This window comes from Amblyomma americanum, chromosome 9, assembly GCF_052857255.1.
Source record: "Amblyomma americanum isolate KBUSLIRL-KWMA chromosome 9, ASM5285725v1, whole genome shotgun sequence".
Taxonomy (NCBI): domain Eukaryota; kingdom Metazoa; phylum Arthropoda; class Arachnida; order Ixodida; family Ixodidae; genus Amblyomma; species Amblyomma americanum.
In genome coordinates this window covers 109191498-109263586 of record NC_135505.1, presented here as the reverse complement: position 1 = coordinate 109263586, position 72089 = coordinate 109191498, and the positions used below count along the sequence as shown (strand labels likewise).

General features: G+C 46.8%; 1 protein-coding gene and 1 pseudogene across 1 annotated transcript; one reads left to right on the top strand and one right to left on the bottom strand.

Moving 5' to 3' along the window:
- Window positions 1–20503: 20503 nt before the first annotated feature.
- Window positions 20504–26625, bottom strand: LOC144105327 (uncharacterized). Its single transcript, XM_077638463.1, has 3 exons — window positions 26257–26625; window positions 22150–23438; window positions 20504–20913 (listed from the first exon to the last, which is right to left on the bottom strand). The coding sequence occupies exons 1-3, from the start codon at window positions 26617–26619 to the stop codon at window positions 20535–20537; spliced, it is 2031 nt and encodes a 676-aa protein (XP_077494589.1). The 5' UTR covers window positions 26620–26625; the 3' UTR covers window positions 20504–20534.
- A 12405-nt stretch (window positions 26626–39030) lies between these two features.
- On the top strand, window positions 39031–52366 carry LOC144103582 (uncharacterized; annotated as a pseudogene).
- The last annotated feature ends 19723 nt before the right edge of the window (window positions 52367–72089 follow it).

Here is a 72089-nt window from a genome sequence, read left to right as displayed (position 1 = left end):
CGAGGGCGTGCTTGCAGATGTACGCGAAGAAATCTCTACAGGGTCCCTCTTGGGTGTCGATGACGGCGAACAGCTTGGCCGCTTCGCTGGAGCAGCAAAACGGCTTCTCGGTACCACTTGTGTCGTGCTGCTGTTCGGCTGTCCAGTGGACCGCGAACCACACCAGCGCGCCAATAGCTGTGGCCACGAAGACGCCACAGGCGCAGCCAGGGCAGATGCCGGACGACCACAGCCCTTTGCTGTGCAAGACGGAAGTCCGAGTCGCCGGGCGACCGCTGCTGAGGGGCGACAGTAGGTCTTCTCCCGTCGGTTGACGTTGCATCGCGTCTGCCTTTTCCTTCTTCGAGACACAGGCTTCCAGGAGCTCGTGCTCTTTTGCTCGAGATGCCGGCTGAATGGCTCGTGCTCTCAATGGGCACAGCTGCACACAGAGAAAATGCGGAACAAAAAAAAAATAGCGTGCGCTAGGGCTCAAACTATTTCATGGACCCCACTTTTGTTTTCGCTAAAGAACAACAGCGCATTAAGTTCCATTCTACTATTGGTTTTAACAGGTTTCCGGCCCTGGCAGGAGGCGTTTCCAGGCTGCGTCCGCCCCCTGAAAGCACAGATTTCCACCCGAGCTGGCCTGCCATGGTTTGTATCGAGGGGCTAATAGATGGCGACCACAAGCGAGTATATTGTTACGGAGGTAACAATATGTCTCATAAACAGGACAAGAATTATGAGCATGAAAAGCCTACCAATGTTCATTGTTGGACAAAGGCCTCTGTTATATTTCTCCAATTCATTCTCACTTGTGCCAGCTGTGGCCATATCGCAACAACTTCCTTATATCATCCGCCCTCCTGGGCTTCAGCCGTCCCTTGCTCCGCTTCTCTTCTTTTTGAATCTTTTCCATTATCCGAAGGGCTCATCGGTTATCTTGACTTCGCATTGCATTCCCCGCATTTCCATGTTCATTTATTCTGTTTGTTTGGTACGAGAAAGTCATTGCCTAATATATATTAGGTGTCCTTTGGACGTAACATCCGACATCTAACCGTCTGTTAATTTTATCCTGCCAGTGGTCCCAATGGACGCCAGGGGACGACAACGAAGTGTGCCCGTGCGGGAATGCTTTGGTGCGCTTGCTCGTCTGAGTTTAATAAAATCAGTGGCGAATTGTGTCCTCTATCTGGAAGCTCGCATACGGGACTGGAACTCTCGCTTCCAGCTTCTCACAGTGCGCACCTTCTTACGGGGACTTAAGCCAATGCCTGGAGTGGCTCCCCCAATTTTTTTACTAAGCCTGCTTAGTTTCTAGATGAACATTGGCCGCTTTACAAACTGCCTCAATTTGTGTTTACTCAGCACCTTTGGCATAGAATTGCAATCTCACTTAGTCTTTGCAATGAGTCAGCAGTTTGCAGGCATCATCCGCAGTTTGCTTCGGCCATACGTTTCCCCTATATGCAAAGTACTTATCTGCCAATGTGCTAACCGTAATCCCTTTCTGGTTAACATCCTTGTCTTTCCCTCCTCCTCTTTATCTATCTATCTGTGCTAAACGGTCTCCTGGAGGAGTATCTGTTTCAGTATTCGAGCCGTGCTGCAATTTTCACAGGTGCCTCTCAACAAGGTGAAAAGGCAGCAGTAGGTGTTTATTCCTACACACTAGATTGGAGTTACTCGGTACGTGTCCCTGATTATACAGCAGTTTTCGCTGCTGAATTTCTCGCTATTTGTTTGGCCCTTCAAACAGTTCCCAGCAATATTTCTAATGTTATCATTCTCTCGGACTGCCTCTTAGTCTTGGCTGCACTAGAAAGTTCGGCAACTAGTCTCCTGTACCGATCCCTAATGAGCTTTGTGCCACGTCATGTAATAGAGGTGTGCTTTCAGTGGATCCCAGGGCACTGTGGCATTACTCCAAATTCGATAGCCGATTTCTTAGCGAAATCAAGAAGTCAGCCATCAAGGGGCCTGTTGGTCATGTCGTTCCGAACCTCACCCTTCTGACCACGCCCCGTTATGAACGTTATTAAATACACCATTACCTGAGCGATGAGCCCAGCCTTGGTACAGCGGATTTCGAACATTTGAAATTCCCATGGAACATACATTACTGCGCATCAAGACAATGTGAGGTTTCCATGGCGCTGTAGCGCTGTAGGATTCCACACCTTAATCTATATATATTTATACCGTTCTGGGTTCACGCCGTCGAATCTATGTCCGTCATGCGGGGACGTTGAAACGATAGATCATTTCATCCTCTACTGGCGGCGGTTTGCACGCCAGAGAATTCAGTTGTTGCAAATCCTCTCGCTAAATTAGGGCTGCCGTTTACTCTTCCCGTCCTCCTCTCCTTCGGTGCAACCATCAAAGGGCATGCCATTAAGCAGGTGTGTGAGCTTTTTCACAAGTATATCGTTGAAACAGGGATATTTTTGTGTTAACTTCACGATGCTTTTACTTTGCTCTCAAAATTATTTTCTTTCTGATTAATTCTTAAAATTTATTTATTCTACTCACCCCGCTTTGTTTCCGTGATTTTAATTACGATTTATTTCAAAACAGCGAAAAAATGAAGAGAACAAAATTGCTGTCGTTAACACCAAGGCGCCGTGGTGAACTGCAGGAGTAATGGCTCCCAGCGTTGACTATGGGGGGAGATAATAATAATAATAATAACAATAATGATAATAATAATGATAATAGTAATAATTGTTTTATTGGGAAAGGAAATGGCGCAGTATCTGTCTCATATATCGGCGGACACCTGATCCGCGCCTTAAGGGAAGAGATAAAGGAAGGAGCGAAAGAAGAAAGGAAGAAAGAGGTGCCTTATAGTGTAAGGCTCCTAAATAATTTCCACCTCCTGAAGATCTTTAACGTACACTGACATCGCACAGCACACGGACGCTTTGGCGTTTTGCCTCCATAAAAACACAAGGGGAGGACAAAAAACAAAGTTGAGTGAAAGTGCATGTGTTGCCACACATCACTACAGCATTCGTGTCTACGTAGGACTCGCATCATAACGGCGGCAATTATTGCTCTGCCCCTTTATTGGCTGTTTTTGACATTTCGCTTAACGACTATAATTCAGCGACCCTCTAACAACTCAGCGGGGGAAATAATTAGTTTATAAACTCCAGCAAGTTCTAGTGTTCCGAACCGCAGCCGTGTTCTAGTCGTTGAGCATCCGCCTCGCATCCGCCTCGCATGCGGGAATTTCGGGGTTCAATTCCCAGTGCCGCCGGGTGCCCAGTGGAGATACAATGGGTGGATTTCACCTGCCTGGTGCTCGGCCTCTTTAGTGTCAAATGCTTAGGAAATGGGCCTTTCACCGCATCGTGAGTAGAAGAAAACAAATCCATGTGCAATGGCTCTCTGCTGCCTCGAATGCCCTTGCAGCCTCAAAAATCATCATAATAAGAGTGTCAGTATTGTTCAAGATTCTCAATGATTATGAGCAGGGTTGCTGCAATTCCTAAAATAAGATAAATTGAAAGTGACATTTTGGTATCTCTTGCAGATAAATTGGTCAGAGAGAATGTATTTGAATTTCTTAAGATGTTGTTGGCCCTTGAGGAGAAAATGAATGTTTAATAGATGCGTAAACTGCCATCACCTCGACAGCTGCCGGCGCGACAAGAGGGTACTAAGTGCACTCAATACAGCTCCACAAAACCAGAGGATATATTAAATATTTCCCTCAATATAACACCGCACAGCCTCCGACTTTTCGTGTAAACGCCTCTGCACACGCCCGCCTGCTAAAGAAATAACCGTTTACAACCCGTTCATAGGGCACCAAACGGAGTGGAAAAGATATTTAAAAAGGAATCAAAACCGAGGTAAGCGCGCTCCCTTCGGAGCGGCGTCGTGTCATTACTGGATCCCGACACTCGAGCACCGCTGTGGCTGCCTCCCGCGCCGCGTAGCGAGCAATTAACGGTGAGTACCGCTCCACCTGCACGAGCAAACAAAAACGCGCGCGAGCCGGAGAGAAAGCGCGAAGAGGTTGCGTTATATATATAACCAACTCCGCAGTTAACAGACTCGCTGCTGCCTTATCGCGAGAGCTGCTTTATCTGTTGAGTTGTGTGCATTACCGGTCAGGCGCCGGCCGAGAACAGCTGCGCGCGTTATGTCGCGGAGGCTTAAAACTCAGTCTGATTAAAAGCAAGTAGTTCCGTGCAATACGCCGAATATGATCGAGGTAACTTTCTTTTTCTGCCCGGCTGCCTAACCACCTGTGCTCTTGTCTTTTTGTCCGTGCGTCGGTTTGAATGTCCATACGTCTATCCAACCGTCTGTCCATCCGTCTATCCATCTGTTTATCCATCCTTCTATCCATACACCTATTCAAATTTTCATCTTATTATAACGCGGTAGCGTCAAGGGGCCCCCAAAACACCTGAGGTCGGCGTTGTCGGCTAGCGCTATGAGCGGAAATTCGTGAGCACAAATCTGGCAGGTGCCGCCCAGAGAGCAACCTGACAGTCAGGTGGACCGCTTAGGTCACGCAACCTTGCAGCGTCATCACAACCTGCCCACCAGCTGGCCAGCATACTGCCCACCATGGCAGGTGGTAGTTAAATTAAACATTCGTCTCTCGGGAAGAGCAACCTCGGTCGCACAAGGCCCACCATTGGGAGGACCTCCCATCGCTGGGCAGTGGCGCATAGCTTAACCGCGCCAGAATACATGCCCTTTCGAGAAGCTTGCAGACAAAGCAACCTCTGCAGTGGACGTAACTCCTCGAAATACCCAAGATCTGTTGGCTACAGCACCGATAATAACCGCTTTCTAAATGTTCTGAGAAGTGAACTGGATATTACATACCTACGGTGGGCGACCCACCTCTCAATAATTGATTGGTCTAACATTAATAGCTAGAAAGTTAACTATTCATTATTAGTTAACCAGCCTGGTGCATAGCATTCCATAGCTGTATCCTGATTTACTACACGGGTCAAAGTTGGACTTATTTTTGGAAATGTGGCGGAGAGTTTGAAGGATGCTTCATTCCCGCCACCGGTTGGCCCGGTATTGCACTACCTCCGTGATCGGCCTTGTCTTTAGCGCGTCTTTACTATCCTGTCTTTCTATCCCATCTTTCAACTCTCCTACTATCTGCACGTAGTAGCGATTGTAACCCGGCTTGAGCCAGTGAGCAGGCCTGTGCACATTCCTTTCTTTCTTCCTGGCAGCAACAGACAAACACACAGACGCTGATAATGCTATGCCAAAAGAAGCGCTCTTGTTACTCAAGAAGGTTATTTTTTAATTTTTTCTAGTTTTAGGTAAAACACGCTGTATACTTCGGCTTTATGTCGCTCCTACAATGAGTGGGCCCTAAGGCTGTCGAAAGTAGGACTACTTCACAGCATCGGTGAGCCCGCTCACGAGCTCAGCTTTAGCAGCGGTGCCTGTAATTAAGGGATTGGCTTCTTGCGCAAGTTCGCTCGAGTGGCGCTTCCCTGCGGGACAAGCTGTTTATGAATTTTGCAAGAAAGCAGGGAAGGAAGGTTGACTGCTTTTAGCCAGCCGGTTATGTGAAGCCCTTGATTCGCGTGGCTGAGTGTCACCGCCGCATCAGCTTCGGCGAACCCCGCGACAGGAGACGGGTGCAGTTGTTTCCGCGTTTTTATGCTTTCGTACACCAATGTTTTACTCGTCAATCGCTTCCGTCAGTTTGTTAGGTGTGAACTCACAGCGCTGTCTTGCAGCTTTGGGAGTATTGGAGCGGGATCATTTAGGCGTCAAAAGGAATAAAATTGCTTATTTGTCAGCATAATCTGTATCTCAGCTGGCTGCTGCATAGCCAATAGAGAGGGAAAGCTAAGAAGCAAACGACATGAAACAGCAAAACGTGACACGACAGGGCACTAGCCACCGTACAAGCCTCGTGTCGTGTTGCCTTTGGTGTCTTCGCTATGTTGCATTTTAAACCTCCTTTTTTAAGTTCACAATATGTATACTGCATAAACAGCCAATTAATGAAAGGGTTTGATTATGTTCAGAAATGAGATACAAAAAAAAAACAATTTTAATGGTGGTTACACAACTACTAACAGGAAAATTCAGTGCTAGGTGCCAAGATGAAGCCTGTGAACGCCCACTGGGGATCTAATCGTGAAGTGAGTGATGTGGCGCGGGCACTGAAATGCAGGAGTGGTTGCTTCCATCGTCGATCTTTTACTTTCTTGCCAAAACTCAGCTCCTTCTATCCCGAATCTCTTACTTTATTCCCAAAACTCACTTCCATCCTCGATCTCTTACTTTCTTGCCAAAACTCAGTTCTTTGACACAAAAATACCAAAAGACCCGCGAATAAATATGAATGGCATAATGAACATAAAGAGCTCTATTCTGGTTGGACTAGGTGACGGAACACATCTGCCAAAAGAGAGCCTTCGGAAAACTGTTGTTCGATTCGTTACTTCCAGTGACCGCTGCGGTTTTTTTTTTCCTTTTTGAAACAAACTCCCTCAAACCCCTCAACAAACATGTTCTACTCGTATCGCCTTGTTGTACTAATTGACCACATTTCATGAGCAGACACATTTTGTCCTCGCATCGAAGATGAAACATCCACGCAAAGTGGCTCCGCCTACGGCCGTGCTTTATACGAGCCGTTGAGAAAGGTAAAAAATAAAACACCAAAAAGGCCGAGATTCCGACAGTATTCGGAAAACAGCGCGCTTACTTTGAACACTGCGTTGTTAATCTTTGCTCATTTGGGACTTCTATTTTTTTCCTGAATCTTTGCAAGCAGGTTCTCAGTCGTTTGTGCTAATATTACGCGACAGCGTATACAGCTTGTTCGGTCAAAAAGCCGTCGGCGTATAGTAGTCGGCACCGCGTGTCGGAAATTATCGGGGGCGGCGTATAAAAAACTGTATCATGGTAATTGCAGTCCTGGTGATTGATGATTGATTTGGATATGATAGGCGATGCCAAGTTATATAAATCGTAGTAATTATTGAATTAAATAAAGATAATAAACAATCGGAAAAAGGAATTCAAAGGTGTCAAAACCTCCATAATGAAAAGCTAATACTTATGACGATAATTCAGAAAACCAAGAGTGTGTAATTTATTGAATAATTGATTGAAGGAATTGAAAAAAAATGAAAAATATACTCAAAGGTGCCCAACTCCTCAGAATGAAAAGAGTAACCCACTACTATATCGCGTCATACCCTTTAGACGAAGCTTATAAGTGTCCCTTCCAGTTTCTTTTCTCCCTTCCTTTTAGTGCTGCTTGTTTTCTTCTTTCCCTTCCTTCTACCTTTGCTTTCTTTTTATTTTTTAATATTTCCTTCAATACTGCCTTGGCTACTTGATCTAAGGTTTCCATCTTGTTTTATTAAGTTCCTTCATTCTGCCTTCGGTCTTTGTTTCATTGGTGCTTTCTTGCTTTTTCTTTCCTGATTTCTTTAGTTTTTTTTTACCTTTCTCTTTCCATTTCTTTGTTCTTCATTCCTCATTGCCTCTTTTCTTTTCCTATTGCTTTCTTCCCTTCAAGCTTTTTCTACTTCCAGCCTCCTTCCTTTCTTACACTGACCACAAGAGGCGCCAGTGTCGTGGTTCCAGCCACTGCACGGTAATTAGTTTTCGTGCCAGCGCGCCTCCTCCGAGCCACTCGGCGGCCAGCCGGTAGTGCTTTGCTGAGCGCCGCGCGGGATCCGCAGTAATAACATGCGCGTGTCAAAGCAGGGCCTGGTTGTCCTCGCTGCGGTCTCCGCTCCGCCGAACGAAGAGCGTCGTTATCCCATTATCAGCACGCCCACAAAGTGTTGCTTTCTTTTTAAATCCAGCGAGTCGACTCGAGCATGGTCCTGGTAAACCGCTTAAATGGCAAGTGCCACGCTGCTGTCGCATCGACTTGGCACACCCTAGAACACGTTTGTCCTACGTTAGTCGATTTGTAATTAAAATATTAATAATAAACGTCATCATTTTCCACAGAACACATTTACAATTTTAAGACAGGTCTGCCCAAGCCATAAAGGCAAGTAAGGCAGTACCTGGCAGTCGGTGAATATACGAAGATATCGCAAACCGTCGTGACGACACAAGCAAACAACAATAACCTTAATACCAAAAGTTAACAAGAACAAAGAAACGTTTAGGTAACCGACTTAAGGGTTTTTAAGAAATGCTTTAATTGTGACAGAGTAGAAAGATTTTACTACACTCATAATGAGTGTAGCAGCAAGGTACCGTAAAACAAGGTTGATGTCAAAAAGAACTAACAGGAATGAAAGGAGCCAAAAATTCGCGGTCCTAAAAGTGAGCACGATTAAATCTAGAAACGGGGACATCAAAAAAGGGCTATTGTAAAATCAAAATAAATTGAAATCTTTATAAGAGATTACTAAAGAGTTTCTAGTAGGGGTGTTATATAATCTCAAAGGCGGGGAATTTCGAAGTATACAACGAAAAACAAAGCAGACATACCAAAAGGGTAATTTCAACACAGGAGCTTGAATATACTGCATAAAACATTTAGTGAAAGAACTGATTGAATTTAAATCTTTAAATGTCAATTCTAGGTAACGAAAAACGACAATCTTCTGGAATATGTACAGTAATGCGGTACGTTTCGATAGTATTGTTTACATGTTTATAATCGTGAAACACTTAGGCTTAGCAGACATCACTAACAAACGAATCTTTGAGCTTTGCTCAAGCATGAACTGTAAAACCCGCTTAGAAAGTCACGAATGCGTCCCAACTAGGTGAAGGATATAGGTAAAATGCGTTTCACGGAACCGCTCTGAGCGCAGTACATTCTAAATAATCTATAATTATCAATAAACATCCACTGCAGCGCATCCATGGAGTTTCAAATATTGTGCCTGGAAAAAAAGTAGGAGCATTTACTCTCGGTCAAAGGACGCACAGGGACTACCAAGGAGACAGCGAGAGAATAAACGTCTATTTTTTTTATTCCGGAGACCGGAGTGGATTGCGGGTGGGGTCCTCAGTCCAAGACCCCAGTGGCTTCCGCCGACGCTTTGGCAATGGCGACTAGCGCCTCCTTGTTTTCCGGAGTGCCGCTGGCCATCGTCAGCCTCCACTGCTCCAGAGCCGCGTTGTGCGGCTTTAAGTAGTTCGGTTTAACTCAGCATGTCCATGCAATGTGCGTGAATGTGTGAAGTTCGCCACACCAAGGACATGTATCTGCGTATAATGTTGGGTGAATGCGGTGTAGGTTGTGGAGATTGGGGAAGGTAAGTGTTTGGATACGTCTTAGGTGGTAGGAGTGCTCTGGGGAAAGTTCCTTCTGCGGCTGGGCGTACAGCCGCATATTTAAACGGAGAGTCTCTAGGAGGGGTTGAAAAATGGGTTGAGAGGGATGGGGTAGAGAGTAGAGTCAGTGTGCCCCACTCGGTTGGTGTAATCTCGAGCAAACGCTGCTGCCCTAATATTGCCATCGAGACCTGCACGTCCTGAGACCCACGTGATGACGTGATGAAACTGGAAATTGCCGCGCAGTACGCGGAGATCCGTGCGCGGGACACGTCCACTCGTATAGGCTCTACAGGTGCCTTGGGAGTCTAAATATGCGAGTTCCGTGGTGTTGCGTGTCAATCATTTTGATGGTGATGGCTATTGCAATGGCTTCTGCAGCCGCCGGATCCTGTTCTGTGAAGGACGCTCCAAGAAAATGGGTGTTGGCGCGAATGACAGCAGCGCAAGCATATCTGTCGGGCTTTGCATACAAAGCCACATCCACATACATAGCCGAGATGTCTTGGCCGTATTGCCTACGGAGGCTGCGAGGACGGGGCTGACGGCCCGGGGCCTGTGACTCCTGGTTCATATGGCAAGGGATAGGGTCCATGTAAAGGCGTTATAGGACAGCACTTCGAAGAACTCCGGCCAGGCCCATGGTTCTGGTATCTTTCGGGTCACCTACCCTCGAAAGGATGACCCTACCCGCCAAGGTGGTGAGGAGACGAGTCTGTTGGGAGTGCAGAACAGCCTCCTGAATTTCCGCAAATGTGTTGTGAATCCCAAGTGCAAGCAGTCTAGTGGTGCAAGAAATATCGGTCTAAACTTTGAGAACCTTGATAGTTTTATCGGCATCTTGCATGCCAGCATATGCCGATCAAAAGCCGACCCTGTGACCTGGAAATTTCTGACCGACCTTGTACCCCTCGAAAGAGCCAACTAAACGTCTTATATAATTTTTAACGGCCAGAACTACATACAAAACATGTCAGCGCACGTTGAGGTTCCCAGGAGCCTGAAATTATACCGGAACCCTCTACTACGGCAACTCTTTCTTCTTTCTCTCTTCTTTCACTCCCAGCTTCATCCCTTCTTTTATAAAAAGGAGGAAGTGTCCATCGAGATGTCCATCGGGTGTCCGTCGAGTTGTGAAATAATTAATGCGCAATTTTCTTTCCTCAAAAAAAGCAAATAATTAATCCGGCTAAACCTAAGTAGCCACAGCGACATCTTGACATTTAAGCCTGGCAAAGCTTGGCTAAACGTGGTTGCTGCTTGGTGCTAATGACTGACGGTTATCCAACATTTTCCATGATTAACTTTAAAGCTTTCGCTTTAGTTACTTATATTAAGCCGGGTTAAACTTTTGCCTAATTCTTAAATGGCGCTCAGCCTCTGGCGAGCTACGTCCAGTTGGTGATCGGATTCGGCCTGTCGTCTTCAGTGCTTCGCCTGTATCGCCCATAACTACTGTTACCGTGCAATTGTCGGGAGCTGTGGCAATCCGTTGGCATCGGCTGAGAGACAGCGCACAGCTCCAGCGTAGCTGCGGTTGAGTGACGTCATAGATATCAGGAGGTTTCACCTTATTTATATATTTACAGAATACTGCAGACCGAATCGGTCCAAGCAGGAGAGGGCACATACATTTGTTAGCAAGCAATATATGCTTTACGATCACAAAAAATGAAGAAGTTACAATTTACAACAAGAAGATATAGTAACAGAAATAAACAAGGCTACAAAGCAAACACACTTTTTGAGAGTACATGCCCCAAACACAGGCACATAGACAAAGAAGCCCACTATGCACTGTTAATAATAATAATCATTTCTAACCATAGTGTCAGATATATAGGCTCTCAAAATGTTGAAGAAAGGAGAAGTGACTCATGAGGCAGGGAATTCCTAAAGGATACTGTTTTCGAGATAAATGAATATTTTTAGAAATTCGTGCTGGCAAACAGCAGCTTGATGCAATGAATATGTTGATGTCGTGAAAGTCTGGTTGTGTCCCTTTCGAAGTAGTCCTGTGGCTGAATGCATAGTTTCTGAAAATAAAGAGAGGGAAAGAACGCAGCCGGGAAGATTTTTTTCCAGCCAATGGCTGCCTGGTGCAACATCCGGACGGAGAGTCCCTTCGCTTATACCGGTTATATATGAAGCTTACTTTTATTTTTCTATGTTGATTGTGGTGTGTGGGTCCCACACTCCTCGGTTCAACGTAGTTCTCGCACACACAGCGAAGACGCTAAGGAAAGTAGTAGAAATGCACTCGCATTAAAGATTTCTAAACATCCTGGACATATTCGACGGGGTAGCACTGTGTACGCTGCATCTACCTTAAACCATAGGAACTGATAATTCTTTCACCGATTGAATCTGTGCCACCCTCATCCCTAAAATTTTAAACGCCGCACTGTGAAGCAGTGGTACCGAATCTAAAATTGCTATTGACCAATTCACGTATGCTCTCTTAATTAAAAATTACGAAAAAGTTACCTTACTTAAATATATTAATCACGTCTTTTAAATTAGTTTTTGTTTTTCAAGACTGGAAACGGAATAATTTCAGTAATTGTCTCACATATCTCGACTAAGTTAAGTGAGGAAGGCGTGATTGTAAATAGAAAAATGGGCGAGGTGCCCAAGTGGATGTCTTCGGAATGATTTCGAGACCTCCGCTACTGCACCTCTTCCTCCTTTTCTTCTTTCACTCCATCCTCTCTCTCTTCCCTATGGGCGCGGTTCGGGTGTCCATCGAGGTAAGTGAGGAAGTTAATGCGTCAATTCTTTTCCTAAAAACCAGTTTTCATTTTCAACCTAGATACTTAAACATGCACTGACTTCGCACAGCACACGAACGCCTTATGCCTGTCGCCTCCATAGAAACTCTCCAGTCAGGGTTGGAATCGAACCAAGGTACTCCACCCGCCGCGGTGGCTCAGTGCTTAGGGCACTCGACTACTGATCCGGAGTTCCCTGGTTCGAACCCGACCGCGGCGGCGGCGTTTTTGTGGAGGAAAAACGCTAAGGCGTCCATGTGCTGTGCGATGTCACTGCACGTTAATGATCACCAGGTGGTCGAAATTATTCCGGAGCCCTCCGCTACGGGCACCTCTTTCTTTATTTCTTCTTTCACTCCATCCTTTATCCCTTCCCATACAGCGCGGTTCAGGTGTGTAACGATATATGAGACAGATACTGCGCCATTTCCTTCCCCAAAAAAACAATTATTATTATTATTAACCAGGGTACTCCGGCTCAGCAGCCTGGCGCCCCAGCAGTAAACCACGGCGGCTGGTCATGTCTCTTAAATTGGTTGTTAGGGAAAGGAAATGGCGCCGTATCTGTCCCCTTTCGGTGGACACCTGAAACGCCTTATGGGTAGGGATAACGGGAACTTGCGCTGAAGTTTGCGGAGCCGATTGCAGCGCATAACACTCTGCCTAGCGAGAAGAGAAAGCAGTTTTGGGTAGTACTCTTAGGACCCGCCGCGGTGGCTCAGTGGTTAGGGCGCTCGACTACTGATCCGGAGTTCCCGGGTTCGAACCCGACCGCGGCGGCGGCGTTTTTATGGAGGAAAAAAGCTAAGGCGCCCGTGTGCTGTGCGATGTCAGTGCACGTTAAAGATGCCCAGGTGGTCGAAATTATGACGGAGCCCTCCACTACGGCACCTAATTCTTCCTTTCTTCTTTCACTCTCTCTCTTATCCCTTCCCTTACGGCGCGGTTCAGGTGTCCAACGATATATGAGACAGATACTGCGCCATTTCCTTTCCCCCCCAAATAACCAATTAGTACTCAGTACTTTTCGATACCACCTTCAGGCGCTCATTGGCGTGAGCCTCCGCGCTCAGTCGAAGGTGCACGCGCTGTGTGTCACTTATCTGGGCTACGCCGAGAGAAGCAAAGCAATGAATGCTGTCAGCGAAACACGGGTATCTAATCGCGCAGAATGTGTTCTCGTGTTTCGAGTGGCCAAGCGGCTGACAAAAGCAGTTTTGAGTCACTGATTGTAACAATTGCAGTGTCACCTTGGCAGCGCAGGTTCCCGAAAGGAGGAAGGACAGAGAGAAGAGAGGAAAATAAGACGTACCGTATTGGAGGGCTCCGGAATAATTACGACCACCTAAGGATCTTTACCATGTACTGACAACGCACAGCACACCTTAACGTTTTGCCTCCATCGAAATGCGGCCGCAGCTGTCGGGTTCGAACCCGGAGACTCCGTATCAGTAGCCGGCGTACCGATCCGGGACACCAGGGTTCGAACCCGATCGCGGCTGCCGCATCCTTACACAACTTTTATGTACTGTACAGTGCCAATTTCTTGGTTTTACAATAACAATACGACCTTATTGTTACCTTGTTCTTTCAGTCGGAAGTCAATGTTATTGCTGCCTTGTTCTTACAATCTAAGGCAACCTTATTGCTGCCTGCAATGTGTTTGCAAAATCCGCCGCAGTGGCTCAGTGCTCGAGCTGTAGTACCCTGGTTTAAACATTATTTGTGGCGGCCACGTTTCGATGGAGTCGAAACGCACCAGGCGCCCGTGGGCTGTGTGGTATCAGTGCACGTTATAGATCCACGGATGGTGGAAATTATTCCGGAGACCTCCCCTTTGGCGTCCGTCATAGCCTGATCTGCTTTGGGACGTTAAGCTCACATAAACCAAGGCAAGCTTATCGTAGTTACGTTGGTCCCGCTGCGACCCACACGTAGCTCCGTCCACGATCGTGTTACCGATCACGTGACCACCGTAACTGGCGACGCTCTGTCGTCTTCACGCAACGTGTGGGCAAGAAGTGCGGGTTGCGGTAGGAATACGATAACTTTATTGAGCTCTAGTGCAAGTGCATTTATGCGGTACAGATGAGTGCATCTCCGCAACGGTCGGTTGCCCCTATTCCAGGACTCCGCTGAATGCTGCTGTCAGCTGAGCTCGCCGTATCAGACTGATGTGGTCATCGCGGCAGTCGCTTAAGAGCATACCCTCGCGTTGCTCTGCACTTGGATTAGGTATAATTGGAACCACGTCGACTTTTTGACATGCCCTTGTTATGTGATATAGTTCAGGTTTTTCATGGCACCAGGGACACTTATTTCTGTAAAGTGTGGGGTGGATTTCACTCACCTTGTCTAAGTTTCGATATCAACCCATTTGAAGTTGTCTCCATTTGACAGCCTCTTCTTTGTTAAAGGATTTATGTGGTGGTGGGTACCGTATCCTGCTGCCTTTGTAGTTTTTTTAGTATGGCCGAATATTCCTGAGGTACTGCCAGGGACTCCTCACACCTCAAGTTCGTTGATGTTGGATGCTGGGTAGATAGTATATCCTCGAGCTATCCTGTCCGCCTCTTGGTTTCCTGCCACTCCTATGTGCCCCGGTACCCAGATGATCTTATGTTTGATCGGTTCTGCATCTGTATGTTGTGTCTTGCAGTATACAGAGCGGAGTATGCGGAGCGCTCTGTGACCGACTGTGCAGGCTGTGACCGACTCGGCAGGCTGCTTGTGAGTCAGTAAGTAATGTCAGTGACCGCCCAATCCGATAACCCTCCGCTGCCTCTAGAGCGACGGCCGCCTCTTCAGCCTCGGCTATCGTGCAGCCTTGCAATGAGGCGCTGGTAATATCGTGTAATTCCGAGTTCACTACAGTTGCCACTGCGTTTGTTGTCTAGTTTACTTGTCACGGCGTATGTGGCAGCGTCCACCTACACTGTTGTATCCTGGGATGCGTGTGATTTCACCCCTCGCCTCTCTGCGGTCTTTGTGGAGGTTGGGGTCCATATTTCTTGGTATAGGTGCCACCCTGAGCGTGCTGCGGTGCTAATCGGGGATCGTTTCGGTTATCAATATTTCCCGAATTTGCGCGGTGTAGCCCAGTTTCTTTACGAGAACTCCGCCGGTAGGGATCTGCAGCAGTCTGCGCATTTGGGCGACGTGCTGCGCTTCCCGTAGTTCTTCGAACGTGTTATGGCGTCCCAAGGCTACGACCTTTTCCGTTGAGGTGTTATGGGGTAGCCGAAGCGCGATTTTATACGCTTTGCGTAAAATCGCATCCGCCTGTTGTATTTCATCACCCTTTATGGTTGTAGTATGGGAGACTGCACGTCACCCCGCTGACGATTAGGCTCCTGGCCAGATTGAGTATGTCTTTTTCTCGCATGCCATGACGTCTATGTGAGATGCGTGTAATCCTGCGGCACACTTAGTGTGTAGATCTCTTTAATAGCGCAAAGGTATGAGTACAGCGTTCATTTGACAATGCACATCCCAAGGACTCGTATGAATGTCTTCTGAGTGAGTTCTGTCGTATGAGTGAGGATTCGTGGCCGCATACTGCCTTCATCCCAACTCTCTCAGTGCAGTCTTTGCCGCCATCGAGTGGGAACCTTGGGCGTCCATCTCCCGAAACGCTACAAAACACATCTCAGAGGCTGTGCGTACTTGGGACATGAGAGCCCGAAGACATGCGGTGAGTCCAACATACCTAGCATGCGCATGGGAGTCTGCCCCCAAATTCTCTGCCCTAAAATCTCCGCAGATGTGGGCTTACATATTTGCTGGACAGAATGGGACAGCTTTCGCGTCACCCAGTGCGTTGAGGGAGACATGAAGATTGGAATAGCGCAAGACTGAATTCTATTGGCAAACAACCCTCCGCGGGGACTGACTGGTTAGGCCGCTCGGGTACTGAGCTAGAGTTTCCGGTTTTGAACCCGACCGCTGCAGCCGCGTTTCGATGGAGGCGAAACGCAAAAGGCGCCCGTGTGCTGTGTGATCCTAGTGCACGTTAAAGATTCCAGGCGGTCGAAAGTATTCAGGTGCCCTCCACTACGGCACCTCTTTCTTCCTTCTTTCTTTCACTCCCTCTCTTATCCCTTCCCTTACCGCGCGGTTCAGGTGTCCAACGATATATGAGATAGATACTGCGCCATTTCGTGTCCAGACAAACCTATTATTATTATTATTATTTTCATTTGCATAAACCTAACTGCTGCGGAGAGACACAGAGGCTTTCCTTTATTAAATCTAAAGCCTTACTGGCAGCGAATTTGCGATCTGCCCCTTGCGCTGGAGGACGTGCGTGCGGCCATTCACGACCATCTCCGAAAGCAGCACCCCGACCCACGCATCGCGGGAGGTGAGCGCATCGACAGTGTCACCGGCTGTCGCGCACTTACACGGTCGCAACGTGCAATGATCCTCAGCGCGCGCATTGGCTGCGTGTGGCCCAGGGAACGACGGGTGCGTCACGGAATCGCGACGTGTGATGTGTGTGACGGATGCGGCGCAGTGGAAACACTAGAACATCTGCTCCTTCGCTACTCCGCGTTCGCCGATGCTCGTCGCGATATGCTCGCGGCCTATAGGGCGCAGGGCATACTACCAGACTCCATCAAGGCGCTATTGTGGCCAAAGGGCAGTGCGCGCACTCGTGAGCGAACTTTGGTGAGCCTCTGCGCATTCCTCGAACACACGGGCTTGACGTCCCGTCTGTTCTCCGTCAGGTAGTTACACGCAGTGACCGAACGCTCCATGAGTTCTACCTTGAACGATTAATAACTGGACGCCCCACTCCAGTTGTAACCTACACAGTGCTGTCCGCGTGTGTGATTTAATTCCTCTTAAATGAACTAATCACGCGCACAACCTGGACACATTACTTATTGTGTAAATAGTTTGTACATATTACTTCTCCCCCTGTCCTCTATACCTTTCCCCTCACCTCTTTCATTTCATCTCTCCATTCTGCCTGCTGTCCTTTATTTCCGCTGCCCCAGTTCAGGTGCTTCAGTATCGATGGCAGATGCCGGGGCTAGCAAAAATCTTTTCCTTCCTTTTTACTATTATTTATAATAAAACCACTACCACCACCACCGTGGCGGTGCTCTGAGAAGGAAGATTACGTCACAACCCCCGCCTCACAGCGGATATTTCTCTCTCTCCGTAGTTACTACTGCGCATGCGCCACCAGTAGCACTGAGCCACAGGTGTTCCGACGCTGCGCAGCGCCGTGCCTTTCCTCAAAACGCAACTTTCAATTTCCAGTTTTCGCTTTCTTCTTTCTCTCCCTTCTTTATCCCTTCCTTTACGGCGCCGCTCGGGTGTCCACTGAGATATCTGAGACGGTTACTGTGCCATTTCCTTTCCTGAAAAAGCAATCAAAACAAGCGAGCCGACGGCGTTCATAGAGTTCAATGGAGTTGGCAACTTTGCAAAGGCCGTTGATTTTCACGAAAGGAAAGGCGCACAACCGGCTCCGTCCGTCAGTGGAGACTAATATTAAAAATAATTGGTTTTTCGGGAAAGGAAAATGGCGCAGTATCGGTCTCTTATATCGTTGTACACCTGAACAACGCTGTAAGGGCAAGGATAAAGGAGGGAGAGAAACATGAATGGGAAAAAGAGGTGCCGTAATGGTGGGCTCCGGAATAATTACCACATGGGGATCTTTAACGTGCACTGACATCGCACAGCACACGGGCGCCTTAGCGTTTTGCCTCCATAAAAACGCTGCCGCCGCGGTCGGGTTCGAACCCGGGACAGTGGAGACCTCAATATCGCTTTCATGTGCGTGACGTTGGTGTCCAACTGCAAAACCCTGCTTTGATTGAGTTCCACACACTGGATAGGCTGTGCGCCCTCCCTGCTATCCTGGGAGGTGGCATGCAGTCAATGGTTTATCACGAGAGATTGATCACCAAATAAACGCTGCTGCCTAGCTATTGCTGCAACGCCACATATCAGCCACATCGCTGTCAGCGCTAATGCATTCAGGCAATCTCTCTCTCTCACCACCGCCACATGTAGAAAAGCACGAATGAGGCGTCCGTATATCCAGGGAGCCAGTTATGCGCTCTTCTTTTCATAAAAGCCATCGCGGTCTAGATGGTTGTCAACGCAAAGGCCAATGAACACAGTGAGCGCCGACATCTTTCACTTTGTATATCCTGGATTAGTTGAGCTAATGCACATTAATTTTTATTCTATGTCACGAAACCACTAAATACTTGCGTAGATGTTTGCTTAATCATTTTCTAAATTTAACTGTTTTTTTTTGTAGCGAGAGCTACGTTGGACACCTGAACCGCACCGTAAGGGAAGGGATATAAAGGACAGAGTGAAAGAAGAAAGCAAGAAAAAGGAGCCGTAGTGGAGGGCTCCGGAATAATTTCGACCACCTGGGGATCTTTAACGTGCACTAACATCGCACAGCACACGGGCACCTTAGCGTTTTCCCCGAAGTAAATGGCGCGCCCTACGCCACTTCCCTGTGTGCGCCTCGGAACTACAAGTGATGTTGTCGAAGACACGAAGATCAGCCGCATGTAGATTTGTGTCAACGTATCGTTGATGCATAGTTCATTAGATGTTGCCTGGAATGAATACGTTCCTATGCACGACAATACCGCATAGTCATGCTTTGATGAAGCTGCTGTACGCGGTACGAGCACTTCCATAATGTTAGAAACCTCAGGACCTGATTAATGTGACAGGCTTGCCAGTACCTGCTCTGGACGCTTCGACCACGATTAGCATGGTTCCGTCCATAAAATAATTTTTTGAAATCAAGGAACCCAGAACGCGACCGCCCTAGAGAGCCTGAAGAGCGCCGTTGTAAGGCCTGCTTTCAAGAAATAGACGCGTATGATGCAGTTTCTAAGGACTGAGCGTCAATTTTCGCGGACTTAGTATTTTTGGCACTAATGCAAGTAGTCCATTTACTACGAACATCGGATACAACGAACGAAATCAGCGTGGCCATCAGGTTCGTTACAAATTGGCTCCACGTTATGCGCAAATCGCGGGACCATAACCGCATAGCGGATACATACTACAGCTTCAGTCTGTCCGAATATGCCTGATGATGTATCGAAAATATCAAAAAAATTGATGAAAAACACACAAATTTGAAATAGAAGCACTGAGAAAGGAGAAATATAACGCTAGCGCATCCCACTCTTATGGTAACTCCAGAATTACCATAGTTAAGCCGAAATATTATGCACTCCGAGGACATACCCAATAATTCTGGACAAAATTATTTTTGTACGGGAAAACTTTATGGTCGCAATTTTTTCACATATTGTAAAATTTACTATAAAACTCAATACATCCGCAGTATCTCAAATCCACAGGCTTGCATAGTTTTTCTATTAAAGATTTAAATATGTTCCAAAAGCGTTCCGTATTGGCTTTCTACGGCTGCAGTCTTAACTGCTCGATGCGAGTGATGGAAACACTGTAAAACAAAGATTTTGCTACATACCGAAAGACGAATCCTAACCTTCAATATTTCTTTTTCAGCACTTTGCAGGTTTCTAATATTCAAAAATTTTATTCAAGAATGTTGGACATGAAAATTGATGACCGCTTGATTAATGAATTATGTGAAAATCGAGACGATGCAGGCACGAAAAAAAGTGATTTTCAGCACGTGTTCCGGATAGGAAAAGAGTGGTGTAGCAAATTATACTCTTCAGTCTCATTCCACGTGGGATCTATGAACATGTGTTGCTATCATCATGACAATGCCTTTTCTTTCTGGTTTAGCAGTGCCTGCATAAGTGTTACATGCCCTCTTCAAGCCAGCGCCCATGGTTATACAGAACCTCCGACAATAGCCTATGCGAGTGAGCACGGGCACCCGAGTTTCACTTAATAGGGGCAAGTTTGCTAATATTCTTCCCAATTGCGAAGACCCTAGTACAGTCTAGAATGCTGAAAACGGTGACCATACGCGAATATTCTGGACACCAAAATTGTACTTTTCACTTAGGTGTAACTGAGAAAGAACTCAAAGCTAGAGCCCTTAGTCATGGAACGTTTATTGAGGAAAAGAGACAAATTTAGCGTTCGGTTCTACGTTGTCTTCATTTTCACTCACAAATCGCTGTCAATACTTTCGTGCTCTGTGCCCATTGGTTGAAGAGGGAACCAGGCCAGTTACATAAACAACCACGGGAGCTGAAAAACTCGTTGCGAGAGAAATATCAGAATCAGATATTCTACAGAACTTCCCATAACTTAGAAACTGGAAGTGAGTCTTAAAGGCAAAGATTTAAGCAAGCCTAAACAGGATGAATAAACTACTAAGAACAGCTAAGTAATCACCTGAACCCTGATGCCTATTGATCAATGATCGCATATCAACCGAGTCATCAACTGCAAGGGTCTCTCTGCACAAAACAAAGAACAAAGGACTTATCGAGCGGCCATAAAAAATAACTGAAAAGGTGAACATATGCCTTGTATCCCACAAGCGTCCCTTCACGCCACAGTGCATCAACTAGGTGACGCAGTAATGTTCATGCAGTCGCTGATTTTCGCCACATCATTGCTTTTCGGGCACTGGAATGCGGTCTCAAAGTCCGTGTTGCCTCTTATCAGCTCGGTAACCAACGGTTTTGCGAAGAATGCGCTGCTACAACGGTAGTATGCGAAGCGCGCGTAGAAGAACTGTGCTTCGGACATCTGGTAGAGGCTCCAGGCGTCTTGAACTTTGTACCAGCTGGCTCTTGCAGCCGCTGGCGTGGCGTCCTCTGTAGAGGCGGTGCCTGCGGCTCCGACAATGGCAGCAATTTGTAGGCCGTGCTTGTGCCCCACCAGTGAATGCATGCTGTCGAGGAATTTGAGATCGATTGTATCTCCGAGAAGGCAATCCCTGCATGAAAATTATTGACAGAACTTGTCAACAGAAGACAACGCACCAATTCTTAAGATTTTCGCATGTCGTTGTTACATAAAAATTCTATACCATTTCATCATCAGCCTCATTGCGCTCACTGCAATACAAAGTCTCTCCTATAACTGACCAATTAACCATGTTCTGGGCAAGCTGCGTCTTCCTGCATCCACGAACTTTCATCTGCCCACCGAACTTTCTGCAGCCCCTGCTACGCTTGCCTTCTATCGTAGTCCAGTTCATTACCATAGACGGCCCCGGTTACCTTCCCTTCATAATGCATGCCATGCCTTAGACGATATCTTATTGATTTGCTTTACGATGTCATTAACCCGCATTTCTTCTCTGTTCCAATCCGCCTTCTTCCTGTCTCTTATCCCTACACCGCCAATTGTTTTTCCATAGTTTCCTGCGTTGCCACAATTCAAGTTGAACCCTTTCGTTAGCTTCTACGCTTCTGGTCCCCAGCTAAGTGCTGTTGGGATTATGCTGCTGTATACTATTCTCTTACGGGATAATGGCAAACTGCCATTCATGACCATTATCACCACCAGCATGACAACACGCACTGCAGGGCGAAGGCTCCTCCTATGCCTCTCCAATGAACCCTGTCCTTTTCTAGCTGCGGCCCCCGTATCCCCGCATACCCCTTAATCTCATCCAACCACCTAGCTTTTTGCCGCCCCCATGTTACGCTTGCCTTCTCATGGAATGTACACACGCATGTAAACATGTATACATGAAGTATACATTCTCAATTCATTTATCCAATGCACGTCTAAGAAGAGGAAACAAATTCACTGTTAATTTGCATGAATACTGAATTTTAAGGATATTAGAACGCTGTACGCAGTATAAGGGATGAACATGCTATAAATTTTTATACTTTTATAATTAACTGTTTAGTATCCTCCTCTAGAAGGCCGTCTGCTTTACATGTATAAACAAGATAATTAAATATAAAGTAGTGTGCGAGTGACGTATTAACATATCTCGTCTGCAGAGGTAACTAAATATAATAATTCTCAAATAATATATTGCTATCATCAGTAATCTGTAATAATTTTCTCCTAACCACAGCGCGAACAGTTAAATAAATGTTATTTTGAGCGACGCCAAGATTGTAACCGAAAGTAACACATCGGGGTAAGACGCTTTTCAGCGGGGGCGTGGCTTTTTTTTCTAAATTAGCGCCAGAACTTCGACATATGTCACCTGTGAGACTCCAACGCTGCCTTCGTTTCTGGAGACCAGTCCTTCCATTCGGCCACTTTGGTCCACAGCAAGGCTGCCATCCGACTTGCAATCACAGCTGCGTCGGCGAGCAGCGGGTCGGTGGTGCCCGAACTCAGCCAACCGTAGCCCGGCGACGACACGTAGAGGGTGGTCTCGTTCACGAAGAACATGCGGTCCACAACTCTGTTCTCGCTGTCATCGTTAATCGAGGGAGCTCCTTGTCGTGCCTTCTCCTTTTTCGTGTCGAACTCAAACTTCAACGCAAGGAATAAATTCCGCACGAAGCCCTGCGTAGACATATTGGGAACAGCGGGATCCCGGAAGACGAGGTCGCCGGGTAGCATGAGAGACATGTTGCGGACCAAGTGCCGGAAGCGTTCCGTGTCTCTGCCGGCCGCGACTAGATGCAAGATTGGGCGGTGTTCCACGAACCTACGCCGTGTGGTCTCGAAGATGTTGTGCAGCTGGCGATCTTTGGCGGGTGTTGCAAGCGCCGCCACGTACGTGATGCGCCATAATTGGGTGCTTCGAAATGCATGTGTCAGGCAGATCTCCTCGCTAAGCATTGTTGGTGAATTTACCGTGTTGCCCATTTGTATATACCGCATGGCGTTCAAAGCGACGACAAGCAGCATGTAGCACAGGGACATAGGCTGGTTTCGTGGGTCGCTTAGGATCCTTATGTCTGCAAGTAGGTTGGTCTTGGAGCCCACGCGTAGTGTTTTCAGCTGGCCCGTGTCAATAAGGAACTCGAGCAGTATGCCCTTGAACGTCGGCACCTCCAGGTCAACGAAAGCTTCCGAAATCTCCTCCAAAGACGCCGACTCTGACATGGCCTTGGCACGTGGAAATTTCTCTTCCCACTTGTAAATCTCTTCGTCGGTGTAGTTCGTGCCAAAGTGGGCATTAAGGGCGGCGAGGGCGACGGCGCTGCACGCAGCGTCGCAGTAACTCCTGTAGTTGATTACCCGGAGTGTCGCCCTGTCAAATCTGATCCACCTTGCTAGGCTACCAGGGCCATGATGTATGGCGAAGAAGAACGAGAGATGGTACCGCTTATGAGCCGCCAGCGCAAAACGAAGTAGATCTGCGCCACTCATTCGCTTGGTGTAGTTGACAATTTCCAGTACGCCTGCCACAGCATCCCTGGCTCGCCTATCTTGCTGCCATATCTCCTGGATACACGATGCGAAGAGGGCGTGGAGTGCTGCCGCAGCCTGACTGCCGTAGTTCTGGGTGCCCTTGATGATGCTGGAGCGGACATCCGCCTGCAAACGCAAGTCCGCGAAGACTCAACAAAGTGTCTATTAAGCAACGTGATAGTCCGCTCCCAGATTGGTCGTGAGTGTAATTGCTCTCGCTTAGGAGCGCTACGGGACTCAATCACTATTGTTGATTCCTTCCATCTTGAATTTAAATCTTGTCCTGGGATCGAGTCATACCTGCAGTATGAGGTTCTTCTAATTTCCACTCATTTATCTTTCAGCGAAAAAACGATTAGATGATTGATTTCCAATTGATCAACACGAAAAGTAAAAAAGTAGCAATATTACCATACGCTTTCCTTGGTTTCGATGACTGTTGGCTTTCTTTATTTGTATGTCGTAACGAGCCCCTCCTTTTCTTATTGTCCTCTCCTCAATAGGTCCACGAGGTCCTCGGTTCCCTCGGTCTTGATGCCAAATGTAGCATCAGAGTGTTCTTGCACAGCTCCCATCCTCACCATTCGATCCCGTTCCACGTGACACTCGAAATAATACAGGACATACCTCGTTAGCTGCTATGGACGAGTGTGGTATGGTGAACAGTCTCAAGGTTAAGTCACACGTACCGTAAATGGTAACGAAACTTGAACATTGGACAGCCGTCGCCGTAGCTCAGTTAGTAGCTATAACACCGGATGCGAAATTCGGAGCTCATCGTGTCGGATGCCACCGACGTATGTGATTTTTTGTTCTCCTTCATAAACGATTAAATTTCAGCCCTAAAGTAATTTCACTAGTAATTTTTATATTGATCAAGCCGCACTTAAAAATAAATACAAACATTCCTCTATGCTTTGCTGTGTTTCAATGACTGCTGGCTTTCTTCTGTATTTCTTAACCAGTTCCTCATTTCCTTTCCTTGTCTGTGGAAATCGAGAGCGGTGAGACAAATGCCTCCTCTCTCACGCGCTTTGAGAAGGGCGGAGGGCTCCATTGATTAAGCGTTCATGCTATAATATTTTGGGCGGTAAAAGTTCTTTTAACGCGGGAGCGTTAAGGACCCTGTCAAGCAGAAAATTCGCCGTCTTCATCGGCCTCGCCACAGCCTAAGGCTGCCGCGGCTCCGTCGAGTCGTTAGAGGCTCAAAAACCCCAGAAGCACCATCGACGGGGACCTGGCGAAGCATGACAAAGCGGAAGTTTTCGACTTTTCGAAAAAGCCGCCAGGGGCGCTTTTAGTAAGTGCGACGTCATCGTTCGTCCTTGACAAAGTGGACTCGGAAGTTTCTATTGCGTAAGAGGCCTCTAGGAGCAGTGCGGGGGGTTGTCTTGATGTGGATGGTATATAAATCGGGCGTAATCACGTTTAACCCTCAAGGAGAGTCTTAAGCGCGTCACAACTTTTTATTCCTTCACGGCGCGTAGGTGCATACGGAATATCGTCAGCACGAACTGCTATGAATAGCATTTCGGTGCAGATGGGCCGTGGTGAGTACTATTAATAGATAAGGGACATAGCTGTCTGTGACAGTCATAATAGTAATCTCCCCCTTTGCATATCATCCACTTAGAATATTCTCAAATCGCAATGAGCAGTGAGCGCTCGTGACTATTGCTTCCTTGTCTTAACGTGACTAATGCGAACCTCCCCGTTAGAGCCTTGTATTGGAAGCGGAGAGGCGCACAGCTACAGAGCTCGGGCGCAAAGCACACCAGGAGTGCACCGGTGCTTAAAGGCTAACTCTAGCGCCCACCTAGCTTTTGCCAGGCAACTTCGGTTATAAATGCCACCTCACGCAGTGGCTTATACGGCCAAAAAACAAAAAAAAACGAAAATTCTGAACATGCTGAGAAAACGTCAAACCTGTCTCCGCTCATACGTGTTCATTCATAACCATCACGCGCATGTAAAACATTTTCAGTATTTTTTTTCTATAGTGAGCTTACTCTACCGAAAGCTGTTCCTCTTCAGTGCTTACAAGCCCTTCCAACTCAACTTAGCGTATTAAAATCCGCTAGTATGGTTTTTTTCTTAGATTCCATACTAACCGAAACAAAAAAAATTGTAGGTTACATGGCAACCGATGCCGAATAAGCATATTTACTTTTCAGCCTCCAGTTCGAAGCAGTGAGAAAATCAACTTTTGATAAGGGTGGTATCTTTTATTTGAGCCTAAATATCACCAGACGAAAGCAGTTTATGCTCCCTTCTGAGTTGTGTAGGCCTAGGCATAAGACTCTTCCCATTCGTTCCAAATTTGAGATAAAAATTATTCGTTTCTTAATTGCGTGATAGCAGCTCACTTTCATACCTCTCGTAGGCGGCTTACAAAAACGTGGTTCTGCGAGCACTCGAGTCATGGAAGATTTTGTCAGTCTGTATTGCTAAAGCCTTTTCAAAACACAGCAAGATCGTTAGCTGTGAGGGAATTCTGCCGAAGTATTGCTGGCTATTAATATCAAAAAAGTGACGATTTTACCCGTTTCTCTTGGTGTATTCGGAGCCATAGATCTATAACAGTTTCTGGCACCTGCCGTTTCAATAATTTTCACAAGGCGGGTCTCTGCACTGAATCTATCATAGCGTCAATTCGTAAGCTCGTGGAGAAGGACAGAAACATTATCGACACATCTGAAACACTGTTTACTTGTTTCGTAGTGTAATCAGTTTCAATGTCACGAGGTCGGTCGCGGGATGCATACGTCCAAGAATGCAAGCCAGCCAAAAACAAGAGAGCACAAAAAAAACTATGTTGTTAGTCCAGAATCCGTGCCAAATATTCCCACTCACGGGATCCTAATTTTCCCTGCTGCCTCGTTCGTAAGATCTATCACAGCTACTGCACCGCAATCCTCCCCCGCATATACCCGTACAAACTCACCAGCTTGTCGTTGGCCACGTCGTCCTGAACGAAGCCGTCCTCGAGGGCGTGCTTGCAGATGTACGCGAAGAAATCTCTGCAGGGTCCCTCTTGGGTGTCGATGACGGCGAACAGCTTGGCCGCTTCGCTGGGGCAGCAAAACGGCTTGTCGGTACCACTTGTGTCGTCGTGCTGTTCGGCTGTCCAGTGGACTGCGAACCACATCAGGGCGACAATAGCTGTGGCCACGAAGATTCCACCGGCACAGCCAAGGCAGATGCCGGACGACCACAACCCTTTGCTGTGCAAGACGGAAGTCCGAGTCACCGGGCGACCGCTGCCGAGCGGCGACAGTAGATCTTCTCCCGTCGGTTGACGTTGCATCGCGTCTGCCTTTTCCTTCGTCGGGACACAGGCTTCCAGGAGCTCGTGCTCTTTTGCTCGAGATGCCGGTTGAATGGCTCGTGCTCTCAATGGGCACAGCTGCACACAGAGAAAATGCGGAACAAAAAAAAAAGCGCGGGATAGGGCTGATATTTTTTCATGAGCCCAACTTTTTTTTTCGCCGACCGAAAGCATATTAGGTTCGGTTTTACTGTTGGTTTCAACATGCTTCCGGCCCTGCCAGGATGCATTTATAGAGTGTATTCGCCCCCTTAAAGCACAGATTTCCACCCGAGCTGGCCTGGCATGGGTTGCAGCGAGGGGCTTATTGACTACAAGTGATTATATTATTACTGCCTTAACAATATGTCTTGTAAACAGGACAAGAACTATCAGCATCAGAAGCCTCTGTCATATCTCTCCAATTAATTCTCTCTTGTGCCAGGTGCGGCCACATTGCTGCAATCTCACTTATATCATCCGTACTCCTTGGCTTTTGTCGTTTCTTCCTCTGCATCCCTTCTTATAGAATCTATTCCATTATCCGAAGGGCTCATCAGTTATCTTGGCTTCGCATTACATGCCCCACATTTCTTTGTTCACTTCTTCTGTTTGGTACTAGAAAGTCATTGCCTAACATATATTCGGTGTCCTCTTGAAGTAGCATGCCCCATCTCACCGTCTGTTTTATCCCGCCATGGGTCCCTGAGCGCCTGGGGGCAACAACGAAGCGTACGCGTGCGGGATCGTTTCGGTGCGCTCGCTCGCTTATAGGTCATGCTAGGGGTAGCAGCTCTGTGTTCCTAAAATAAATTCTGTAACGGCCCAACTCAGCAAATACAATACCGTCACACCTTCTGTTCTTTGGTGCTAGTTGTTTTTGTTTTAGAAAATTGTTCTGGAGCATTTTGTTCAGTGAGGCAGTTACGGTGCCCGCACCCACTTACCTCCGTTATATATATTGTAAAGCAACTACTACTAATGCTATTAGTACTACTACAACCACTGCCACCACAACTACCACTACTAACACCACAATTAACACAACTATAACTGTTGCTACTACTGTTACTCGCACTACTCTATAATTACTACTAGAACAACTACTTCGACAGTAAAATAATGACCATCATGGGAGGACAGGGCTGGTCAAATGCAATCAAGCTTCAGTTATAGTTCTGTAATTGGCACACCTACAGGTATGTGAAGGTGGAAGCTAGCCCAATAGAGAGGGAGCACAGCTTAGTATCACTAAAAAATAGCGAGTGGTTTTTGGTTGGTTGGGTTTGGGGGAACAAAAATGGCGCAGTATCTGTCTCACATATCGGCGGACACCTGAACCCCGCCGTAAGGGAAGGGATAAAGGAGATACGAAGAGAAGAAAAGAAGAAAGAGCTGCCGTAGTGGAATGCTCCGGAAAAATTTAGACCACGTGAGGATCTTTAATGTGCGCTGACATCGCACAGCACAAGAGCGCCCAGCGTTTCACTTACATCGAAACGCGGCCGCCGCGTTCGAGTTCGATCCTGGGTACTCCAGATCAGTACCCGAGCGCCCTAACCTCTGAGCCACTGCTACGGGTGGTTTGCAGCATGCTTCCTTCCGAGTCGAGCTTAACCTCAAGTATGATGAGGATGCAATTGCCAACATCACGAAGGCGGTGTTGGTGATAGTGTCGATGACGATGAATTGTGGCCGTCTCCTGCATAGAGCAACGAGAAAGACGCGTGTAAGGAGCAGAGAAAGAAATGAGGTCTCTGAGGCCATTCTGTGGCGCTTCTATATGCCCGCATATTGAATCCTTGCGCCATATAGACACCGCGCAACTTTCTCGCCCGTCGCCGAAGAGGCTGAGTGGTTATGGCGCTCGGCTGCTTACCCGATAGACTCCGGTTCGATCCCGGCCGCACGGTTGAATTTCCATGGAGGCGAAATTATAGAGGCCCATGTACTCTGCGAAGTCAGTGCAAATTAAACAGCATCAGGTGGTCGAAGTTTCCGGAGCACTTCACTACGGAGTCCCTCGTGGCCTGAGTCGCTTTGTGGCGTTAAGCACCCATAAACCATAAACTTTCTCAAGGTCCAGAAACGTCAAGTCTTCTTCCCATTATTACTGTTCGTGGTCCGGCGGAAGACCGACACTCCCCGGCCGCTTCACATAAGCAGTTATTCGACCACGTAAATGTTGGCCAATGATGGGATGCCGTACTCTAAGCGAGGTTCAGTTAGATCGGCTTCATCAGTGCCGATTGCAGCGCTACCTTTAATTCCGCTGCATGATTTTTATCAACGATCTATGGCTGAGTGTAATGAACACGTATATTCTTAAGCAGGAATAAGCTGCCATTACCATACTAAGAGGAAATAAATCTAAAAGAAACGCTGGAAGATATCAAGTAAAGAAAATAATGTACACATTACTGGCTAAAATAGTCCACACCACTTTGTTAAAACAACCGCAGCGGTGGCCTAGTGGCTGAGCATCCGCCTCGAATGTGCCAGGGGCGGGGTTTGATCCCCAGTGCCGCCGGGTACCCACCGCTGGTACAATAGGTACAAACTTCCCCTAGCCTGGTGCTCGGCTTATTCAGGGTGAAATGCTTGGGAATTGGGTCTTTGAACCCACCTTGAGCAAACGAAAATAACCTTGTGCCATGGCGCTCATTGGCAACAGTGTCCTTGCGCCATTAAAATCCACTATCATGGTCACTTAGTTAAAACAAATGATGTTTCTCTCTCTCACACACAGCGTGCCTACATTTTTTTTTCCCCAACTTCTTGTCTTCTCTCTCTCGTCTTCTTTCTTTTTGTCTCTGTTCTCATTTGTCTTTGTCCCCTCTCCCCTTCGCTCTGTCTCCGCCTGGCTTGGCACTTGGTTTGGCTTCCTTTGGCTTGGCGCCTAAGCGGTTCAGGGCGAAGCCATGCCAAGAATGGAGAATTACAGCTACTACAACTACAGCTGGCTCTAATTATACAATGGCGCGGCCCTCTCCGTAAAATGGCAAGCAGGCAGGAGGCAAAACGAAGCAGGATGGGGCAGGGAAGAGCAAGGCAACGCAGGCCAGGTAGCTTTAATGAAATATTTCACTTAATTCATCCAGGTTAACAAGACGGCTCCAGCTGATCCCATCTCCTAACAGATATTTATTTCAGAAAAGTGACCAAATGGAGAGAACAACATAGCCGTCCTTAACACCAAGGTGCCGCGGTGAACTGCAAGAGCAATGGCGCCCAGCATTTACTAAGGGCAGGACAAAAAAAAGTTCATTCGAAGCGCATGTGTTACCAATACGGCATTCGTGCCTACACAGGATTCGAATAATAACGGCGGCCATTATTGCGCTGTGCCTTTACAGATAATAATAATAATAATAATAATAATAATAATTGGTTTTGGGGAAAGGAAATGGCGCAGTATCTGTCTCGTATATCGTTGGAAACCTGAACCGCGCCGTAAGGGAAGGGATAAACGAGGGATTGAAAGAAGAAGGGAAGAAAGAGATGCCGTAGTGGAGGGCTCCTGAATAATTTCGACCACCTGGGGATCTTAAACGTGCACTCACATCGCACAGCACACGGACGCCTCAGCGCTGTTCCTCCATAAAAATGCAGATGCCGCGGTCGGGTTCGAACCCGGGAACTCCGGATCAGTAGCCGAGCGCCCTAACCACTGAGCCACCGCGGCGGATTGCCTTTACAGGCTGTTTTGACATTTCGCTGAAGGACTGGCACTCAGCGACTCTCTAAAAACTCAGCGGCTAAAAATTACCCAATAAACTGGAGCAAGTTCTAGTGTTCCGGACTGCAGCGGTGGCCTAGTGGTTTGACCATCCGCCTCGCATGCGGGAGGTGCGGGGTTCGATCCCCAGTGCCGCCATTAACCCAGTGGATATACAATTTGTAGAAGCTCTCCCCTGCCTGGTGATTGGTTTCTTTAGTAATAAATGCTTAGGAAATGGGTCCCTGACCCCAGCTCGAGTAGAATAAAAAAAAAACTTGTGCCATGGCTCTCGGTGGCCACAGACGCCCTTGCACCCTAAAAATTCATTATAATTAAATTTCCAGTATTACTCAAGATTCTCAATAATTAGGAATATTGTTGATACAATTCCTGAACGAAATTAAATGGAAATTGACATTTCGGTATCTTTTGTTAATAAATTGGTCACAATGATTGTATTTGCGTTTCTTAAGACATTATTGTCCCTTGAGGGGAAATGAATGGTTAAAAGATGCGTAAACTGCGATCTCCTCGCCAGCTGCCGGCGCGACAAGCGGCACCCAGTGCGCTCAATGCATCTCAAAACCAGAGGCAATATTAAATCTTTCCCCTCAATATAACATCGCGCAGCCTCCGACTTTTCGTGTAAACGTCTCTGCACACGGACGCCTGCTAATAAAATGATCATTTATAACCCGTTCACGGGGCATCAAACGCAGTAGAAAAATGACAAAAAAAATCAAAAAGGAATCAAAGAGGAGGTAAATCTGCTCCCTTCGGGACGGCGTCGTGTCATTACTGAATCCCGTCACTCGTGCTTCGCTCTGGCCGCGTTCCGTGGCCCGCAGCGACCAATTAACGCCTAGTGCCGCGCCGCGTGCACGAGCAAACAAAAACGCGTGCTAGCTCGAGAGAGGACGCAAGGTGGTGGTGGTGTAAACCTTATTACATACAGAGGAGTTTAGGACGCACAGGTCCTTGGGCCCCCGTACAGTCCCCACTGCACTCAAACGTTCATGTCCCGGAGGCTCATGACGCTGGCAGCCCGGCCTGTGGCGATGGCTTGCTTGGCCGGCTCCTCGGAGCGCAGTAGGGTCTCCCAAGACTCCCAAGTGGTAAGGTGCTCCAGTCCCCGCGGGGGAGGATCCGCCGGGCAGAGGAAAAGAATATGATCGAGAGTGACTTTGGGGTGGTGGCAGAGGGTACAGGAGGGGTTTGTGTGGACTTGGTGATAGCGCGAGCGTATATAAGACGTATATATAAGGCGTATATATATTGCACGCAGCAGCAGCGGTAGGCAGAGGCTGGTCGACGCACAGCTAACTTCTCATCCCCTGCTTTGCAGATCTGAATCTGATCAACAGCCTGAATCAAGCATCACGTGGAAGAACCCCCGCCGTGCCCAATAGCACATCAGTCTACCGGACAATCAGCGACTACGTCACCACACTGCCGCTATAAGAAGAGACACCCCGTCAAGCCTGGCATTATTGCACGCAGCAGCAGCGGTAGGCAGAGGCTGGTCGACGCACAGCTAACTTCTCATCCCCTGCTTTGCAGGTTAGTATAGAAAAATTTCTTTTTGTGTGCTTGAGATATTTCATACTGCTGCTCCCGCTGCTGCTGTTTGTGCTTTTGCCTTACTATTTAAATGGAGAAAGGTATTTGCTTAGCATGCCAAGAAGCAATCACGGATGACTCCCTTGTCCTGACTTGTTCGGAGTGTGGATTCTCCTATCATGCTGGAAATTGCTCGGGAGTGGGAGAGGCAGCGGTAAAATCCAAACCAGAGATTGACAAAACATGGCTGTGTCCTACTTGTAAAGCCTCTAAACTCCGGAGTCAGAGCTCCGGGAAAACGAAGCCTGAGCAAGGTGCTGATGTGGGAGCTAAGCTGACTATTATGAACAAACGGATTGCCTTGCTCCTACCACTTATTGACAAAATAGAGGACCTGTTGTCTGTGAAAGAAACTGTGAAAAACATTGAAAAAACAGTAGAGTTTTTGTCCTCTAAGTATGATACCCTACTTACACTGGTGACTACCCAGGGACAGGAAATCTCCAAGTTGAAAGAGAGAATGCAGAAAGTAGAAACGGAAACATCGATCGAAGAAGTTAAGAAACTGAGGAGGGAACTTAATGACCTTGACCAATACAGCCGCCGCCAAAACTTGGAGGTTCACGGTATTGAAAAAAGTGAGGGCGAAAACTTGCTCGTGAAACTAAATAACGTCGCACGCAAGCTCAACATCCCAGAGCTAACCGCGAAAGATGTAGAAGCAATACATAGGCTGCCTGCAAGGGAGGAAAACACTCCCGCAATCATGGTACGCTTTTCTTCGCGTACAACCAAGGAGCAGTGGACCGAGCAAAAGACACATCTGGTAACTAAGGTTCCCGGCGTTCGTTTCCTTGACAATCTAACTCCTCTGAACAAGAAATTGCTGTGGGTGACAAAATCGAAGGCACTCGAGCGTTCCTATAAGTTTGTCTGGCAAAAGAATGGCAGAATCCTTGTGCGCAAGAAAGAAGGCGACAGCGCTATCCAGATCAGAACTCAAGATGACCTGGCGAAAATGGTGTAGCAGAGCGCGTGCGCTCTGATTCTGTTTTTTCTTTTTCATGGCTGCTTACACCCCAAACTGCGGTTATCATAGCGCTATCACTTTTGCCAACATAGTCAAGGAAACACAAGCACTGAAAAAAACAGCATCGTTTTTTCACCTTAACGCGAGAAGCTTGCGAGACAAGTATCCTGACGTTTGTGCGTACCTGGCAACGTTAAATCATGAATTTACCGTACTTGCATTTTCGGAAACTTGGTTCAGTGATCAAAAGCATGCAGTGAAGCTTGATAACTATAATTATGAATCGCTTGGTCGATGTAACCGACGCGGTGGAGGCGTGGCGCTCTACATCAGTAAACGCCATATGTACAGTATCATCCAAGAGTACTCTGCTATTACGGACAACTATGAATCCCTTGCAGTCAAGTGTCAAGCGTTTGCTGTGACGGTTGTATACCGGCCACCTTCCGGATCCTTGGTTGCATTCTTAGATTTTTTCGAAGACCTTAGTGAGCATTTGTTATCCTTTAAGTGCCCAGTAGTCATTTTGGGAGATTTTAATATTAATTTGCTTTCCTCTGATTTGTGTTCCAGTAAGTTTCAGGATTTAATACACTCGACCGGTCTAATAAATGTTATTAGCATACCTACTCGTGTGACTGCAGATAGCCAGACATTAATTGATTTGTGTTTGACAAGTTGTCATGACAATGGTGTGCGCTCTGGAGTTCTGACAACAGGCATCAGTGACCACATGCCAATATTTTGCTTCCTGCCGGTAACATCACAACCTCAGTCACACCAAAAAGCTCCGCCTCGTAGACATGTCAGTACAGCTGGAATAACACGTTTTCGTGATCTTTTAAGCAGTTTAACTTGGGAAAATGTTTTAAATGTTGCACATCCTAATGATGCATACAACTGCTTTCTAACTGCGGTAACTCAACAATATTATGATGCTTTCCCTGCAAGAATTCTGAAAAAACCTAAGCGTGCAAGAAAGCCTTGGATCACAAACGATTTATTAAACAAGATAAATGCCCGAAATGACTTGTTCAACACGTTTATTAAGACTAAAGATATAAATAAACTGTCAGAATATAAAAAACTGCGAAATAAGTTAAGTGGTGAACTAAAGAAAGCTCGCACAGCGTATTACATGAACAAGTTTACGGCAGTGTACAACTGCCCTCAAAAGGCATGGACCTTGTTTAATTCAATTCTTTCGCAGAGAAGTGACACTATACCCCATGAGTTAGTCGTAGATGGCACAAGCCACGCCGGTGAGTCACTAGCAAACCTATTTAACAATCATTTTCTTACGGCTGGTGCATCTCGCAGCAGCTCGGTCAGTTCATACCTAAATCTAAGTAATACTGAAATAGATTCAATTTTTTTGACGCCAACCACACCAGATGAAATTGAAGGAGTGATAAAAAATATGAAAGATTCTTCTGCTTGTGGTTATGATGACATTGCTGTCCGACCAGTGAAAACGGTATCTGATATTCTTTGCGTCCCCCTCTCCCATATTTGCAACAACATAATGCGGCATGGTATATTCCCAGACAGTATGAAAATTGCCCGCGTCTGTGCAATACATAAGGGTGGACCTAAGGATGTTCTCGCGAACTACAGACCTATATCTGTATTACCTTTTTTTTCAAAGATACCTGAGTATGTTATAAATAATAGACTTTACAAATTCTTATCTAAGAAAGACATAATAGTAAAACAACAGTATGGTTTTCAGAAAGGAAAAACAGTTCAATCTGCCTTGCTGAACATCAAAGAAAAAATAATAACTAATATTGAGAATAAGATGTATACCGTAGGCATATTTTTAGATTTTAGGAAAGCTTTTGACTCGATTAAACATGATATATTATATAATAAACTTTGTAACTATGGCATTCGTGGAATCACGCTCGACTTAATTAAAAGTTACTTACATAACCGTTACCAGTTTGTAAAAATCAATAGCTTCACATCAACGTCTAAACTGATACAGTATGGTGTCCCGCAGGGATCTATCTTAGGCCCCCTTTTATTTCTTCTCTATATTAATGACATTGTATGTATTCCTCGAACTCCTGATATTATCTTATACGCTGATGACGCAAATATCTTTTTTCAAGGAACCGACTTAACCAGCATATTAACAGAAGCAAATGCATGGCTTGAACAATTGTCTATCTGGTTATATCATAATCAGCTAGTCCTGAACACAGAAAAAACAAACTACATGATATTTCGACCCAAAAATAAGGCAGCAGATTGTTATCTAAAGCTAGAATTTCAGAAAAAAGTGATAACGCAAGTAAGCAAACAGAAATTTTTAGGCGTGATCTTTCACGAAAACCTTAACTGGACACCACACATCGATAGCATCTGCACCAATATATCGAAAACCTTAGGTATCCTAAACAAATTCAGGTACATTTTACCCACGTGGTTCAAGCGACAGTTGTACTATGCAATGATCTACTCACGACTACACTGCTGCGTACTGGTATGGGGCACGACTTCAAAGGGCAATCTTGAACGGCTTCATATCATGCAGAAGAAAGCGATTCGATTTATTGAAAACTTATCAGCACGTGAACATACTCAAGGTTTTTTCTATGAAAACAAGATTCTTACATTTACTAACGTATTTCGCCAAGTACTAGCACTCAGAATATACAACGAAATTAAACGTGATCAACCAGGCTTTTTCGCAACATATGAACATATGAACAAATTCAGGTACATTTTACCCACGTGGTTCAAGCGACAGTTGTACTATGCAATGATCTACTCACGACTACACTGCTGCGTACTGGTATGGGGCACGACTTCAAAGGGCAATCTTGAACGGCTTCATATCATGCAGAAGAAAGCGATTCGATTTATTGAAAACTTATCAGCACGTGAACATACTCAAGGTTTTTTCTATGAAAACAAGATTCTTACATTTACTAACGTATTTCGCCAAGTACTAGCACTCAGAATATACAACGAAATTAAACGTGATCAACCAGGCTTTTTCGCAACATATGAACATATGAACAAATTCAGGTACATTTTACCCACGTGGTTCAAGCGACAGTTGTACTATGCAATGATCTACTCACGACTACACTGCTGCGTACTGGTATGGGGCACGACTTCAAAGGGCAATCTTGAACGGCTTCATATCATGCAGAAGAAAGCGATTCGATTTATTGAAAACTTATCAGCACGTGAACATACTCAAGGTTTTTTCTATGAAAACAAGATTCTTACATTTACTAACGTATTTCGCCAAGTACTAGCACTCAGAATATACAACGAAATTAAACGTGATCAACCAGGCTTTTTCGCAACATATGAACGTGCTCACTGTGGCTACGAGTTGAGAAATGTATTGTTTACTTCAAACCTGATCCGAACATCCTACGGGAAGCAGTCGGTTGACTTTCAAATCCCTGCACTTTTAAACATGTTTCAGGAAATTGTTCAAATAGTCTGTAACTCCAACTCAGTAAATAGTTTTAAGAGACAAGTTAAAACTTTTTTACTAGATAAAGCACAACTGCGCTGTTTTGATGTATGCTGTTTTAATTTGTTTGATATTTTCTTAAGTGTTTTTTTTTATGTACGGTATTCCATTGTATCTTGAGTACTGCCTTTGCATTGTATTCTACCTGCTTAGTGATTGATGTTTCTAATAATGGCGTCTTGTACCGAATCTTTCTGATTGTTTTGTAACTGCACAGTTTTGCTGCCTCCTTATTCTTTCTTGTTGTTGGCGCGACCGGCCACTCGTCTGTCCTGATGCAATATTCCGGAGACGAGGCCTCGTCAGGCGTGCACTAAACGCCTTTTGCCTCGTCTACCTTGGCAGTGCTTTATACCAATGTGTGTTATTCGGTCTTGTATTGTAACCAGTTCTGTCAAAATAAAAAAGAAAGAAAGAAAAGAAAAGAAAGAACTTCGCTGAAACAGACTCGCTGCTGCCTTCTCGTGAGAGCTGCTTTATCTGTTGTGTTGCGTCATGCGCCCGAGGAGAACAGCTGCGCCCGCTAGCTCGCGGAGGCTTAAAACTCAGTCTTCGTAAAAGCAGGTAGTTCCGTGCAGTACGCCGAATCTTATCGAGGTAAATATTTTTGCCCGGCTGCCTGTCCGCCTGTGCACTTGTCTGTTTTTCAGTCTGTCGGTTAGTTTCTTTTTGTATATCAGTCTATTCATTCGTCCTTTCATGCACATATTCGTCTAGTCACCTGATGTTAACGCGGTAACGTTAGAGCTAGGCCTCTAGAACATCTTGGATCGGCGTTGTCATCGTCGGCGTAGCATTGTGAGCGGAAAATCGAGAGCATAACTCTAGCGGGTGATGCCAAGAGAGCAACTAAGCAGTCAGAGGGGCCAGCTCGGTCACGTGATCTTGCAGCATCATAACAACCAGCCCACCTGATTTTCAGCAAGTTGCCCACCGTGGCAGGTGGCTGTCAAATTAATGATCGCTCGGTCGGGAAGAGCAACCTGCGCTACACAAGGCCCACCGCTGGGAGGACCTGCCGTTGCGGGGCAGTAGCGCAGCGCTTGACCGCGCCAAAATAGCTGCCCTTTCGAGAAGCTTGCAAGCAAAGCGACCTCTCCAGTGCACGTAACTCATCAAAGAAAAAAAAAAACAATTTCTTGGGCCACAACACCGAAAGTAACCGCGTTTTCGAAATTCTAAGTGATATGGACATCACTTACGGTGCTCTACACGCCTCTGAAAAACTAAGGATCATAACTGTAATATTTACAAAGTTAACTATTCACTATGTTAACCAGCCTGCTAGTTAGCATGTCTAGGCTGTATTTTAATATACAATACTGCTTACAATACTAAGACGATGGAAGCACTCTTCTCATTCAAAAATCCCATTTTTAAAAACTGCGTACAGTTTTACGGCCCCGCCGCGGTGTCTCAGTGGTTAGGGCGCTCGACTACTGATCCGGAGTTCCCGGGTTCGAACCCGACCGCGGCGGCTTCGTTTTTATGGAGGAAAAACGCTACCGCGCCCGTGTGCTGTGCGATGTCAGTGAACGTTAAAGATCCCCAGGTGGTCGAAATTATTCCGGAGCCCTCTACTACGGCACCTATTCTTCCTTTCTTTCACTCCCTCCTTTATCCCTTCCCTTACGGCGCGGTTCAAGTGTCCAAAGATATATGAGACAGATACTGCGCCATTTCCTTTACCCAAAAACCAATTATTATTATTATTATTATTATTATTATTATTATTATTATTATTATTATTATTATTATTATTATTATTATTATTATTATTATTATTATTATTATTACAGTTTTAGGTGAAACACTGTATGCACTCCGGCTTCATATCGCTCCAATGAAGACAGCTCCCATGAGGCTGTCGAAAGTGGGACTACCTCACAGCATCGTTGAGCCCGCTCACAAGCTCATCTTTAGCAGAGGTCCCTGTAATTAACGGACTACTTCTTGCGCAAGTTCGCCCGTGTGGTGCTTCGCTGCGGGACAAGCTGTTTATTAATCTTGCAAGACAGCAGGGAAGGAAGGTTGACTGCTTCTAGCCAGCCGGTTATGCGAAGCCCTTGTTTCGCGTGGCTGAGTGTCAGCGCCGCAGCAGTTTCGGCGAACACCGCGACAGGAGACGGGTGCAGTTGTTTCCGCGTTTTTATGCTTTCGTACACCAATGTTTTACTCGTCAATCGCTTCCGTCAGTTTGTTAGGTGTGAACTCACAGCGCTGTCTTGCAGCTTTGGGAGTATTGGAGCGGGTTCATTTAGGCGTCAAAAGGAATAAAAGTGCGCATTTTTCAGCATAATCTGTATCTCAGCTGGCTGCTGCATAGCCAATAGAGAGGGAAAGCTAAGAAGCAAACGACATGAAACACCAGAACATGACACGACAGGGCACTAGCCGCCGTACAAGCCTCGTGTCGTGTTGCCTTTGGTGTCTTCGCTTTGTTGCATTTTAAACCTCTTTTTTCAGTTCACTATATTTGTCTACTGCATGAACAGCCAATTAATGAAAGGGTTTGGTTATGTTCAGAAATGACATACAAAAAAGCAATTTTAATGGTGGTTATACAACTACTAACAGGAAAATTCAGTGCTAGGTGCCATGATGAAGCCCGTGAACGCCCACGGGGGATCTAATCGTGAAGTGAGTGATGTGGCGCGGGCACTGAAATGCAGGAGTGGTTGCTTCCATCGTCGATCTTTTACTTCCTTGCCAAAACTCAGCTCCTTCTACCCGAATCTCTTACTTTCTTCCCAAAACTCACATTCTTCCATCCTCGATCTGTTACTTTCTTGCCAAAACTCAGTTCTTTCACACAAAAATACCAAAAGACCCGGGAATAAATAGGAATGGCATAATGAACATAAAGAGCTCTATTCTGGTTGGACTAGGTGACGGAACACTTCTGCCAAAAGAGAGCCTTCGGAAAACTGTTGTTCGCTTCGTTACTTGCAATGACCGCTGCGGTTTTTTTTTTTTCCTTTTTGAAACAGACTCCCTCAAACCCCTGCAGCAAACATGTTCTACTCGTATCGCCTTCTTGTACTATTTGACCACATTTCATGAGCAGACACATTTTGTCCTCGCATCGAAGATGAAAAATCCACGCAAACTGGCTCCGCCTACGGCCGTGCTTTACACGAGCCGATGAGAAAGGCGAAAAATAAAACACCAAAAAGGGCCGAGATTCCGACAGTGTTCGGAAAACAGCGCGCTTACTTTGAACACTGCGTTGTTGATCTTTGCTCATTTGGGACTTTTATTTTTTTCCAGAATATTTTCAAGCAGGTTCTCAGTCGTTTGTTCTAATATTACGCGACGGCGTATACAGCTTGTTCGGTCAAAAAGCCGTCGGCGTATAGTAGTCGGCACCGCGTGACGGAAATTATCGGGGGCTGCGTAAAAAAACTCTATCATGTTAATTGCAGTCCCGGTGATTGATGATTGATTTGGGTGTGATAGGCGATGCAGAGTAAATAAATTATAGTAATTATTGAATTAAATAAAGAAATGAAATAATTGGAAAAAGGAATTCAAAGGTGTCAAAACCTCCATAATGAAAAGCCAATACTTCATGACGATAATTCAGAAAACCAAGAGTGTGTAATTTATTGAATAATTGATTGAAGGAATTGAAAAAAATGAAAAATAAACTCAAAGGTGCCAAACTCCTTAGAATGAAAAGCCTAACCCACTACTCTATCGCGTCATACCCTTTAGACGAAGCTTATAAGTGTCCCCTCCAGTTTATTTTCTCCCTTCCTTTTAGTGCTGCTTGTTTTCTTATTTCCCTTCCTTCTACCTTTGCTTTCTTTTCCTTTTTTATTATTTCCTTCAGTACTGCCTTGGCTACTTGATCTAAGGTTTCCATCTTGTTTTATTAAGTTCCTTCATTCTGTCTTCGGTCTTTGTTTCATTGCTGCTTTCTTGCCTTTTTTCTTTCCTGATTTCTTCTTTAGTTTTTTTTACCTTTGTCTTTTCATTTCTTTGTTCTCCATTCCTCATTGCCTCTTTTCTTTTCCTATTGCTTTCTTCCCTTCAAGCTTTTTTCTACTTCTAGCCTCTTTCCTTTCTTGCACTAACCACCAGAGGCGCCAGTGTCGTGGTTCGAGCCTCTGCGCCGTAATTACTTCTCGTGCCAGCGCGTCTCATCCGAGCCACTCGGCGGCAAGCCGGTCGGGCTTGGCTGAGCGCCGCGCGGAATCCGGAGTAATATCATGCGGGTGTCAAAACAGGGCCTGGTTGTCCTCGCTGCGGTCGCCGCTCCGCCGAAGAATGTAGTTAGCCCATTATCAGCAGGCCCACAGTGTGTTGCTTTCTTTTTAAATCCAGCGAATTGACTCGAGCATGGTCCTGGGAAACCGCTTAAATGGCAAGTGCCACGCTGATGTCGCATCGACTCGGCACACCCTAGAACAGGTTGGTCCAACGTTATTTCATTTGTAATTAAAAAAATAATAATGAACGTCCTCATTTTCCACAGAACACATTTACAATTTTAAGACAGGTCTGCCCAAGCCAAAAAGGCTATTAAGGCAGTACCCGGAAGTCAGTGAATATACAAAGATATCGCAAAATAGGCGTGACGAAACAAGCAAACAACAATAACCTTAATACCAAAAGTCAACAAGAACAAAGAAACAGTTTAGGTTACCGACTTAAGGGTTTCTACGAAATGCTTTAATTGTGACAGCGAAGAAAGATTTTTCATATATAATAATGACCACTGAAGTGGTCATAATGAGTGTAGCAGCAAGGTACCGTAAAACAAGGTTGATGTCAAAAAGCAATGAAAGGAGCCAAAAATTTACTGTCCCAAAAGTGAGCACGATTAAATATAGAAACGGGGGGCATCAAAAAAGGGGTGTTGTACAACCGAAATAAATTGAAATCTTTATAAGAGATTACTAAAGAGTTTCTTGTAGGGGTGTTATATAATCTCAAAGGCGGGGAATATCGAAGTATACAACGAAAAACAAAACCGACTTACCAAAAGGGTAATTTCAACAGAGGAGCTTGAATGAACGGCATAAAACCTTTAGTGAAAGAACTGATTGAATTTAAATGTATAAAAGTCAATTCTAGGTAACGAAAAACGACAATCTTCTGGAATATGTACAGTAATGCGGTACTTTTCGTTAGTATTGCTTACATGTTTATAATCGTGAAACGCTTAGGCTTAGCAGACATCACTAACAAACGAATCTTTGAGCTTTGCTCAGGCATGGACTGTAAAAACCGTTTAGAAAGTCACGAATGCGTGCCAACTAGGTGAAGGATATAGGTAAAATGCGTTTCACGGAACCGCTCTGAGCGCAGTACATTCTAAATAATCTATAATTATCAATAAACATCCACTGCAGCCCATAAATGGAGTTTCAAATATTGTGCCTGGAAAATAAGTAGGAGCATTAACTCTCGATAAAAAGAACGCACATGGACTACCAAGGAGAGAGCGAGAGAATAAACGTCTATTTTTTTTTTATTCCGGAGACCGGAGTGGATTGCGGGTGGGGTCCTCAGTCCAAGACCCCAGTGGCTTCCGCCGACGCTTTGGCGATGGCGACTAGCGCCTCCTTGTTTTCCGGAGTGCCGCTGGCCATCGTCACCTCCCACTGCTCCAGCGCCGCGTTGTGCGGCTTTAAGTAGTTCGGTTTATCAGAGTATGCCCATGCAATGTGTTTGAATGTGTGAAGTCCGCCACACCAAGGACATGTATCTGCGTATAATGTTGGGTGAATGCGGTGTAGGTGGTGGAGATTGGGGAAAGTAAGTGTTTGGATACGTCTTAGGTGATAGGAGTGCTCCGGGGAAAGTTCCTTCTGCGGCTGGGTGTACAGCCGCCTATTTGAACGGAGAGTCTCTAGGTGGGGTGGAAAAATGAGTTGAGAGGGATGGGGTAGAGAGTAGAGTCAGTGTGCCCCACTCAGTTGGTGTAATCTCGAGCAAACGCTGCTGCCCTAATATTGCCATCGAGACCTGCACGTCCTGAGACCCACGTTATGACGTGATGAAACTGGAAATGGCCGCGCAGTATGCGGAGATCCGTGCGCGGGACACGTCCACTCGTATAGGCTCTACAGGTGCCTTGGGAGTCTAAATATGCGAGTGCCGTGGTGTTGCGTGTCAATCATTTTGATGGTGATGGCTACTGCAATGGCTTCTGCCGCCGCCGGATCCTGTTCTGAGAAGGACGCTCCAAGAAAATGGGTGTTGGCACGAATGACAGGAGCGCAAGCATATCTGTCGGGCTTTTCATACAAAGCCACATCCACTTACATAGCCGAGGTGTCTTGGCCGTATTGCCTACGGAAGCTGCGAGGACGAGCCTGACGGCCCGGGGCCTGTGACTCGTGGTTCATATGGCAAGGGATAGGGTCCATGTAAAGGCGTTATAAGACAGCACTTGGAAGAATTCCGGTCAGGCCCATGGTTCTAGTGGCTTTCGGGTTACCTATCCTCGAAATGATGGCCCTACCCGCCAAGGTGGTGAGTAGACGAGTCTGTTGGGAGTTCCGAGCAGCCTCCTGAATTTCCGCAAACGTGTTGTGAATCCCAAGTGCAAGCAGTCTAGTGGTGCAAGAAATATCGGTCTAAACTTTGAGAACCTTGATAGTTTATCGGCATCTTGCATGCCAGCTAATGCCGATCAAAAGCCGACCCTGTGACCTGGAAATTTCTGACCGACAATGTACCTATCGAAAGAGCCAGCTAAACGTCTTATATAATTTTTAACGGCCAGAACTACATACAAAATATGTCAGTGCACGTTGAGGTTCCCAGGAGATTGAAATTATACCGGATCCCTCTACTACGGCAACTCTTTCTTTCTTCTTTCTCTCTTCTTTCACTCCCACCTTCATCCCTTCTTTTACAAAAGGGAGCAAGTTTTCATCGAGATGTCCATCGGGTGTCCATCGAGTTGTGAAATAATTAATGCGTAATTTTCTTTCCTCAAGACAAAAGCAAAAGATTAGTCCGGCTAAACCTAAGAAGGCACAGCGACATCTTGAGATTTAAGACTGGTAAAGCTTGGCTAAATGTGGTTGCTGCTTGGTGCTAACGACTGACGGTTATCCAACGTTTTCCATGATTAACTCTAAAGCTTTCGCTTTAGTTACTTAGATTAATCCGGGTTAAACTTTTGCCTAATTCTTAAATGGTGCTCAGTCTCTGGCGAGCTACGTCCAGCCGGTGATCGGATTCGGCCTGTCGTCTTCGTAACCTGTGACGCGCAGAGACTTCACGAGGTGTTTCGCCTGTATCTCCCATCACTACTGCTACCGTGCAATTGTCGGGAGCTGTTGCAATCCGTTGGCATCGGCTGAGAGGCAGCGGAGGTCATCTAGACAGGGTGAGCGCACGGCTCCAGCGTAGCTGCGGTTGAGTGACGTCATAGATCTCATGAGGTTTCACCTTATTTATATATTTACAGAATACTGCAGACCGAATCGGTCCAAGCAGGAAAGGGCACATACTTTTGTTAGCAAGCAATATATGCTTTAGGATCACCAACAATGATCAAGTTACAATTTACAACAAGAAGATATAGTCAACAGAAATAAACAAGGCTACAAAGCAAACACACTTTTTGAGAGTACATCCCCAAACACAGGCACATTGACAAAGAAGCCCACTATGCACTGTTAATAATAATAATCATTTCTAACCATAGTGTCAGATATATAGGCTCTCAAAATGTTGAAGAAAGGAGAAGTGACTCATGAGGCAGGGAATTCCTAAAGGATACTGTTTTCGAGATAAATGAATATTTTTAGAAATTCGTGCTTGCAAACAGCAGCTTGATGCTAAGAATATGTTGATGTCGTGAAAGTCTGGTTGTGTCCCTTTCGAAGTAGTCCTGTGGCTGTATGCCTAATTTCTGAAAATATAGAGAGGGAAAGAACACAAGCGGACAGTTTTTTTTCCGGCCAATGGCTGCCTGGTGCAACATGCCGGACGGAGAGTCCCTTCGCTTATACCGGTTATATATGAACCTTACTTCTATTTTTCTATGTTGATTGTGGTGTGTGGGTCCCACACTCCTCGGTTCAACGTAGGACTCACACACACAGCGAAGACGCTACGGAAAGTAGTAGTAATGCACTCGCATTAAAGATTACTAAACATCCTGGACATATTCGACGGGGTAGCACTGTGTTCGCTGCATCTACCTTAAACCATAGGAACTGATAATTCTTCCACCGATTGAATCTGTGCCACCCTCATCCCTAAAATTTTAAACGCCGCACTGTGAAGCAGTGGTACCGAATCTAAAATTGCTATTGACCAATTCACGTATGCTCCCTTAATTAAAAATGACGAAAAAGTTACCTTAGTTAAATATATTAATCACGTCTTTTAAATTAGTTTTTGTTTTTCAAGAGTGGAAACGGAATAATTTCAGTAATTGTCTCACATATCTCGACAAAGTAAAGTGAGGAAGGCGTGATTGTAAATAGAAAAATGGGCGAGGTGCCCTAGTGGATGTCTTCGGAATGATTTCGAGTCCTCCGCTACTGCACCTCTTTCTCCTTTTCTTCTTTCACTCCATCCTCTCTCTCTTTCCTATGGGCGCGGTTCGGGTGTCCATAGAGGTAAGTGAGAAGTTACTGCGTCAATTCCTTTCCTAAAAACCAATTTTCATTTTCAACCTTGATGCTTAAACAAGCACTGACATCGCACAGCACACGAACGCCTTATGCCTGTCGCCTCCATAGAAACTCTCCAGTCAGGGTTGGAATCGAACCAAGGTACTCCACCCGCCGCGGTGGCTCAGTGCTTAGGGCGCTCGACTACTGATCCGGAGTTCCCGGGTTCGAACCCGACCGCGGCGGCTGCGTTTTTATGGAGGAAAAACGCTAAGGCGCCCATGTGCTGTGCGACGTCAGTGCACGTTAAAGATCTCCAGGTGGTCGAAATTATTCTGGAGCCCTACACTACGGGCACCTCTTTCTTTCTTTCTTTCTTTCTTTCTTTCTTTCTTTCTTTCTTTCTTTCTTTCTTTCTTTCTTTCTTTCTTTCTTCCTTTCTTTCTTTCTTCTTTCACTCCCTCCTTTATCCCTTCCCACGCAGCGCGGTTCAGGTGTCCAACGACATATGAGACAGAAACTGCGCCATTTCCTTCCCCCAAAAAACAATTATTATTATTATTAACCAGGGTACTCCGGCTCAGCAGCCGGGCGCCCCAACCAGTGAACCACGGCGGCTGGTAATGTCTCTTAATTTGGTTGTTAGGGAAAGGAAATGGCGCCGTATCTGTTCCCTTTCGGTGGACACCTGAAACGCCTTAAGGGTAGGAATAACGGGAACTTGCGCTGAAGTTTGCGGAGCCGATTGCAGCGCCATAACACTCTGCCTAGCGAGAAGAGAAAGCAGTTTTGGGTAGTACTCTTAGGACCCGCCGCGGTGGCTCAGTGGTTAGAGCGCTCGACTACTGATCCGGAGTTCCCGGGTTCGAACCCGACCGCGGCGGCTGCGTTTTTATGGAGGAAAAACGCTAAGGCGCCCGTGTGCTGTGCGATGTCAGTGCACGTTAAAGATCCCCAGGTGGTCGAAATTAATCCGGAGGCCTCCACTACGACGCCTAATTCTTCCTTTCTTCTTTCACTCCCTCACTTATCCCTTCCCTTACGGCGCGGTTCAGGTGTCCAACGATATATGAGACAGATACTCCGCTATTTCCTTTCCCCCCCTCCCAAAAAAAAACCGTTATTACTCTTAGTACTTTTCGATACCACCTTCAGGCGCTCAATGGCGTGAGCCTCCGCCCTCAGTCGAAGGCGCACGGGCTGTGCGTCACTTATCTAGGCTACGCCGAGAGAAGCAAAGCAATGAATGCTGTCAGCGAAACACGGGTATCTAATCGCGCAGAATGTGTTCTCGTGTTTCGAGTGGCCGAGCGGCTGACAAAAGCAGTATTGAGTCACTGATTGTAACAATTGCAGTGTCACCTTGGCAGCGCAGGTTCCCGAAAGGAGGAAGGACTGAGAGAAGAGAGGAAAATAAGACGTGCCGTATTGGAGGGCTCCGGAATAATTACGACCACCTAAGGATCTTTACCATGCACTGACATCGCACAGCACACCTTAACGTTTTGCCTCCATCGAAATGCGGCCGCAGCTGTCGGGTTCGAACCCGGATACTCCGTATCAGTAGCCGGCGTACCGATCCGGGACACCAGGGTTCGAACCCGATCGCGGCGGCCGCATCCTTACAGCACTATTATGTACTGTACAGTGCCAATTTCTTGGTTTTTCAATAACAATACGACCTTATTGTTACCTTGTTCTTTCAGTCTGAAGTCAATGTTATTGCTGCCTAGTTCTTACAATCTAAGGCAACCTTATTGCTGCCTGCAATGTGGTTGCAAAATCCGCCACAGTGGCTCAGCGCTTGAGCCGTAGTACCCTGGTTAAACCCTATTTGTGGCGGCCACGTTTCGATGGAGGCGAAACGCACAAGGCGCCCGTGTGCTGTGTGGTATCAGTGCACGTTAAAGATCCCCGGGTGGTGTAAATTTTTGCGGAGACCTCCCCTTTGGCGTCCGTCATAGCCTGATCTGCTTTGGGACGTTAAGCTCCCATGAACCAAGGCGAGCTTATCGTAGTTACGTTGGTCACGCTGCGACCCACACGTAGCTCAGTCCCACGATCGCATTACCGATCACGTGACCACCGTAACTTGCGACGCTCTGTCGTCTTCACGCAGCGTGTGGGCTAGAGGTGTGGGTTGCGGTAGGGATAGGATAAGATAACTTTATTGAGCTCTAGTGCACGTGCATTTATGTGGTGCCGATGAGTCCATCTCCGGAACGGTCGGTTTCCCCTATTCCAGGACTCCGCTGGATGCTGCCGTCAGCTGAGCTCGCCGTATCAGACCGATGTGGTCATCGCGGCAGTCGCTTGAGAGCATACCCTCTCGTTGCTCTGCACTTGGATTTGGTGTAATTGGAACGACGTCGAATTTTTGACATGCCCATGTTATGTGATATAGTTCCGGTTTTTCGTGGCACCAGGGACACTTGTTTCTGTAATGTGTGGGGTGGATTTTACTCACCTTGTCTAAGTTTTGGATATCAACCCATTTGAAGTTGTCTCCATTTGACAACCTCTTCTTTGTTTAAGGATTTATGCGGTGGTGGGTGCCGTATCCTGCTGACTTTGTAGTTTTTTTAGTATGGCCGAATATTCCTGAGGTACCGCCAGGGACACCTCAAGTTCGCTGACGTTCGACGCTGGGTAGTTAGTATATCCTCGAGCTATCCTGTACGCCTCTTTGTTTCCTGCCACCCCTTTGTGCCCCGGTACACAGATGATCTTATGTTTGATCGGTTCTGCATCTGTATGTTGTGTCTTGCAGTCTACAGAGCGTAGTATGCGGAGCGCTCTGTGACCGCCTCTGCCGCAACGATTGTTGCAGCAGGCTGCTTGTGAGTAGGTAAGAATTGTCAGTGACCGCCCAATCCGATAACCCTCCGCTGCCACTAGAGCGACGGCCGCCTCTTCAGCCTCGGCTATCGTGCAGCCTTGCAATGAGCCGCTGGTAATGTCGTGTAATTCCGGGTTGACTACAGTTGCCACTGCGTTTTTTGTGCCTTGTCAACTGGTCACATCTTATGTGGGAACGTACACGTACACATTGTATCCTGGGATGCGTGTGACTTCTGTAAGCGGTCGGCCCTTGCCTCTCTGCGGTCTTTGTGGAGGTTGGGGTCCATATTTCTTGGTATAGGTGCCACCCTGAGCGTGCGGCGGTGCTCATCGGGGATCGTTTCGGTTATAAATATTTCCCGAGTTTGTGCGGTGTAGCCCAGTTTCTTTAAAAGAACTCTGCCGCGGGGGGTCTGCAGCATTCTGCGCATTTGGGCTACGTGCGGCGCTTCCCGTAGTTCTTCGAACGTGTTATGGCGTCTCAAGGCTACGACCTTTTCCGTTGAGGTGTTATGGGGTAGCCGAAGCGCGATTTTATACGCTTTGCGTAAAATCGCATCCGCCTGTTGTATTTCATCACCCTTTATGGTTGTAGTACGGGAGACTGTACGTCACCCCGCTGACGATTAGGCTCCTGGCCAGATTGAGTATGTCTTTTTCTCGCATGCCATGACGTCTATGTGAGATGCGTGTAATCCTGCGGCACACTTGGTATGTAGATCTCTTTAATAGCGCAAGGGTATGAGTACAGCGTTCATTTGACAATGCACATCCCAAGGACTCGTATGAGTGTCTTCTGAGTGAGTTCTGTCGTATGAGTGAGGATTCGTGGCCGCAATCTGCCTCCATCCCAACTCTCTCAGTGCAGTCTTTGCCGCCATCGAGTGGGAAGCTTGGGCGTCAATCTCCCGAAACGCTACAAAACATATCTCAGAATCTGCGCGTACTTGGGAAATGAGTGCCCGAAGACATGCGGCGAATCCAACATACCTAGCATGCGCATGGGAGTATGCCCCCAAATTCTCTGCCCTAAAATTGCCGCAGATGTGGGCTTACATATTTGCTGGACAGAATGGGAACACTTTCGCGTCCCCCAGTGCGTTGAGGGAGACATTATGATTGGAATAGCGCAATACTGAATTCTATTGGCAAACAACCCTCCGCGGGGGCTGACTGGTTAGGCCGCTCGGGTACTGAGCTAGAGTTTCCGGTTTTGAACCCGACCGCTGCAGCCGCGTTTCGATAGAGGCGAAACGCAAAAGGCGCCCGTGTGCTGTGTGATCCTAGTGCACGTTAAAGATTCCAGGCTGTCGAAAGTATTCAGGTGCCCTCCACTACGGCACCTCTTCCTTTCTTCTTTCACTCCCTCCCTTATCCCTTCCCTTACCGCGCGGTTCTGGTGTCCAACGATATATGAGATAGATTCTGCGCCATTTCGTGTACAGACAAACCTATTAATATTATTATTATTATTATTATTATTATTTTCATTTGCATAAACCTCACTGCCACGGAGAGACACAGAGGCTTTCCTTTATTAAATCTAAAGCCTTACTGGCAGCGAATTTGCGATTTGGCCGTGGCGGTGCTCTGAGAAGGAAGATTACGTCACAACCCGCGCCTCGCAGCGGATATTTCTCTCTCTCCGTAGTGACTACTGCGCATGCGCCACCAGTAGCACTGAGCCACAGGTGTTCCGACGCTGCGCAGCGCCGCGCCTTTCCTCAAAACGCAACTTTCAATTTCCAGTTTTCTCTTTCTTCTTTCTCTCCCTCCTTTATCCCTCCCTTTACGGCGCCGCTCGGGTGTCCACCGAGATATCTGAGATGGTTACTGTGCCATTTCCTTTCCTGAAAAAGCAATCAAAACAAGCGAGCCGACAGCGTTCATAGAGTTCAATGTAGTTGGCAACTTTGCAAAGGCCGTTCATTTTCACGAAAGGAAAGGCGCGCAACCGGCTCCGTGCGTCACTGGAGACTAATAATAAAAATAATTGGTTTTTCAGGAAAGGAAATGGCGCAGTATCGGTCTCATATATTGTTGTACACCTGAACAGCGCTGTAAGGGAAAGGATAAAGAGGGAGAGAAACATGAATGGGAAAAAGAGGTGCCATAATGGTGGGCTCCGGAATAATTACCACCTGGGGATCTTTAACGTGCACTGACATCGCACAGCACACGGGCGCCATTTGCGTTTTGCCTCCACCGAAACGCGGCTGCCGCGGTTGGGTTCGAACGCGGGACAGTGGAGACCTCAATCTCGCTTTCATGTGCGTGACGTTGGTGTCCAACTGCAAAACCCTGCTTTGATTGCGTTCCACACAGTGGATAGGCTGTGCGCCCTCCCTGCTATCCTGGGAGGTGGCATGCAGTCTATGGTTTATCTCGAGAGATTGATCACCAAATAAACGCTGCGGCCTAGCTATTGCTGCAACGCCACATATCAGCCACATCACTGTCAGCGCTAATGCATTCAGGCAATCTCTCTCTCTCACCACCGCCACATGTACCAAAGCACGAATGAGGCGTCCGTATATCCAGGGAGCCAGTTATGCGCTCTCCTTTTCCTAAAAGCCATCGCGGTCTAGATGGTTGTCAACGCAAACGCCAATGAACACAGTGAGCGCCGACATCTTTTGCTTTGTATATCCTGGATTAGTTGAGCTATTGCATATTATTTTTATTCTATGTCACGAAACCACTAAATACTTGCGTAGATGTTTGCTTAGTCATTTTCTAAATTTAAATGTTTTTTGTAGCGAGAGCTACGCGGCTACGAAATAATGATAATATTAGAGAGTCTTAGCTGGGCGGGTTTACTGTCCCCTCCGTTCGCAGTTCCCAGCGGAGCCCCGGCGAAGCGTCGCGCAAGAATAGTGTTTTAGCGCCGCGTGTTCCCCGTCCGCTCAAGCGAGGAGCCTTGTTGCGCCACCTAGTGATCGTAATTGGACCTACCGGAAAATGGTTATAAGCAAGACTGCCTAATTTATGAGGGAATAAAATAGTAATAGTTGATTACGTTTACTGTATGATTTTGCCAACAGCAGTGGTTTGGTTTTAGCAGCATTGTTTTCGTATTACGAAAATTAGAGAAGTTTGCCATTGCGAGAGCCAAGTCAAGACCACGCAAGCCATTCCTCGGAGCGTGTTGTCGTGTGTGCGATCGTTGGGTGCGCCTGCGAGCATTGTGTTCGAGTTTTCGCCTAGTTTCGTTAGTAGGTTATCCGACACCACCTGTTCGCGATGCCGAAAAGCATTCTGCAAGACCCGCTCCTACTCCCACAGTTGAAGTGGTCCGAAATAGAGGACTTGTTATGTCTAGAAGTGTTCGGACAAAATCGCCGTGACCCGCTTTCCGTGCACGGGCTCATCAGCATCGATACGGTGGACAGTGGGGTCTTTCGGACTGCGTTTAGATTTGAAAAAGACGATATACGCAGGCTGCAGAGGGCATTGCTAATTCCCGATGCGCTGACCACTCCGCAAAGGGTGACAGTGCTTAGGGATAAGGCTCTTTGCATCACCTTACGTCAGCTTGCGTATCCGAACCGCCTTTGCGACCTCGAAGGCGTTTTCTGGCAGCATAGTGCGACTCTATCGTCTGTGACAAACACCATTCTTCAGCACCTCGAAGAGAACTTCTCCCATCTCCTGGATGATGTCAACAACCATTCTTGGCTGAACACTGACACATTGGAGAGATTTCTCGCAGGTAAGGAGCAAAACGCAGCAAAATTGCCCAAATGTTATTGCTTACACAATCGCCCTACTGTTTTCAGGCCATTCACGCCAAAGGAGCCCCGCTGAGAAACTGTTGGGGATTTATCGACGGTACGGCGCGGCCAATTTGCCGGCCGTCAAAAGATCAAAAGATCTCAGTGGGCACAAACGCGTCCATGCTCTCAAATACCAGGCAATCATGTGCCCGAATGGGATCATCTGCCAGTTAGACGGATCGTATCCAGGCAGCAAACATGACGCCGGTGAGTGTGAAAACGTCGGCGATAAAAGCCCTAACAAGCATACAGTGTGTAACACTCTGCTCCTAAGCCCGCAGCTTGGAGATCGGTTTTTCTGTGCTAATTTTGAGGTATGGTTTCTTTTTATACCCTTCCAGGTAACGTCGGGAAGAGCGATGTGTACAAAAAGTTGACGAGCCTGGTCAAAGGTCAAAGCTATTGCATATATGGAGACCCGGCGTACCCACTCAGGCCCCTCCAGATGAAGCCTTATGGCGGTGCCCATATAACACCACAACAGATAGCTTTCAACAAAGCCATGAGCACCGTGAGACAGGCAGTTGAGTGGGGGTTCGGGAAGATTGTTGGACTGTTTGCCTTTTGTGACTTCAAAAAGAACCAAAAGATCTACCGCCAAAATGTGCCAAGGATCTTCAAAGTAGTGCCCTCCTCGCCAACTGCCGCACATGTTTGTACAGTGCCCAGGTGTCACAGTACTTCGGCGTCGACCCCCCATCACTTGAAGTGTACCTAGCCCCTCGCTAATGCCACACTTCAACATACAAATTTGGTGGTATTTGTCTGTTATACTTTTGTTTACAAGGTTCCCGCTGCTGAACTGGGCCCCTCGAGATATAGTCGGATACAACTCAAGGACGAAGTGGCTTTTCCCTGACAAAGGACCGCCTTCTAGCCAATGGCGTGGGCCAATTCTCATGAACCTGCTAGCATCACAATGCTAGGAGGGAACTATCCCCTTTCAACTCCCACTCCGTGTATTGCCGTGCTAGCCGACTCATGAGAATCGGCCGAAGCCATTGCTTGAAGCGTGTCTTTTAAGGGGAAAAGCCGCTTCGTTCTTAAGTCGTCTCTAACTGTAGTTGTAAAAACAGGACTGAAGAGATCACATTGTTTTCACCAGTGTACTTATATGTGACTACAAGCTAGAGGCCTGTGTACTGTGCTATGTCAGGGCAAGTTAAAGAACCCCAGGTGTTCGAAATTTTTTGCAGCTCTCTACCACGGCATTCATCATAGATTCAGTTGCTTTGGGACGTTAAACCCCACAAACCACAACCACATCACTGCCACTTGCAAGCAGTAAATGAATATTTCATCAAAATTTACTGTGAATGATGGCCTGCACATATTGCAGGTGCTCTTGATAGTTGCACGAAAAATGGGCATGACTACCCACTCTTTCTTGCTATTTATTATTCAAGCCCCTGAGGTACTCTTTTCTTGCAAAAGTTGCTCAAGCCGGTCCAGGCGGGCAAGCAGGCGACTGTGTTCCTCTGTCCGGCGGTGTACATCAAGGCGGTGCCTCTCTTCTTCAAGAGCCACTTTCCTCTCGTCGAGGGCTAGCCGCTGTCTTGCTAGCGCGAGCTCTTCTCTGCTCAGCTCATATTCGTAGTTTTCACGGCGGGCCAGGAGCTCCAAGCCCATTGCTTGTAGCCCTCGGACGCCTGCCGGGATAACAAAAGGAAAATCTTAGTGATGTTTGAAAACACTCCAGCATGAGGACACACACCATAATTTAGTGATCAAAAGTCCTCTGTGACTTGCAATGTACTCACCTTCTCCATCTAAAGGATGCATGTACAACATGGAACTGTAAACACACCAAAAACAAAAAAGCTGCATACAAACATGTGTACACCACCCCTTGGCCTGTATACTTTGACGGGGTGTGTACAACCTTTGTCAAAGTGCTGTGTGGATGCTTATGCATAGGGTTTGGACAACAATTTTTATGTGACAAATACGTTTTTCAACTTTCTTTTCTTTCTTCAGCGAATGTTATATATTCGACTAATGAAGTGCTGACTTTTTTTCGGTGATTTAATGTGCCAATCTTGTGTTCTCAAAACTCACTTGTAGTCTATTTCGGCGTTCACTTCACACCAATTAATGCACAAATGGTAGTACTTGTAACTGTGCCTCAACTTTTGTCTACTACTTTTGTGTGTGTGTGTGTTGACTTCTTTTCCTAGTTCAAGTTTCGACAAATAAAACGAGTATGACAAGGTGCACACTACAATTTTGCCTGACCAAATCTGCAGCAGCTGTTTAGTGTGCACTTTTTCTTGCATTACGTCTAAATAGAAAATCATTACACATGCAAGAAAAAGTTTCAGTGTTTTAAGGTGTAGGACATAGGTTTCCAAGCATACAACACACAGCTCCCTCACAGTCGAAAGCGCCTCCTGCAAGGGTAATATATGCTGAATTACTTGAGATTCCTACCTACTGCCCGCAAGCTGCTTGAGGGCACTGTGTAAGAGCTGTCTTACCTGTTGTCCCACCCCGCCGGCACAGCTGCTTTTGTTGTGGTTCTGGTGTGTTGCGCGTTCCAGACTCAACACTGGTGTCCATGAAGACAGCAGCTCCATTTTCACTACCTGTGTTGTCCTGCTGACCACTTTGTGGGGACAACGGGCTCTGTGGGGAGGGTGGTGGCCGCTGCTCAGATTCGCACAAGGTCATGAGCAGCTCTGAGCTCTAACCCACACACTGGAAAAAAAGCACAGTGCCGAAAGTAAATTTGTGCGTCAAATAACAGAGATGCTTAGGTAATAAACTGGGATAGTAAAGAATAAAGGTATTTCACAGTTTGTAAATGTGGTACATTATGTACACATACACCTTTAGCCAGCACATTTAGACCACATCGAAATTCGTCGCGTGTTTGTATGCACTTAATAATCATTGCAGTCCTGCAAACACCTATTGTATGCCAAACAACATCTCAACATGCAGAACCTTGCACTCGAGGATTCGCGTAGAAATATGCGAGAGTAAAACTACACTTGCCATTCGTCTGACTGTCGTCGTTCTGGCTGTGCTCCGCAACAGACAAAGCAGAGTCCCTTACTCCCTGGGCCAACCGCATCTCAGAAGCGGCCGATATCGTTGCTGAGAGTGCTTTGCGCTTCACAGGTACCGATGCGTTGCCCTTCCTTGGCACAATTTTCGGCGTATGCGCAAATTCGCGCGCCATATCGGAGACTTCCTGGAGAAGCTGTTCCAACTCATTGTAGTCTTCTTCAGTGCCGGATCTGAGAAGGAAATACGAGAAGCGCCAGCTTGGTTATGTGTTCACGCAGGTCAGATAGTAGAAGTAGTAGTAAGCGCAGTAAGAAGAGCAATGCGCACGAACCTGTCCACTACAATCAACAGGATCACTACCACTGCCGCATGCGAATAGAAGTAAACAGAGAGGGAAAAACATATTAAAGGAAAAGCCAAAATACACGGGCGCCGTAGCCGCCTCGTGCGCCGAAACGACAAAGTGGGCTGCGAGAAACCGAGACAAGTAACGCACAGAATACTCCCACGCAACACAAAGCTATACCTCAAAACACATCAAGATTAAAACAAAACCACTTACTTTCTCAGGTTTGCTCGGTCTTGCTGCCTGAAATATCCAATGAGCAGGTCGACTCTGTCCCGCACGGCGCGTAGTCACCTTGCGTTGCACGCCGGCCGCTACGTTCTTCTGAACCCCGTGCCACATAAGCGGGTTTTGAAAAGGACTTACTGACACCACCTCCCGCAAGAGGCACATATCCTCGCTGATTCTAAACCTCCTTCGAGGTTTTCGAATCGACACGGGGTCCGTGCGTTTTGCGGAAGGGGCTACACATGAGTCTGAAACACTTGCGCTGGCGGCCGCCATGTTGAATGTGTACGTTTGGTTCAGCTAGCGCGAGCCCAGAAGGCTTTGCGCGAGGCCCGCTCGCAGCGTCGCTCCGGTCTCCGCTTGGCTCGCGCGGGAGCGGGGCCGAGGAGCCCTTCCGCTCGCGCGCTCCCGCCTGAGCGTTTCGCGCATGCGCTGTAGCGCTCCCGCTAGCTCTCTGAGCGGAGCGGGCGCACAAACCCGCTCAGCTAAAACTCTCTAATAATTGGTTTTGGGGAAAGGAATTGGCGCAGTCTGTCTCATATATCGTTGGACACCTGAACCGCACCGTAAGGGAAGGTATTTAAAGGACACAGTGAAAGAAGAAAGCAAGAAAAAGGAGCCGTAGTGGAGGGCTCCGGAATAATTTCGACCACCTGGGGATATTTAACGTGCACTAACATCGCAGGGCACACGGGTGCCTTAGCGTTTTCCCCCGAAGTAAATGGCGCGCCCTACGCCACTTCCCTGTGTGCGCCTCGGAACTACAAGTGATGGTATCGAAGACACGAAGATAAGCCGCATATAGATTTGTGTCAACGTATCGTTGATGCATAGTTCATTAGATGTTGCCTGGAATGAATACGTTCCTATACAAGACAATATCGCATAGTCATGCTTTGACGAAGCCGCTGTACGCGGTACGAGCACCTCCACAATGTTAGAAACCTCATGACCTGATTAATGTGACAGTCTTGCCAGTACCTGCTCTGGACGCTTCGACCACGATTAGCATGGTTCCGTCCATAAAATTTTTTGAAATCAAGGATCCCAGAACGCGACCGCCCTAGAGAGCCTGAAGAGCGCCGTTGTAAGGCCTGCTTTCAAGAAATAGATGCGTATGATGCAGTTTCTAAGGACTGAGCGTCAATTTTCGCGGACTTAGTATTTTTGGCACTAATGCAAGTAGTCCACTTACTACGAACATCGGATACAACGAACGAAATCAGCGTGGCCATCAGGTTCGTTACAAATTGGCTCGACGTTATGCGCCAATCGCGGGACCATAACAGCGTAGCGGATACATACTACAGCTTCAGTCTGTCCGAATATGCCTGATGATGTATCGAAAATAGCAAAGAAATTGATGCAAACACACACAAATTTGAAATGGAAGCATTGAGAAAGGAGAAATATAACGCTAGCGCATCCCACTCTTATGGTAACTCCAGAATTACCATAGTTAAGCCGAAATATTATGCACTCCGAGGACATACCCAATAATTCTGGACGAAATTATTTTTGTATGGGAAAACTTTATGGTCGCAATTTTTTCACATATTGTAAAATTTACTATAAAACTCAATACACCCGCAGTATCTCAAATCCACAGGCTTGCATAGTTTTTCTATTAAAGATTTAAATATGTTCAAAAAGCGTTCCGTATTGGCTTTCTACGGCTGCAGTCTTAACTGCTCGATGCGAGTGATGAAAACACTTTAAAACAAAGATTTTGCTACATACCGAAAGAACGAATCCTAACCTTCAATATTTCTTTTTCAGCACTTTGCAGTTTTCTAATATTCAAAAATTTTATTCAAGAATGTTGGACATGAAAATTGATGACCGCTTGATTAATGAATTATGTGAAAATCGAGACGATGCAGGCATGAAAAAAAGTGATTTTCAGTACGTGTTCCGGATAGGAAAACAGTGGTGTTGCAGACTATACTCTTCAGACTCATTCCACGTGGGAACTATGAACATGTGTTGCTATCCTCACGACAATGCCTTTTCTTTCTGGTTTAGCAGTGCCTGCATAAGTGTTACGTGCCCTCTTCAAGCCAGCGCCCATGGTTATACAGAACCTCCGACAATGGCCTATGAGAGTGAGCACGGGCACCCGAGTTTCGATTAATAGGGGCAAGTTTGCTAATATTCTTTCCAATTGCGAAGACCCTAGCACAGTCTAGAATGCTGAAAACGGTGACCATACGAGAATATTCTGGACGCCAAAATTGTACTTTTGACTTGAGCGTAACTGAGAAATTACCCAAAGCTAGAACCCTTAGGCATGGAACGTTTATTGAGGAAAAGAGACATTTAGCGTTCGGTTCTACGTGTTCTTCATTTTCACTCACAAATCGCTGTCAATACTTTCGTGCTCTGTGCCCATTGGTTGAAGAGGGAAGCAGGCCAGTTACATAAACAACCACGGGAGCTGAAAAACTCGTTGCGAGAGAAATATCAGAATCAGATATTCTACAGAACTTCCCATAACTTAGAAACTGAAAGTGAGTCTGAAAGGCGAAGATCTAAACAAACTTAAACAGGATGAATAAACTACTAAGAACAGCTACGTAATCACCTGAACCCTGATGCCTATTGATCAATGATCGCATATCAACCGAGTCATCAACTGCAAGGGTCTCTCTGCACAAAACAAAAAACAAAGGACTTATCGAGCGGCCATAAAAAATAACTGAAAAGGTGAACATATGCCTTGTATCCTCACAAGCGTCCCTTCACGCCACAGTGCATCAACTAAGTGGCGCAGTAATGTTCATGCAGTCGCTGATTTTCGCCACATCATTGCTTTTCGGGCACTGGAATGCGGTCTCAAAGTCCGTGTTGCCTCTTATCAGCTCGGTAACCAACGGTTTTGCGAAGAATGCGCTGCTACAACGGTAGTATGCGATGCGCGCGTAGAAGAACTGTGCTTCGGACATCTGGTAGAGGCTCCAGGCGTCTTGAACTTTGTACCAGCTGGCTCTTGCAGCCGCTGGCGTGGCGTCCTCTGTAGAGGCGGTGCCTGCGGCTCCGACAATGGCAGCAATTTGTAGGCCGTGCTTGTGCCCCACCAGTGAATGCATGCTGTCGAAGAATTTGAGATCGATTGTATCTCCGAGAAGGCAATCCCTGCATAAAAATTATTGACAGAACTTGTCAACAGAAGACAACGCACCAATTCTTAAGATTTTCGCATGTCGTTGTTACATAAAAATTCTATACCATTTCATCATCAGCCTCATTGCGCTCACTGCAATACAAAGTCTCTCCTATAACTGACCAATTAACCATGTTCTGGGCAAGCTGCGTCTTCCTGCATCCACGAACTTTCATCTGCCCACCGAACTTTCTGCAGCCCCTGCTACGCTCGCCTTCTATCGTAGTCCAGTTCATTACCATAGACGGCCCCGGTTACCTTCCCTTCATAATGCATGCCATGCCTTAGACGATATCTTATTGATTTGCTTTACGATGTCATTAACCCGCATTTCTTCTCTGTTCCAATCCGCCTTCTTCCTGTCTCTTATCCCTACACCGCCAATTGTTTTTCCATAGTTTACTGCGTTGCCACAATTCAAGTTGAACCCTTTCGTTAGCTTCTACGCTTCTGGTCCTCAGCTAAGTGCTGTTGGGATTATGCTGCTGTATACTATTCTCTTACGGGATAATGGCAAACTGCCATTCATGACCATCATCACCACCAGCATGACAACACGCACTGCAGGGCGAAGGCTCCTCCTATGCCTCTCCAATGAACCCTGTCCTTTTCTAGCTGCGGCCCCCGTATCCCCGCATACCCCTTAATCTCATCCAACCACCTAGCTTTTTGCCGCCCCCATGTTACGCTTGCCTTCTCATGGAATGTACACACGCATGTAAACATGTATACATGAAATATACATTCTCAATTCATTTATCCAAAGCACGTCTAAGAAGAGGAAACAAATTCACTGTTAATTTGCATGAATACTGAATTTTAAGGATATTAGAACGCTGTACGCAGTATAAGGGATGAACATGCTATAAATTTTTATACTTTTATAATTAACTGTTTAGTATCCTCCTCTAGAAGGCCGTCTGCTTTACATGTATAAACAAGATAATTAAATATAAAGTAGTGTGCGTGTGACGTATTAACATATCTCGTCTGCAGAGGTAACTAAATATAATAATTCTCAAATAATATATTGCTATCATCAGTAATCTGTAATAATTTTCTCCTAACCACAGCGCGAACAGTTAAATAAATGTTATTTTGAGCGACGCCAAGATTGTAACCGAAAGTAACACATCGGGGTAAGACGCTTTTCAGCGAAGCGTGGCTTTTTTTTCTAAATTAGCGCCAGAACTTCGACATATGTCACCTGTGAGACTCCAACGCTGCCTTCGTTTCTGGAGACCAGTCCTTCCATTCGGCCACTTTGGTCCACAGCAAGGCTGCCATCCGACTTGCAATCACAGCTGCGTCGGCGAGCAGCGGGTCGGTGGTGCCCGAACTCAGCCAACCGTAGCCCGGCGACGACACGTAGAGGGTGGTCTCATTCACGAAGAACATGCGGTCCACAACTCTGTTCTCGCTGTCATCGTTAATCGAGGGAGCTCCTTGTCGTGCCTTCTCCTTTTTCGTGTCGAACTCAAACTTCAACGCAAGGAATAAATTCCGCACGAAGCCCTGCGTAGACATATTGGGAACAGCGGGATCCCGGAAGACGAGGTCGCCGGGTAGCATGAGAGACATGTTGCGGACCAAGTGCCGGAAGCGTTCCGTGTCTCTGCCGGCCGCGACTAGCCGCAGGATTGGGCGGTGTTCCACGAACCTACGCCGTGTGGTCTCGAAGATGCTGTGCAGCTGGCGATCTTTGGCGGGTGTTGCAAGCGCCGCCACGTACGTGATGCGCCATAATTGAGTGCTTCGAAATGCATGTGTCAGGCAGATCTCCTCGCTAAGCATTGTTGGTGAATTTACCGTGTTGCCCATTTGAATATAGCGCATGGTGTTCAAAGCGACGACAAGCAGCATATAGCACAGGGACATAGGCTGGTTTCGTGGGTCGCTCAGGATCCGTATGTCTGCAAGTAGGTTGGTCTTGGAGCCCACGCGTAGTGTTTTCAGCTGGCCCGTGTCAATAAGGAACTCGAGCAGTATGCCCTTGAACGTCGGCACCTCCAGGTCAACGAAAGCTTCCGAAATCTCCTCCAAAGACGCCGACTCTGACATGGCCTTGGCACGTGGAAATTTCTCTTCCCACTTGTAAATCTCTTCGTCGGTGTAGTTCGTGCCAAAGTGGGCATTAAGGGCGGCGAGGGCGACGGCGCTGCACGCAGCGTCGCAGTAACTCCTGTAGTTGATTACCCGGAGTGTCGCCCTGTCAAATCTGATCCACCTTGCTAGGCTACCAGGTCCATGATGTATGGCGAAGAAGAACGAGAGATGGTACCGCTTATGAGCCGCCAGCGCAAAACGAAGTAGATCTGCGCCACTCATTCGCTTGGTGTAGTTGACAATTTCCAGTACGCCTGCCACAGCATCCCTGGCTCGCCTATCTTGCTGCCATATCTCCTGGATACACGATGCGAAGAGGGCGTGGAGTGCTGCCGCAGCCTGACTGCCGTAGTTCTGGGTGCCCTTGATGATGCTGGAGCGGACATCCGCCTGCAAACGCAAGTCCGCGAAGACTCAACAAAGTGTCTATTAAGCAACGTGATAGTCCGCTCCCAGATTGGTCGTGAGTGTAATTGCTCTCGCTTAGGAGCGCTACGGGACTCAATCACTATTGTTGATTCCTTCCATCTTGAATTTAAATCTTGTCCTGGGATCGAGTCATACCTGCAGTATGAGGTTCTTCTAATTTCCACTCATTTATCTTTCAGCGAAAAAACGATTAGATGATTGATTTCCAATTGATCAACACGAAAAGTAAAAAAGTAGCAATATTACCATACGCTTTCCTTGGTTTCGATGACTGTTGGCTTTCTTTATTTGTATGTCGTAACGAGCCCCTCCTTTTCTTATTGTCCTCTCCTCAATAGGTCCACGAGGTCCTCGGTTCCCTCGGTCTTGATGCCAAATGTAGCATCAGAGTGTTCTTGCACAGCTCCCATCCTCACCATTCGATCCCGTTCCACGTGACACTCGAAATAATAGAGGACATACCTCGTTAGCTGCTATGGACGAGTGTGGTATGGTGAACAGTCTCAAGGTTAAGTCACACGTACCGTAAATGGTAACGAAACTTGAACATTGGACAGCGGTCGCCGTAGCTCAGTTAGTAGCTATAACACCGGATGCGAAATTCGGAGCTCATCGTGTCGGATGCCACCGACGTATGTGATTTTTTGTTCTCCTTCATAAACGATTAAATTTCAGCCCTAAAGTAATTTCACTATTAATTTTCATATTGATCAAGTCGCCCTTAAAAATAAATACAAACAATCCTCTATGCTTTGCTGTGTTTCAATGACTGCTGGCTTTCTTCTGTATTTCTTAACCAGTCCCTCATTTTCTTTCCTTGTCTGTGGAAATCGAGAGCAGGAAAACAAATGCCTTCCTCGCGTGCGTTAAGTAGAGCGCAGGGCTGGATTCACTAAGTGTTCATGCAAGGATAGTTTAAGCGGTAGAAGCTCTTTTAATGTGGCAGCTTAACGCTGCCAAGCAGAAAATTGGGCGTCGTCATAGGCGTCGCCGCAGTCTAAGGCTGCCGCTGCGCTGTCGCGTCGTTAGTGGCTCAAAAATCCCAGAAGCACCATCGACGGGGACCAGGCGCAGCTTGAAAAAAGCGGAAGCTTTCGACTTTTCGGGAAGGCCGCCAGGGGCGCTTTTAGTTAGTGTGACGTCATCGCTAGCCCTTGACAAAGTGGACTCGGAAGTTTCTATTGCGTAAGAGGCCTCTAGGAGCAGTGCGGGGGGTTGTCTTGATGTGGATGGTATATAAATCGGGCGTAATCACGTTTAACCCTCAAGGAGAGTCTTAAGCGCGTCAAAACTTTTTATTCCTTCACGACGCGTAGGTGCATACGGAATATCGTCAGCACGAACTGCTATGAATAGCATTTCGGTGCAGATGGGCCCTGGTGAGTACTATTAATAGATAAGGGACATAGCTGTCTGTGACAGTCATAATAGTAATCTCCCTCTTTGCATATCATCCACTTAGAATATTCTCAAATCGCAATGAGCAGTGAGCGCTCGTGACTATTGCTTCCTTGTCTTAACGTGACTAGTGCGAACCTCCCCGTTAGAGCCTTGTATTGGAAGCGGAGAGGCGCACAGCTACAGAGCTCGGGCGCAAAGCACACCAGGAGTGCACCGGTGCTTAAAGGCTAACTCTAGCGCCCACCTAGCTTTTGCCAGGCAACTTCGGTTATAAATGCCACCTCACGCAGTGGCTTATAAGGCCAAAAAACAAAAAAAAAAACGAAAATTATGAACATGCTGAGAAAACGTCAATCCTGTCTCCGCTCATACGTGTTCATTCATAACCATCACGCGCATGTAAAACATTTTCAGTATTTTTTTTCTATAGTGAGCTTACTCTACCGAAAGCTGTTCCTCTTCAGTGCTTACAAGCCCTTCCAACTCAACTTAGCGTATTAAAATCCGCTAGTATGGTTTTTTTCTTAGATTCCATACTAACCGAAACAAAAAAAATTGTAGGTTACATGGCAACCGATGCCGAATAAGCATATTTACTTTTTCAACCTCCACTTCGAAGCAGTGAGAAAATCAACTTTTGATAAGGGTGGTATCTTTTATTTGAGCCTAAATATCACCAGACGAAAGCAGTTTATGCTCCCTTCTGAGTTGTGTAGGCCTAGGCATAATACTCTTGCCATTCGTTCCAAATTTGAGATAAAAATTATTCGTTTCTTAATTGCGTGATAGCAGCTCACTTTCATACATCTCGTAGGCGGCTTACAAAAGCGTGGTTCTGCGAGCACTCGAGTCATGCAAGATTTTGTCAGTCTGTATTGCTAAAGCCTTTTCAAAACACAGCAAGATCGTTAGCTGTGACGGAATTCTGCCGAAGTATTGCTGGCTACTAATATCAAAAAAGTGACGGTTTTACCCGTTTCTCTTGGTGTATTCGGAGCCATAGATCTATAACAGTTTCTGGCACCTGCCGTTTCAATAATTTTCACAAGGCGGGTCTCTGCACTGAATCTATCATAGCGTCAATTCGTAAGCTCGTGGAGAAGGACAGAAACCTTATCTACACGTCTGAAACACTGATTACTTGTTTCGTAGTGTAATCAGTTTGAATGTCACGAGGTCGGTCGCGGGATGCATGCGTCCAAGAATGCAGGCCAGCCAAAAACAAGAGAGCACAAAAGAAAACCATGTTCTTAGTCCAGAATCCGTGCCAAGTATTTTCCCTCACGGGATCCTAATTTTCCCTGCTGCCTCCTTCGTGAGATCTATCACAGCTACTGCACCGTAATCCTCCCCCACATATACCCGTACAAACTCACCAGCATGTCGTTGGCCACGTCGTCCTGAACGAAGCCGTCGTCGAGGGCGTGCTTGCAGATGTACGCGAAGAAATCAGTGCAGGGTCCCTCTTGGGTGTCGATGACGGCGAACAGCTTGGCCGCTTCGCTGGAGCAGCAAAACGGCTTCTCGGTACCACTTGTGTCGTCGTGCTGTTCGGCTGTCCAGTGGACTGCGAACCACACCAGGGCGACAATAGCTGTGGCCACGAAGATTCCACCGGCGCAGCCAAGGCAGATGCCGGACGACCACAGCACTTTGCTGTGCAAGACGGAAGTCCGAGTCGCCGGGCGACCGCTGCCGAGCGGCGACAGTAGGTCTTCTCCCGTCGGTTGACGTTGCATCGCGTCTGCCTTTTCCTTCTTCGGGACACAGGCTTCCAGGAGCTCGTGCTCTTTTGCTCGAGATGCCGGCTGAATGGCTCGTGCTCTCAATGGGCACAGCTGCACACAGAGAAAATGCGGAACAAAAAAAAAAGCGCGGGATAGGGTTCAAATTTTTTATGATCCCAACTTTTTTTTTCGCCGACCGAAAGCATATTAGGTTCGGTTTTACTGTTGGTTTCAACATGCTTCCGGCCCTGCCAGGAGGCATTTATAGAGTGTATCCGCCCCCTGAAAGCACAGATTTCCACCCGAGCTGGCCTGGCATGGGTTGCATCGAGGGGCTAATTGACTACAAATGATTATATTATTACTGCTTTAACAATATGTCTTGTAAACAGGACAAGAACTATCAGCATCAGAAGCCTCTGTCATATCTCTCCAATTAATTCTCTCTTGTGCCAGGTGCGGCCACATTGCTGCAATCTTACTTATATCATCCGTCTTCCTTGGCTTTTGTCGTCCCTTCACCTGCATCTCTTCTTATAGAATCTATTCCATTATCCGAAGGGCTCATCAGATATCTTGGCTTCGCATTACACGCCCCCATTTCTTTGTTCATTTCTTCTGTTTGGTACTAGAAAGTCATTGCCTAACATATATTCGGTGTCCTCTAAGTAGCATGCCCCATCTCACCGTCTGTTTTATCCCGCAATGGGTCTCTGGGCGCCTGGGGGCAACAACGAAGCGTACGCGTGCGGGAACGTTTTGGTGCGCTCGCTCGCTTAGGTCATGCTAGTGGTAGCAGCTCTGTGTTCCTAAAATAAATTCTGTAACGGCCCAACTCAGCAAATACAATACCATCCCACCTTCTGTTCTCTGGTGCTAGTTGTTTTTGTTTTAGAAAATTGTTCGGGAGCATTTTGTTCAGTGAGGCAGTTACGGTGCCCGCACACACTTACCTCCGTTATATATATTGTAAAGCAACTACTACTAATGCTATTAGTACTACTACTACCACTTCCACCACCACTAGCACTACTAATACTGCAAGTAATACAACTATATCTGTTACTACTACTGCTACTCGCACAACTCTAATAACTACTAGATCAACTACTTCGACAGTAAAAGAATGACCATCATGGCAGGACAGGGCTGGTCAAATGCAATCAAGCTTCAGTTATAGTTCTGTGATTGTCACACCTACAGGTATGTGAAGGTGGAAGCTAGCCCAATAGAGAGGGAGCACAGCTTAGTATCACTAAAAATAGCGAGTGGTTTTTGGTTGGTTGGTTTTGGGGGAATAAAAATGGCGCAGTATCTGTCTCACATATCGGCGGACACCTGAACCCCACCGTAAGGGAAGGGTAAAGGAGGTACTAAGAGAAGAAAAGAAGAAAGAGGTGCCGTAGTGGAAGGCTCCGGAAAAATTTAGACCACGTGGGGATCTTTAATGTGCACTGACATCGCACAGCACACGGGCGCCTCAGCGTTTCACTTACATCGAAACGCGGCCGCCGCGGTCGGGTTCGATCCTGGGTACTCCAGATCAGTAGCCGTGCGCCCTAACCACTGATCCACTGCTACGGGTGGTTTGCAGCATGCTTCCTTCCGAGTCGAGCTTAACCTCAAGTATGATGAGGATGCAATGGCCAACCTTACGAAGGCGGTGTTGGTGATAGTGTCGATGACGATGAATTGAGGCCGTCTCCTGCATAGAGCAACGAGAAAGACGCGTGTAAGGAGCGAAGAAAGAAATTAGGTCTCTGAGGCCATTCTGTGGCGCTTCTATATGCCCGCATATTGAATCCTTGCGCCATATAGAAGCCGCGTAACTTTCTCGCGAGCCGCCGCGGAGTCTGAGTGGTTATGGCACTCGGCTGCTTACCAGATAGACTCCAGTTCGATCCAAGCCGCGCGGTCGAATTTCGATGGAGGTTAAATTACAGAGGCCCGTGTTATGTGCGATGTCAGTGCACGTTAAAGAACCTCAGGTGGTCGAAGTTTCAGCAGCCCTTCACTAAGGCGTCCCTCGTAGCCTGAGTCGCTTTGTGGCGTTAAGCACCCATAAACCATAAACTTTCCCAAGGTCCAGAAACGTCAAGTCTTCTTCCCATTATTACTGCTCGTGGTCCGGCGGAAGACCGACACTCCCCGGCCGCTTCACATAAGCAGTCATTCGACCACGTAAATGTTGGCCAATGATGGGATGCCGTACTCTAAGCGAGGTTCAGTTAGATCGGCTTCATCAGTGCCGATTGCAGCGCTACCTTTAATTCCGCTGCATGATTTTTATAAACGATCTATGGCTGAGTGCAATGAACACGTATATTCTTAAGCAGGAATAAGCTGGCATTACCATACTAAGAGGAAATAAATCTAAAAGAAACGCGGGAAGATATCAAGTAAAGGAAATAATGTACACATTACTGGCTAAATTAGTCCACTCCACTTTGTTAAAACAACCGCAGCTGTGGCCTAGTGGCTGACCATCCGCCTCGAATGTGCCAGGGGCGGGGTTCGATCCCCAGTGCCGCCGGGTACCCACCGCTGGTACAATAGGTACAAACTTCCCCTAGCCTGGTGCTCGGCTTATTCAGGGTGAAATGTTGGGGAATTGAGTCTTCGACCCCACCTTAAGCAAACGAAAATAACCTTGTGCCATGGCGCTCATTGGCAACAGTGCCCTTGCGCCATTAAAATCCACTATCATGGTCACTTAGTTGAAACAAATGATGTTTCTCTCTCTCTCACACAGCGTGCCTACATTTTTTTCCCAACTTCTTGTCTTCTCTCTCTCGTCTTCTTTCTTGTTGTCTCTGTTCTCATTTGTCTTTGTCCCCTCTCTCCTTCGCTCTGTCACCGCCTGGCTTGGCACTTGGTTTGGCTTCCTTTGGCTTGGCGCCTAAGCGGTTCAGGGCGAAGCCATGCCAAGAATGGAGAATTACAGCTACTACAACTACAGCTGGCTCTAATTATACAATGGCGCGGCCCTCTCCGTAAAATGGCAAGCAGGCAGGAGGCAAAACGAAGCAGGATGGGGCAGGGAAGAGCAAGGCAACGCAGGCCAGGTAGCTTTAATGTAATATTTCACTTAATTCATCCAGGTTAAGAAGACGGCTCCAGCTGATCCCATCTCCTAACAGATATTTATTTCAGAAAAGTGACCAAATGGAGAGAACAACATAGCCGTCCTTAACACCAAGGTGCCGCGGGGAACTGCAAGAGCAATGGCGCCCAGTATTTACTAAGGGCAGAACAAAAAAAAGTTCATTCGAAGCGCATGTGTTACCAATACGGCATTCGTGCCTACACAGGATTCGAATAATAACGGCGGCCATTATTGCGCTGTGCCTTTACAGATAATAATAATAATAATAATAATAATAATTGGTTTGGGGGGAAGTAAATGGCGCAGTATCTGTCTCGTATATCGTTGGAGACCTGAACCGCGCCGTAAGGGAAGGGATAAACGAGGTGAAAGAAGAAAGGAAGAAAGAGATGCCTTAGTGCAGGGCTCCCTAATAATTTCGACCACCTGGGGATATTTAACGTGCACTGACATTGCACAGCACACGGACGCCTCAGCGTTGTTCCTCCATAAAAATGCAGCCGCCGCGGTCGGGTTCGAACCCGGGAACTCCGGATCAGTAGCCGAGCGCTCTAACCACTGAGCCACCGCAGCGGATTGCATTTACAGGCTGTTTTGACATTTCGCTGAAGGACTGGCACTCAGCGACTCTCTAAAAACTCAGCGGCTAAAAATTACCCTATAAACTGGAGCAAGTTCTAGTGTTCCGGACTGCAGCGGTGGCCTAGTGGTTTGACGATCCGCCTCGCATGCGGGAGGTGCGGGGTTCGATCCCCAGTGCCGCCGTTAACCCAGTGGATATACAATTTGTAGATGCTCTCCCCTGCCTGGTGATCGACAAGAGGCGCCCAGTGCGCTCAATACATCTCAAAACCAGAGGCAATAGTAAATCTTTCCCCTCAATGTAACATCGCGCAGCCTGCGACTTTTCGTGTAAACGTCTCTGCACGCGCACGGCTGCTAATAAAATGACCATTTATAACCCGTTCACGGGGCATCAAACGCCGTGGAAAAATGACAAATAAATCAAAAAGGAATCAAAGAGGAGGTAAACCTGCTCCCTTGGGGACGGCTTCGTGTCATTACTGAATCCCGTCACTCGTGCCTCGCTCTGGCCGCGTTCCGTGGCCCGCAGCGAGCAATTAACGCCGAGTGCCGCGCCAAGTGCACGAGCAAACAAAAACGCGTGCTAGCTCGAGAGAGGACGCGAGGCGAACTTCGCGGAAACAGACTCGCTGCTGACTTCTCGCGAGAGCTGCTTTATCTGTTGTGTTTCCTGATGCGCCCGACGAGAACTGCTGCGCCCGCTATGTCGCGGAGGCTTAAAACCCAGTCTTCTTACAGCAGGTAGTTCCGTGCAGTGCGCCGAATCTTATCGAAGTAAATATTTCTGCCCGGCTGCCTGTCCACCTGTGCTCTTGTCTTTTTGTCCGTCCGTCGGTTTGGTTCTCCATTCGTCTCTCCACCAGTCTGTGCATCCGTGTATCCATTCGTCTATCCATCCGTCTATCCATACACCTAATCAGATATTTATCTAATTATAACGCGGTAGCGTTAAGGGCCCCCCAGAACACCTGGGGTCGGCGTTTTCGGCTAGCGTTGTGAGCGGAAATTCATGAGCATAACTTTGGCAGGCGGTGCCCAGAGAGCAACCTGAAAGTCAGGTTGACCGCTTAGGTCACGTAACCTTGCAGCGTCTGTTTCTGTCTGTTATTCCGTCTGTCGGTTAGTTTCTTTTTCTATATCTGTCTATCCATCCGTCCATTCATGCACATATTCATTTAGTCACCTGATTATAACGCGGTAACGTTAGAGCTAGGCCTCTAGAACATTTCGGATCGGCGTTGTCATCGTCGGCGTAGCATTGTGAGCGGAAAATCAAGAGCATACCTCTAGCGGGTGATGCCAAGAGAGCAACTAAGCAGTCAGAGGGGCCAGCTCGGTCACGTGATCTTGCAGCATCATAACAACCAGCCCACCTGATTTTCAGCAAGTTGCCCACCGTGGCAGGTGGCTGTCAAATTAATGATCGCTCGGTCGGGAAGGGCAACCTGGGCTACACAAGGCCCACCGCTGGGAGCACCTGCCGTTGCCGGGCAGTAGCGCAGCGCTTGACCGCGCCAAAATAGCTGCCCTTTCGAGAAGCTTGCAAGCAAAGCGACCTCTCCAGTGCACGTAACTCATGAAAGAAAAAAAAACAATTTCTTGTGCCACAACACCGAAAGTAACCGCGTTTTCGAAATTCTAAGAAGTGATATGGATATCACTTACGGTGCTCTACACGCCTCTGAAAAACTAAGGATCATAACTGTAATATTTACAAAGTTAACTATTCACTATCTTAACCAGCCTGCTAGTTAGCACGTCTAAGCTGTATTTTAATATACAATACTGCTAACAATACTAAGACGATGGAAGCACTCTTCTCATTCAGAAATACCATTTTTAAAAACTGCGTACAGTTTAGGTGAAACACTGTTTGCACTCCGGCTTCATATCGCTCCAACGAAAACTGCTCCCCTGAGGCTGTGGACGGTAGTACTAAATCGCAGCATTGTTGAGCCCGCTCACGAGCTCAGCTTTAGCAGCGGTGCCTGTAATTAACGGGTTGGCTTCTTGTGCAAGTTCGCTCGAGTGGCGCTTCCCTGCTGGACAAGCTGTTTATGAATCTTTCAAGAAAGCAGGGAAGGAGAATTGACTGCTTCTAGCCAGCCGGTTATGCGAAGCCCTCGTTGCACGTCGCAGAGTGTCAGTGCCGCAGGAACTTCGACTTACGCCGAGACAGATGAAAGAGTGCAGCTGTTCCCGCTTTTTTATCCTTTCGCATGCTAATATTTTAGTCGTCTATCGCTTCTGTCAGTTTGTGAGGTCTGAAATCAAATCGGTGTCTCGCAGCTTTAGCATTACAGGAGTGGGTTCGTTTGGGCGTCAAAAGGAATAAAATTGCTAATTTTACAGCATAATCTCTTTCTCAGCTGGCTGCTGCATAGCCATTTGTGAGTGAAAGCCCGCAAGTAAACGACATCGAGGAACAACACATGACTCGCCACGGCACGAGCCGCAGTACAAGCCTGGAGTCGCGTTGCCTTTGATGTCGTTTCTTTGTTGGATTTCAAACTCAATTTTTTTTATTTTACAGTTTTCATTTACTCCTTAAACAACCACTTAGTAAAACGATATGATTAAGTTGAGTAATTCTAAGCGAAAACAACTTTAATGGTGGTCCCTAAACTGCTTACGCGGAAATTCAGTGCTAGGTGCCATGATGCTTCTTTTGCTGCCTTTTCTGAGCTGTGCGACGGTCGGTTGGGCCCCGCCAGGCAGATTACATCTGCCTTTTGCGCCTGCACCTGAGACCTTGCTGTCTGAATAAAGAATATCTATTCCGTTGTATAATCAGCCCGTGCGGAAGCCCCATTGGGGATCCCATCGTGAAGCGAGTTATGTGGCGCGGGCACTGGAATACAGGGGGGAAGGCGGGGGGAGGGGGGTTGCTTCCATCCTCGATCTTTCCCTTTCTTGCCAAAACTCAGTTCCTTCCGCCCTCACTCTTTTACTTTCTTCCCAAAGCTCATTTCCTCTCATCCTCGATCTTTCACTTTTTACGATCTTTTCTCACAACTCAGAACTTTGGCACAAAAATACCAAAAGACCCAAGAAGGAATAGGAGCAACACGATGAACAAGAAAGACTTCTATTCCGGTTGGGCTACTCTAGTTGTCGGAAGACGTGCGCCAAAAGAGAGCCTTCAGAAAACATTGTTGTTCGCTCTGTGACCCGTGATGTCCGCTCCGGTTTTTTTTTTTCGTTTTGAAACAGCTTCGAAAACCCTGCAACAAGCATGTTCTACTCATATAGACCTCCTTCACACCGCGACGTCACGATGATGCGGTGGCGCTGATGTCAGCAGCGACTTTCGCATGGTAGGCAAAACAGGTTCCACCCGGCCGTGCCTACCGCAGCTGCCGCATCTACAGGCGACTGCATCATGCCTGTGCACTGCAGAAGCAGCATATATTGACCAGGTGCGTCACTGCTGGATCCGCGTAGTAGCATAAAAAGAAGTTTAAATTCGCCTCGATAGGTTTCTCGCGCATAGATACCGCGTTAGGAAACTGGCTAACAGGGAATAGGCTGCGGTAGTAAAGCGCGAAGTCTGGGAGTCGATAGGCACTACCACTCAATGCACTTAACAGCATGGAAGTTACTGCGTTCATTCACCTGAACATCAGGATGGTAGGCAGATAATTGCGCTAGGAAAAAAAGCCCATACGTAGCTGCACACGTACTTATCACCTTGAGCCGGTGTGCACGGGGCGCCGACAGGTTCACTCGCCCCCAAGGAATGCGTTCTTTTGTTAATAGCACAGCATGTTTTAATGACGCGTTTTATGGCATTTAATATTTACTTCTAAGTGTGTCTTGATATGACGACGTAAATATTTGATTCGAGTTGAAAGAAGTGTCGTAAGTTGTGTCAGTCTTGTGCGGTCGCGTTGGCGGGCTTAGAATAGCGTACCCTAAGTGTGTAAAACGCCACATGCTATTTCATTGCATCATGCATGCGTCATGTTTCATGTGGTAGTACATGATCGCGAAGCTTGTTTGGAAAGAAGCAGCCGCAAGCTTGCTGCTAACAGACACGTGGCGAGATTGAGAGGAGACGCGGCAATGAAAAGTGTTCTCGTTATTTATGCATGCGATATGTAACTAAACTTAGTGCAAATATGAAATTCCTACGCTAGTTTCAGTCATTCCTTTTATTTATAGCTATACCTGGTGCAGTTGTGGGTAATTATAATAAACACCCTCGTCAGGTCACCCCAAGGTCTTAAATAAGTGAGTAGATAGTGCGCAATTCTTTTATGCCATCATGTACACAAAGCCCTGTTCTGTACGATGACGCGATTAGTTTTTTCTAGATGATCAGTAATTATGCATGCATAGTTACATGA

What these genes read in the sequence shown, in the direction of transcription:
- LOC144105327 (XM_077638463.1), bottom strand. Translation starts at nt 26,619, where the DNA reads ATGCAACGTCAACCGACGGGAGAAGATCTACTGTCGCCGCTCGGCAGC. An exon ending in ACGTGGCCAACGACAAGCTG is followed by an intron (nt 23,439 to 26,256) that starts GTGAGTTTGTAC and finishes TTGCGTTTGCAG; the next exon opens with GCGGATGTCCGCTCCAGCAT. An exon ending in GCAGCGTTGGAGTCTCACAG is followed by an intron (nt 20,914 to 22,149) that starts GTGACATATGTC and finishes ATTTTCATGCAG; the next exon opens with GGATTGCCTTCTCGGAGATA.